We start from the raw sequence: 60948 nt of genomic DNA on the forward strand, positions 1-60948 counted from the left end.
CAGATCTTCATACAGTTTGAGTCATGCTGAACAACCATATCTTGTCGTCTCTAGAGTCAAAAAAGAAGTCGGTAAATATTCATTCAAATATAAATCTCCACTTGACTGGAACATTCTCCCATTATCGATCCGCTCTCTAACCTCTCTGTCTCTGTTTAAAAATGCTCTTGTCCTCCATCTCCAGAATATCTGTCAGTGTTTTTGATTATAGGCTATGTAACCTAAACCGTTTTATTTATTTAATATAATGAAAGTTCTTACTATCATTAGATAGCTACTATTAATGATATCACTTTTATTACTAATTTATTTTTTGTATAAAATATTTACTGTTTAAAACAACTGTCAAATGTATACTGTGTGTGTGTGGGTGCGTGTGTGTGTGTCTATCTATACTTTGTTGTGTTTATTATTTTTGAAATACTGAATTCCTGTATTGTCTGCTCTGCTGTATCTGTCATCTTATGTAAGTTGAGGACCCCTCGAAAACGAGATGTTCCATCTCAAGAGGCTTATCCTCCAATAAACAAATAAACATCCTTCCATATCTTGGCAAGGACCCCAGTCGTCCTAGTGGGGAAAGACTGTCAGAGAGTATAGTGATGAGGCTGATGGAACCATTCATGAACAAGGGCCGAACTGTCATCACCGACAATTTCTTCACACCTGCTGTCTCTTGCACAACGACTGCTTAACCTGAAAACCACCATCCTTGGCACAGTTAACAAGATTCGCAGGGAAATTCCACTGTCAACTAGACAGACAGACCGCATTCAATTCACCACTCAGGTATGTTGCAGGTCTTTTTTTCATCAACACCTGCGTGTCATTGTGTGTGCTGTGAAAATAACAATCTATCTTATTTATTAGGTGTTTTCAACCACTGGCGCCACGCTGACAGTCAGAGCCGGATTAATGCAAAGGCAAACTAGGGACGTGCCTAGGTCCCGATTCACGGGATGGGGCCCAGACAGAGGGACAAGACAAAAAAAAAAAAAGATTAAAAAAATAAAAATAAAAATGTACAAATGTCCTATCTACAATTTATTTCAATATTTCTTAATTAACTAAAAAAAGTCACGATGTTTATCTTAACCATAGACTGTTACATTACGTCACATTAACGCCAGTCAGTTAAATCAGAGGGGACGTCAGCAGCGCGGTCAGAGGTTAGTGCGGGACAACAAAGCTAGCAGGCAAGTCATTTTTTGAGTAGGCTAACATTCAAGATGCTTTCAGGTGCGGCAAAACGTAAAAAGAAAAAAATTGAAGAGGAACAAAAGAAAAGACAGCGGGGGGCTTTACAGAAGTTTCTGTCGGGAAGCCGTCCGACAGGTGTGAACCTGCTGGAGTCAGCAGAGCCAGAGGCCGAGACAAGCCCGGAGACACGCCCCGAAAACGGGGCGGGAAATGCGGTGGAAGACGCAGTGGCGCCGTCAACATCAGCGCCGTCACAGACGGACAAAGTGATGGAAGAACAGCAGCCAGCCAGATGTGCCAGAAGTGAGCCCAATATCGTTTTGAAGCAGGAGCCTCTAGACCCAGAAAGGGTATTAGCAAGCTACCCATCTGATCCTGCAAAGTGGGACCAAATTGATGACAGGATGCGTGAGTACTTTACACTAAACAATCCCTGTCAAAATATTGGAGATTTCTCTGCATCACAGAGGAAATATGGAGACATTAACCGAAGCTTAACTAAGGAACATTTCTTTAGAAAAAAGCTTTATGGAGAAACCCTGTCAAGAAAATGGTTCGTGTACTCACCGTCTACTGGCACTGTATTCTGTTACTGCTGCAAGTTGTTCAGTATAAGAGACAATCAATTTGTCACTGGATTTAATGACTGGAAAAACTGTGCTAATCGCTTGCATGAACATGAAAATAGTATGGATCATCGCACTGCTGTGCTGAGTCTATCATCACTTGGAAATAAAAATGCACACATAGATTCAAACATAGTACAGCAACAGGAGTCTGAGCGAGCATACTGGCTCAACATTTTGAAACGTATAGTGGCAACTATTCAGTTTCTTTCTTCACGAGGACTGCCCTTCCGTGGGGACGATGAGTTAGTAGGATCACCCCACAATGGGAACTTTTTGGGCTGCTTAGAGTTAATTAGTCGCTTTGATCCACTACTGTCAGAACATCTAGCCAGATATGGAAATAAGGGCAGGGGACATACCAGTTACCTGTCCTCTACAGTTTGTGATGAGTTTATCCAGCTGATGGCTAAGAAAGTTCTGCATGCCATTGTAAAAGAAGTTAAAGATGGCAAGTATTTCTCCATCATTGTGGACTCAACACCTGACATCACACATGTTGATCAGCTTGCTCTGATAATTCGCTATGTCCTGAAGAAAAGTGGTGAACCTGTCGAGAGATTTTTGGAGTTCATACCACTACATGGGCATACTGCAGTACACATGGAAGAAACACTCAAATCTGAGTTAAAAGAACTGGACATTGATTTGATGGACTGTCGTGGGCAGAGCTACGACAACGCTAGTAACATGGCAGGGAAATATTCTGGACTCCAGGTAAGAATAAAAAATAAGAATCCTAATGCTGACTTCATACCATGTTCTGCACATTCTCTTTATTTAGTTGGTGCATGTGCAGCAGAATGTTGCCTTGAAGCAATTTCATTTTTTGGCTTCATTCAAAATCTCTACAACTTCTTCTCAGCTTCAACTCGGCGGTGGGAGATTTTAACAGCCCATCTCACAAAATGTGAGCGAGGTCTGACACTGAAGAGCCTTTCCAGCACAAGGTGGTCTGCAAGAGCTGATGCAACAAAAGCTCTGAGATTTGGCTACAAAGCTATACAGGATGCTTTGAACGAAATCAAAGTTGACCATGGAACCCCCAGAGCTGCTCAATATGAGGCGAGTCAATTAATAACAGTGATGGAGACCCTTGAAACTGCAGTTATGACAGTTATGACTGTGGGATGAACTGCTGAGAAGAATCAATTTCACCAGCAAAGCATTGCAACAGGTACAAATTGATGTATGTACTGTTCCTTTTCTGTACAGTTCTCTCATAGAGTACATGGGACAGGCCAGAAATGATTTTGATGTCTATGAAGCAGAGGCCAAGACTCTCACAGCGACAGAGAGATACAAAGCAGATAGCCAAAGGAGACGAGTGAAGAAAGTTATGTTTGGTGAGTCTGCAGGTCCAGAGGTGCGGCGCTCAGGCCGTGAAGCATTCTTGATTGACACACAATATGTCATCTGTGACTGCTTGTCACAAGAATTGAAACAACGCAAAGACGCATACAAAAATGTGGAGGAGAAATTTGGTTTCCTTATGTCGTAGCAAATTATCTAATAATGTTCAATGATACATTTATATTTGTCATGTGTGTATGATTAAGGGGATAATTTGCTTTTTAACTCTGTGCCTGTTTTCTCTTCTTCTTCGTCTTCTTGGGGGTAGCCATTCTCCTTCACACATCTTATCTTATACATATCAAAAGACTCAAAACACACACACACACACAACCACACACACAACCACATACACATACAACCACACACACATACACAACCACACACACGCAACCACACACACATACACAACCACACACACGCAACCACACACACACACACGCAACCACACACACACACACAACCACACACACACACACACACACACACACACACACACACACACACACACACACACACACACACACACACACACATCTAACTTTCACTGACCCCCCCCGGTCCCTTCTTTTGTTGTCTGTGGAAGGAGGAAGGTGGGTGGGACGGTGGGGTATAAATGTGTGGGAAAAAGGAACTTTTGGCCCCTTCTTCTTCTCCTGCTCTTCGCGCCCTTTCCCCTGGCCAGGGGAGACCAATGCTTCGTCCAACCCGCTTTGTACCTTTTCATTTAGTTTAGATTAAATCATTTTTTATTACTTCATCATCTCTCCTGTCTGGTCTTCATCATTTATCACCACAGAGTGTGTTTCCAAGTCAAAGATGAGGTAACCGTAAATTTCACCGTAACAATTGGCGTCACTATAACAGGATTCATCTTCTGCTCTGGGGGGCTTCGGCCGCGGACCGGTACCCGGAGAGCGGACGCGCTTAAAACCCCAAAGCCAGCTTTTAATGGTATGGGACTCCGGGTCTGCCCCGCGGTGGTCTGCCTCTCGGACAGAGACTGGATCACGAACCATCGGCTGATCCTCAAACACCAATTCGGACTACGAAGGTAAAGCTGCCTTTAAATATATATATCTATATTTATATATTAACTCTGTGTTGATAGACCGATAACCAGTCGAGTATTGTAAAGACTGTAATGAGAAAGGCTCAAATGGTTGAAGTTCTTTGCTTTTTAATACTATAAGTTCTCTATATTTTTCTTCGGGCTCCGGTTATTTTTGTTCAGGCATCTAGGACGGCTAGTCATTATTTACTTTGATTTTGTTCAGGCACCTCCACGGACAGCCTGTGAGGTCCTGACCATAGAATAGACAGGCAACCAAAGTTTCCGAAACACCCCGGTGTCGTATACCGAGTTCACCTCTGCACTGAGACCAAAATGGATTAAAACCCCAAACCTAACCTAATCCAATTAACTGTAGTGAAGACTAAAGGGAGTAAAACACTAATAATGGGGATCAAACAGACTGATGAAGACATCAGTGAGATATTATTGGATAAGTTAGCACTATTTATAGAAAATGAGTTCCTAAGTATGATGAAAAATCCAATAAACAAATAGTATATGCAATGCGCATATACATTCTCGGTATGATGTGAACTCGGATCATGAAACCGGCAAGCTTTCGGTGAGTTTTACCTTTTGTTTTAATTTTTTTTAATTTTAATTTTTAATTTTTTTAATTTTTATTTTTTTATTTTTTTTTTAATTTTTATTTTTTTTAATCAGATTTCTCCCTTGTTGTTTGACTTTAATGCTTTCATTTTGGACGTTTACACACACACACCACACACACACACACACACACACACACACACACACACACACACACACACAAAAGACAGAGCCTCCGTAGCCATAGTGTGAATAGATGTCTCTTCCGTTGGGGGGATGGCCTGTATCTCCTTTTGCCCCTTTTGTTTTAACGCAAACGGTTGCTTTTGGTGGAGGAGGAGACTGCAGGAATAACAATTACACACAGAGAAAGGGACACACACACAGAGAGAGACAGAGAGATAGACACAGAGGAATGATTTACACATACACGCATTGACTCTATCCAGGCGTAGCGCCCCTCATTGGCCAGTTTAGTGAATGGTCACATGATTAGACACTACATACTTGTAATACGGTCTGCTATTAATACATAGATTGCCAAAACTAACAATGTTGTGGCTTCTCACAGCCTGCAGAATAGTGCAAAGCCATTGCAACACTCAAACAAACACACAGATGAATACATTATTTCATTTTATTTTATTTTAATATTACTGTTATCATCATTATCATTTTTTTTATTATTTTAGTGTTAGTTTCTGTTGGCTTTGCGGTTGTCCCTGAAGAAATGATATCTTCAATGAAAGCTCTTAATGAATGAAATCACCTCCAACTCTTATGCTAATGAAATGTCAACATCATACAAAGGACCAAGCTTCTACCAAGAACTCAACTCTCCCATTCAGCAAAGCAATGCTGCAACAAAATGACTCGCTCAGTCCCAAGTCAACTCTTCATCGTCTATGGAATGGGCCGCATGCCAGTGCTGGGATTAACACATCCTGCCCATCATCAAAGACTGAGAACCTGTGGGCATCGGAGTTGGTTGAACACTCCCCCACCAATGAGTTGAGGGTTGAACACCACGATTGCTGCCTGAATGATGGGCAACAACTGCAGACTGGTCACACGTCTGCTGGAACATCTACACCAAAAAGACACTGTTTCAAAAGCCACGAGGATACCAAGCCAGAAGAAGTCCACCACAGCCTTTGGTGGTAGTGCTATGTCACTTTAGCCTTGAACTTTGGCATAGGGAGGGGACAACTAGCAAATAGCCAACAAGCTTCTCCTTCGATAGGACAATACTAACCCCTCTATCTTCTGACTGTGCACTAGATTATTTTGTTTTCAATTATTCTCTCACACGCAGACAGACCAGACATATAGTCACACACTCACGTTCATAACTATGAGCTGAAACACAGGACCACCATAACTTCACACAGAAAACACATTTATTTGCACTGCTTTTGCCTTTATGAGAAAGACAAACAAAAGGGAGGAAAATAGTTACTAATGGTTTTGTTTTTGTTTGCTTATCTTTCCTTTTATTTTCTTGTTGAGGGGAGGCCCCCCACAATGCAAGATATGGTTACATCCGTTGAAGAAAGAGCCCTCTGTTGCCTCAGCTTTTGGAGCTGAAGTTTTTTATTTTTTATTCTTTTATTGGCCATGATTTTTTGAGCTCACATGTTTTTTTTTCCTTCTTTGATTATTTCTGAACGATTCTTCTTTTACTCCTTTGTTTTTACTCAATTTCAGGAAAATTGAGACAGACATTGAGGACTGCAGCCTCAACCAAGTTTACATTTTGACATTTTTTGACCGATACCCTCGTAAACAATCTGTACCTTACCCTTTTGAAGCTGCATGCGACAGACAGCCTAGTTCAACATTCATCGTTGTCATTTTGCGCGCCTCCTCCATACCGCGTCGGACTGTCTTGCCGGCCCGAAGCCACTCGACAGCAGGGGAGGTACCAAATTTTTCTACCAAATTTTTCCCGAGAAAACTGTCCCATTAGTTGCTATGAGTACTATTGTCTCTGCTGTACTGTGCGGTTGAAATTTGGGTGTTCCAGTCCGCGGGTCTGTTCTTTATCGGTTACGTGCTCTGGCAGATATCTGAAGTGTGTATGAGTCTCTGGCTTCGTTCCTGATGTTGTTTTGTTGACGTTTTGGGAATATTAGCTGTTGAGGGGTTTAACTCCGGCGTGTCGGCGTATTTGTTCTTTTAAAGAGCATTACTGATATTAGCTGTTGAGGGGTGTGTTTGTCTCCGGCGTGTCGGCGTACTTGTTCTTTTAAGAGCATCTACTGATTTTAGCTGTTGAGAGCGCAGTCGTTGTTTCCTCAAAAGGTAGCGGCTGTATGGTGTGTGTGGGTGTGCTTGTCTCTAGCCTACGGCTATTGAGAGGTCTCCCCGCGTATCGGGAAGGAGTATTTAATAGGAGGGATTATTGTTTTATTTTATTTCTTCCTTCTCGGTGACTCGGGTGGAGAGGTTTGTGGTTTACCGCTCGGCGGTCTGTCTGATCAGCAGTTATTGAGATATTGTCGGAGCGCGTAAGATGGGTAAAGTACATAGCGTGGTACCGGCTAGAGATGCTGTGGACTGGGACGCCCCGTTAATACAACAAATGAAAACTAAATATGGACCAAAATCATGCGTTAAACTTGAGGTTTGGGTCGGGTCTTTTGGCTTCCCGTCTAGAGAATCATTAAGTGAGCGACAACTGGGCCATTTAGTTTACCAGGTTTTAAAGGTTATTTTTTCTGGGTGTTTAAAAACACCAAACGACATTTTTTAATATATAATACCACTTTCAGTGGAATGACTGGCTTTGACCTTGACTGACCTTACTGTTCATGTTCAGTGTCCATGTTTTTTTGTTGTTGTTGTATGTATATACTCGTTGTTGTGTACACTTGTCTATGTCTTCGTCTTAGTTGTTGTTATTGTGTTGTTTTTTTTACTCAAAGGAGACGAATCAAATCCAACTAAAGGAAAGGGATATTTTAAATGATTCATTTAAGTCTTAATGTTTTCCTCTCTTTCTGTTTCTGAGTGTTTCCGAACAGACAATGGCACCGCCTTTTCGACTCCGATCCTGCCTCCTTCAGCCGTCATGCCTGGTCACTGCTTCTTTGATGAAGGATGAGAATTAAAGAGACTACAGAGACTTCCAATCCAACTGCAAAAGTGGGGACAGATCTTCAAATTTCCAAAAGGAGCGTACAGTTGACCCTGGCTTTGACCTTTATGGCTGAGGAGGAGGAGGTTGAGGAGGCTGGAGGGCACAAAAAGCAGGCGGACACAAGAGAGAGGAAAACGGAGACACATCCAAAATGATCAGATAAGTGATTTTCCAATGATATTTATCATATGGTTTTAAGAATCCAAATGCATTCTTCTACGTCCCTCTGATTTTGATAAATCATAGGAAAATGATATACCTCAAAACCCTCCAACCATTTTCTTCCCCCACCAGCATTTAGCGTGCAAGACACTTTCACTGGGTTTAGACATTTTTAAGAGTAAAATAAAAGTTCTCAACATTGGGTTGGTGGCCCAATCTGGGTCGCCTGAGATTTAAAGAGGGTCCTCCTGAAATTCTTAATAATTGATAGATATAAATGAGATAGTTTAAAGTTAAGTAACTTCCGAGCATTTAAGGAAGCTCTCCAAACCGTGCTATGGCTTGTCACTCCTACGAATGGGATAAATGCAGAGAGCAAAAGACAATATGATTGTTCGACTCAACTTAACTTTAATTCTGTCTAACCTTAAAAGGGCCAATAATCTTGCTTAACTCTGGTTCAGACACAGAATAGGAGACACTTTTGCCACCAATTTAGAAACGAATGAACTGACAAATTCAGCTCTATAAAAAACTAGGTTATGTTATTAGGTGTGGAGTGTTAACATTATTTAGAATAAATAAAGGATAGAATAAGATTTCTCCTTCATAAATAAGAGATAGCAAAGAAAAATAAAACCCGATACAAACAATTTAAATAAATAACATTTATTTATTTGGTTAAACTTATTTGGCTTTCTCACATCTCCATGTCTCCCAATTGTATGCATTCATCTTGAGAAGACATGTAGTCACGCTCCACACTTTCCGTCTGACTTGCATGTCCTTCTCTGTCTGAACTCTCCGCCTTTGTCACTCCAGCCGATCGCCGCAGATGGCAGGCCTCAGACTGCCACCAGGTAGGTGGGATTTGGTATGGTCCCGATTCAAAACCTTGTTTACCAACTGCTCTTTTTTTCTGCTTATGCAAAATTGACACACGGTCAGGCCCATGTGTCAAAGGGTGGTATGGTATCTGCTGTTCAGACAGTGTGGTACACAAAGGGATTTTCTTCCTTTGCAGCCGAGTTTTGTCAGAAATATATGATCTGTGCTAAAAACAATCCAGGTAGAAAGAAGCCATTAACTAGCTAGACAGCTCACCCACCGCCATCCATGCCTAAGCACTGTTTGATCATCATAGACATGTTTTCCAAATGGATTGAGGCCTTTCCAACCAAACATCAGACAGCCACGGCAGTAGCCAAAGCACTGCTAACAGACATCATTCCTAGGTGGGGCATTCCATACAAAATTTCTTCTGATAACGGCACACATTTTGTCAGCCAGGTGATAACAGAGTTAGGGCTGAGATTAGACATGGATCTTAGAAAACACTGCAGCTATCACCCTGAGTCCGCTGGGGCCGTAGAAAGAGCTAACGGTACTCTGAAAAACAGGTTAAACAAGTGCATGGAGGACTGAACTGGATCAAAGCTTTACCGCTTGTCCTCCTTCAGATGAGACAACAGGTCCATCCGAAATCTAAACATTCACCCTTTGAAATCCTTTTTGGGCGGCCACCCAATGTGGGTCTATCCCCCTCTGTTTCGTCCTGGGCTGAGACAGCTCTCCAGACGACAGTTTGATAAAATACTGTGCACAACTGTCCACGATTCTTACTCTCAACAGGTCCAGAGTACGAGCGGCCCTTCCACTGACTACCACCGAGAACCTCCATGACATTCTTCCAGGTGACTTTGTGATCATGCACAACGCGAGACGGCTGTGAAGGTCGCAGAGTGAGCCACGTGGATTCACGCATCACACTGCAGGAAGGTGCCAACACCAGCCGAACCTGCCCTCGAGACGACTGGCCTAGCGGAGGCACAGCCGACATCACAACCGATCGAGGAACCGCTGTAAAGAGGCACACATCCAGGAGCAGTGCCTTGACGAGCCTTTTGTTTGCCTTGAAGGTTGCAAACGAAAGGAAAAGACCTCGGGGAGTCACAGAGCTGACTCTGGATATGAGGCATATGGTCTGTTGAAATATCTGAAATCCTGCTTTGAGGACATCGTGGGAGAAAATACCAATCACAAGCCTTTCCCGCTGTGAGGAGTTACAAACACTTCCGCCTGTGACCCAGAAGCAAACTGAAATCATGCCACCAGTCCGCCGTGTTTGCCGTTTCTTACCGCTTGTACTATGGCCTACAGTAGGCACGGTGATTCTGTCTACAATTCCAGTGCTCGTGTGGCTCCTAACCACCGGGGGTACCACAGAAGAAACTAAATTTGAACCAATGAATGCAAGTACAATATCTAACCTGAGTATTTTTCCTGACAGGGGTTCCACTACGAACAGGGGTAAGAGGTGGTTAAACGACATTTCTACGCACGACACGCTGTCCACAATCAACATCACCCATCCGTTCCTTACAAACACGTGGTATAGATATGCATATTACCAAAGCTAAGAGTAGAGGCTTATCTGATTGTTATGTTTGTTCTTACATGCCTGTGTCTTCAACACATCCGCGCCTAACCGCCGTGCCAATGGCCGACTCATTTTGTTATCTGTCTTATTCTAACTTCGGTAGGGGAGATCCCAAACGTTGCTCTAGACAAACAGTTAAGAAGCTTGCGACTTTGCAGGAGGATACTTCATCAGCTATGTATGTTGACTACACGCGTTCTACCATTTTCCCTTTTTGTTTTGTCCGGAATGGCACCCGTAATCTAGGTCATATTCCCCGTCACAACTGCAACCGTACTCTAGGCTTCGAATGTACTACCCCACACAATCCACACACATGTGAACACATTCAAACACCCGGTGCCAATGGGACATACAACTTAGCGGAGGGTTTTTGGCTGTGCGGATATAAATTATACACACACCTTCCTCCACACTGGGATGGTGTGTGCGCTCCTGCTCATGTAACTGATCACACTTACGTAGTCTCAACTATTCCTCTCGCAACACGCACAAAGCGCGAATCTCACACACCTCTGGGGTTTAATCCACACGACGCAATCTGGGGCACGGACGTTCCCCCCGAGCACAAACTGTGGACGACGGGCCAGAAAATAACATTATCTTTGTTCCCTTGGGCTGGAGTGGGCAAAACACTGCTGCGCGTCGAGACCTTAGACTACAGGTTTAGGTCCTTTCTTAACGCGTCTTTCGTGGCCCTTACCGGCTTCTCAGGGGAGATCACTAATATACGCCTAATGGTCTTGCAAAATAGAATGGTCCTCGACCTTCAAACCGCGGCCAAAGGAGGCGTTTGTGCACTGGTAGGTGCTTCCTGTTGTAGCTTTATCCCAGATAACACCGCCGACGGTCAAATCATAGCAGAGGCCGTCAAAAACATTTCCAGACTCCGCGACGCCATGAACAAAGATCGGTTGGGGGGCCCAGATTGGTTTTCTACTCTGCTTGCGGGCTGATTTTGACTAAGAGAGGGCTCTTAGTCAAAATCGCGATTGTACTAGGGGTTGTTCTTTTACTCCTCTGTTGCGGTGTCCCAATTTTGCGTCACATCATAAAAAGCCTAATCCAAAATGCCTTTTCAGGCCACCACGTTCACATGTCTGTTCCATAGCCAGAGGTGCTACATGAAATGTTTATGATGAATATTTTCGATGACTCTGATAATGATACTGCTTAATGATCATACCCACATTCTCTCATTTATTCCAATGATTTTAAAGCTAAGGCTAACTGGTTTTATTGTTCAGCTTTGTGTTAAACATTTTATTAGCTGTAATTTGCTTTTTTTTATGTTGGACTTTTATTTTGTCCAAAAAGGGTGAATTGTCATAGCAAATTATCTAATAATGTTCAATGATACATTTATATTTGTCATGTGTGTATGATTAAGGGGATAATTTGCTTTTTAACTCTGTGCCTGTTTTCTCTTCTTCTTCGTCTTCTTGGGGGTAGCCATTCTCCTTCACACATCTTATCTTATACATATCAAAAGACTCAAAACACACACACACACACAACCACACACACAACCACATACACATACAACCACACACACATACACAACCACACACACGCAACCACACACACATACACAACCACACACACGCAACCACACACACACACACACGCAACCACACACACACACACAACCACACACACACACACACACACACACACACACACACACACACACACACACACACACACACACACACACACACACACACACACACACACACACATCTAACTTTCACTGACCCCCCCCCGGTCCCTTCTTTTGTTGTCTGTGGAAGGAGGAAGGTGGGTGGGACGGTGGGGTATAAATGTGTGGGAAAAAGGAACTTTTGGCCCCTTCTTCTTCTCCTGCTCTTCGCGCCCTTTCCCCTGGCCAGGGGAGACCAATGCTTCGTCCAACCCGCTTTGTACCTTTTCATTTAGTTTAGATTAAATCATTTTTTATTACTTCATCATCTCTCCTGTCTGGTCTTCATCATTTATCACCACAGAGTGTGTTTCCAAGTCAAAGATGAGGTAACCGTAAATTTCACCGTAACACTTACTAAAACGAAATCAATGAACATTGAACAAATCTGTGCAGCCACAGAAAAGCTGAAGAAAATATACCCCCAGGATCTTGAGGAGGACTTTACAGCAGAGTTTTGCCAGTTCATCTCAATGGTAAAAGATGAAGAATCAGTCACGGCCATGTACAAGAAGCTCCTAGAGCTAGGCTTGAGGGATGCTTTCCCTAATGTGGACATTTGCCTTCGCATGTATCTGACATTACCGATTGCAAACTGTTCAGGAGAAAGATCATTTTCTTTGTTGAAACGAGTAAAAACATACCGGAGAGCAACGGTAACAGAAAAAAAACTGAATGCTTTTGCCCTGTTGGCAATTGAGAATGGATTTACAACTTCCCTGGATTTTGAAGACATTATCGAGGACTGGTTTCTGTAAGATATGCTATAGTGTGTGTGTTTTTTACTACTTTATTAGTTATAATTAAATGATTAAACGACAGTTAGAATATGAAATTATCCATGATTAATTGTGTGTGTGTTTGCAAAACATATCCATTGTCCACCACAGCTGGTTTAAACTAGTTTGGGCCAGTGTGGGGGTACGTGACTCACTGCATGGACATATGAGCTGTTTTCTCCCCAAAGTTTTTGTGTTTCCATATATGGTATTAAAACTGCACCCAGAGCGTTGTTGCACAGCCCATCTGGGTGTGGTCTATGTTTTCTATAATAAATACCTCGTTCTGAGGCATCACCTCAGAGCAACTCAACTTATATCGGACTTCTGTGTCTTTTTGTTGGGTTTTTCTCCGAGCTGCAGCTCGCACCTCTCTGCCTCTGGTCGCCTTTTAAGTCAGATAGTGTTTTTCTCCCTGAGTTGTGATTGAGCAACGGTCTTAACGTATTTAGACCTAACATTCACTGGTGCCGAAACCCGGGACCTTATATCTTTTCTTCTGGATCGGCGCAGGCGCAACCGGACCATTAGTAAAACTGCCGGCACCCCCTCCTTTGCAGGGGTGGTCACAGCTTGCTCCAGCGCCGACCCGGGGGACGAGTGACGGGTCCCACGAACCAGGGAGAGCACTGACAAGGTGAGAAGCAGTTTTCTTTTCACCATAGTACCCGTGAAGTACAACGGGGAGTGTAGACCGTAGTGGGTGACGTAATACTCACACGGCGTGGTAAAGGGACAGAGAGCAGACGGGAGTTGTTGTGTGGTGTTTCTTTGTGGTGTTTCTTTGTGGTGACGGTGTCTGTAAATCCTGTGCTGAGAACATGGGTAACGCGCAGCGTAAAGCATTGATGGAAAGTAATGATGTAAAGTTCATGCAGAGAAAGTATCCCGGTAGTTGTTGCTATCTGGAAGATTGGTACAAGAATTGTGGGTTTGCAGGGAAATTGTCAGATGAAGCTGGAATAGAGAAAGTGTCTATCTGGTGTGAGGGAAAGAGAGTGAAGGCATTAAAAAAGTTACGTTCTAAACAGGCTGAGTTAATAGCAGACCACTTAAGAGTAGTGTGTATCTGGAAAGATGCTATGAGTATCAGGAAAAAACAGGTAGAGAAAGGTGAAGAGAGAAGGAAACAGAAAGTGTTAGCAGCAGCTAAAATACAGCCTTGTGATGAGACCGTTTGTGCACCGCGTAGAGTTGAGGAGACAAATCAGCAACAGGTTGGGGCTGCAGGAGGATTAGAGGAGAGGGGAGCAGTTGTAGGGCAAGAAACAAAGGGACCTGTGACTAGGGCAGCTAAACAAAAGTCAAAACAGATGAAAGAAAGTGTTGACAGTGAGGAGGATGGGCAATATCATGTAGCTCAGACGGGAATAGAGAAAAATCTATATCCAATTTTGCCTATGATTGAGGTGGCTAATCCTTGTGGAGGAGAGCTCCTCGACCCACAGGATCCATTACAGGGTGCCCATCCCCCACAGCTGTTGTTGTTTCGCCCATGGACGGAGCAGGAGGCATTAGATGCCTGTAAGGGCGTATGTGATGTTGAAAAGGATCCAACTGCTTATGCTGAACAAGTACGTGGGTTGATTGAGACATGGCATTTAAATGGACTGGAGGTGGAAAAGGTTCTAAAACTAACACTTAGACACCGATATCCAGTAGTGGTGGGCGGTTTCACGGGGAGACAAGTTAACCGTCAGCCCCTAGCACATAACTCTAATGAGCTGCGACAGCAGGTTGAAGCACTGATGCAAAGAGTGAGAGCTACTTACACTAAACCCCCAAGCCACGAAGAAATAAGTGCGTGTCGTCAGAAACCAAACGAGACACCAATGGAATACCGTGCCCGTTTAGAAACGGTTTTTAGGACTAATAGCGGGCTTCCCCATTCTCCACTGGCGGATAATCCATACCAAATACAGCTAAAAATGTGGTTAATCAGTGGTTTGTTGCCAAACGTGTCAGATTTCATAAAAAGAAACTGTGTCACACACCGCACCCTCACTGTTCCAGAGCTAATGGAATGGGCCGAACATGCTTATGAAGTCACTGAAAGAAAGAAAGCAAAAACTGAGTCAGCTAACGTTAATGTATTGGCTGAGGCCATGGCTGCAGCTCTAGTGAGCCAACGCCCAGGGTTTAAAAGACAGGGGAAAAAGCCATACCGCACCAGAACGCCTGATGAGGAAAAACAAGCAAAAATAGATCGAGAAAAAAGACAATGTTTCATTTGTCATGAGGGAGGACATATGGCAAGAGATTGCCCAAAAAGAAAGCAAAAAACAGACCATACGTCGTTCGGGCAAACTCCTCGGCAATGACGCCAGGACTGGCCGGAGGAAAATGTAATCAGTGACTCCGGAACAGATAATGAAACCCCAAAGTGTGACATAGCCTTTTTAGGGCAAGATGAGGATGTTGACCAATATGACAATGATTTACCTGCAGAATATGACCATCCCCCACCTTTAAATCCAGACCATTTTGTTGATTTCTCTATTTATGCAGCTGTAACATTAACACATGACAAATACCCAAAACGTACACTGTTGGTGGGACCAAAACAAACACCAGTCACCTTTTTGTGTGACACAGGGGCTGATGTTTCGGTCCTCCGTGATCAGGTGGAGGGCGTGGTCACTTCCAAAAAGATTATTGGCATAGTGGGAGTAGGTGGGAAGCCTCAATATGCATGTTGGTCTGAGGAGGTCATTGTACAAGATGAAGATGGTTCGTATCACACACACCCATTTATTTTGACAACTGATTGTCCCTTCAATTTAATGGGAAGAGACCTCCTCAGTAAATTACAGATCAGTTTAGTGCCAACTGCTAATGGAATAGTGCCAAAGAAACTTTTATCAGATACTAAAGAATCACTTATGGTGTTGCAAAGCCCAGTCATTCCTAATAAATTCTATACATTGGATCCAGTGTCAACAGGCCCTCGGTCAGTGGTTGGGTCTATGGAAGAACTGCGGGCTAAAATAGCTAAAACATTTGTAGTCCCTACAGATGCACAGACACAGTGGCCACCACATGTTACAATGATTTATGTCAGACCGGACGGGCCACTGCCAGGTCAACCAGACTGGCTACGGAGACCAGACCTATCCCCTGAAGGCAGAGCAACTGCTAAAGCCTGGGAGGAAAAGTTTTTGCGATTGTCACCACAGAAAATAACATTGACAGACGTTTGTTGGTCTCCAGATGGATGGATTATAATCAGAGTGACGTTGCCTCCAGAGTTGACACCAATAAACCCCCCACGCTTTCCACACATCTGTTTACAAAAACCTGCACATAAACAGTGGAAAGATGCAAATGATCTGTTGGCTGCACTTCCTGTCAAGAGTGACCTTTGGAGGAAAGAGAGAAACAATGTATTCACATACAAAGGCTCCTTTTGTGGCTTTGTGAAAAAACAAATGTTGAACTGGTGTACTTTGGCGCCCCCTGCTGTGCATTTGGATGCATGACTTTCTGTGTGCACTCTGACTTCAAATGACTTTCCTACAGTACCATCATGTCTGTGGGCTACATCAAAAACAGATGTTGGACTTATGACAACCGCAACATCTGTAACCATAGATCCAGCCACATCCCACAGGCCTCGAATTAGACAATATCCACTCAAATCAGATGCAAAAGAAGGAATAAAGCCTGTTATTAATGATTTACTCACTGCAGGTGTGCTACAGGAACATGACGCAGCTGAATGCAACACCCCCATCTTCCCTGTAAAAAAGCCACAAGGTGGCTGGAGGATGGTGCATGATTTAAGAGCAGTAAATCAGGCTGTTAAATCACGAGCTCCAAATGTACCAGACCCACACACATTGTTAAATGAATTACAACCCCATCAAAAATGGTTCACTGTAGTTGATTTAAGTAATGCATTTTTCTCCATCCCTCTTCATAGTACAGCGCAGGGGTGGTTTGGATTCACATTTGAGAACAAAAAATACTCTTACACTCGCCTTCCACAAGGGTTTTGTGACAGTCCTACGATCTTTTCAGCGGAGATTAACAGATGCATCAGCCACCACACGTGGCCAGAAACCACACAGATAATTGTTTATGTTGATGATATTTTATTGGCCAGTCCCACCAAAGCGGAAAATGAAACAGAGGCAATCAGGCTGTTCACACATTTGGCAAAAACAGGAAATAAGGCCTCATTGGAAAAACTCCAATTTACACAGGAAAAAGTAACATTCCTTGGACATAACATTTCAGTTGAAGGGAAAGAACTTACCACATCACGTAGGGAAGCAGTACAAATGGCACCAAAACCACTTACCGTCAGACAAATGATGGCCTTTTTAGGCCTGGCAAATTATTGCAGGTCGTGGATCGTTGATTATGCCATCATAACTGCCCCATTACAGAACCTAATGTTAGACACACATCAAACTTTAAGCGCACCTTTGCAGTGGACACCTGAAGCGGAAGAAGCATTTACAAAAGTGAAACAAATCATAACAGGAACAGGGGTGATGGCGCTGCCAGATTACAACAAGCCATTTACACAGTTTGTTGACTGTAAGGACGGTTACATGACATCAGTACTACTACAGCAATACGGTGAGAAGCAACGACCAATAGCCTATTACTCTAAACGATTAGATGATGTGGCTAGGGCGCTTCCCCATTGCGTTCAGGCGGTTTGCGCCGCAGCCATGGCTGTGCACGCGTCTGCTGAAGTAGTGTTGTTCCATCCTTTGACACTGTTAGTAAGCCATGCAGTTGACATCCTGTTGACACAAACAAAAATGTCATTCTTATCTCCTGCCAGGTTTTTACACTTTACCAACACCTTGTTGACACCAGCCAACCTCACTCTAAAGCGCTGTGCTGCTTTTAACCCAGCTACATTGATACCAACAGCTGACGATGGGACACCGCATGACTGTGGACAGTTAGTGTCGGTGACATGCAAACCACGTCCAGATTTGACAGACATTCCATTGGAAGACGGAGATGTAGTTTTTGTAGATGGCTCCTCCTCCAAAGCACCTGATGGAACAAATCATACTGGTTATGCAGTAGTTACATGTGACACTGTGTTAAAATCAGGCAAATTGGCTGGAAATCAGTCTGCACAGGCAGCTGAAATTGTGGCCTTGACAGAGGCCTGTAAACTTTTCAAAGGCAAGAAAGTCACAATTTACACTGATAGCCAGTATGCTTTCTCCACAGTTCATGTGTTTGCTGCTCAGTGGGCTAGGAGAGGTATGAAGACATCTAGTGGTAGGCCTGTGCAACATGCCTCCCTGTTAAAAGACCTCCTTGCTTCAGTCCTCTTACCTACATCATTGGCGATATGTAAATGCAAGGCACATACTGGCGCCACTGATGCTGTTTCTCTGGGTAATGCGAAAGCTGATGTTGAAGCTAAAAAAGCTGCTTTTACTGAAGCACTTACTGTTCAGTTGTTGCCTGTTGATGTTGTACCACTTGGCTTGCCGGATGAAGTCCTGATTGATATGCATGCCAATGCTCCTGAAAATGAAAAAACAAAATGGGTTACTGAAGGTGCTGTTAAAAATGACTCTGGAGTATTCATGTTAAATGACAAGCCGTGTTTGCCTAGAAGTTTGTTTGACGTCGTTGCTAGAATGAGCCATGGGTTGGCCCATGTCTCAACAGGAGGGATGGTAGACATAGTCAAACAGTCATTTCATATACCACTAGGACTCCAGACCCATTTTAAAAACTTTTGTCGTCAGTGTATCATCTGTTGCCGTCATAACCCTCAGGGTAATGTTAGGCCCCCTCGGGGTAAAACACCAGCTGGTACATATCCTTTTGAGGTCATTATGATGGATTTCATAACACTGCACACTATTCAGAGGTATACGTATTGTTTGGTTCTGGTAGACTCATTCTCAAAATGGGTCACCATAGTGCCCGCTAAAACAAATGATGCAATGACAGTGGCAAAGGCCCTTTTGACACGTATAATACCTCAACATGGCATCCCACGACAGATTTGGAGCGACAATGGACCCCATTTTGTTAACAGAGTAATACTCCTGCTGACAGAAGCCATGGGCATTGAATTAAAACATCACTGCTCCTACCACCCAGCCAGTGCTGGATTGGTAGAACGCAACAATGGTACCATTAAAAACAGATTAAAAAAGGCTGTAGAACAAACAAACAGGCCCTGGCCAGAGTGTGTTCACCTGGTAGAAATGTACATGCGCATGACACCAAACACACAGGGTTTGACCCCCTTTGAGGTTGTCACAGGGCGACCTTTTCACTTACCCCTCACCAGTTCTAAATGGGTGCAGGATCAGGAGGGAGAGTTGGATCCAATAACAAAATGGATGGTTAAATTATTCACAGATGCTGAAATTGTTAAAGCTAATACACTGCCTAGTCTCTCTTTACCTGTTTCAGATCCCCTGCGTCCTGGTGATTGGGTCCTCATCAAGGTGATTAAGAGGAAACACTGGTGTACTCCACGGTGGGACGGTCCTTACACAGTTCTGCTAACCACACCAACTGCATTTAAGATAGCTGAAAGGCAAACGTGGATACACCAGTCACACGGGAAAAAGGTACTGAAACCCACCACAGCAGGTGATACACCCTAGTAAAACACAGAGATGGATCTGTTGTTCCTCCTCCTCCTCGTGGGATCCCAGGAAGTGCTAGCAGGGACTCTAAGCTCACCTTGGTATGATTACACAGGTAGATGCCCCAGGGGCCTTAACCTCGTTATGTGCATACCACAAATACCGGACATTTTAAGTGACGTTACAATTCCACTAGAGGCCCTGGCTAATAAAGGCTACAAACCATGGAAACATGGTAAGGACTATGCAAATTATGATTGGTACATGCAAGTCCGGGGAGCAGACCAAACACACGTACCGTTACAGCGGCATATCTGTCATTGCGAAAAACAATTGTCCAGAAACAAAACATCCTACTCCTAACCGTTAACACCACCGCGGTACCTCCTTCTTGTTTACTTATGGGATTCTGCCCTGACGTACAAGGAAAAGATCCCATCTTTTGGATGGATATTTGTATTACACCTCCGGCCACTCCCATTGTAGTTAAACCACGCATGGACATAGTGTTGTCTCCTGAGGCTAGACAGAATATACAAGTTATCAATGCTAAACCCATGCCAACAGAAGAACCTGACTCGTTACTCGCATTACTGTCTGAGCATAATAATCACGTCCATCATCGTCTTCGTGCAAATTCTTGGTACCGTATGGTAGAACTATCTGCATGAACAGTAACTAATGATAGTTGCTATGTTTGCTCACATCTGCCGCATGCTGTAACATCCCCAACTTTGTTGTCCGCGTCCCTGCCAGCCCCTGACTCAAAGAACGTGCTAGATTGTTTACAAAATAAGTCCATGACCTCGTGCCCTCCTGTTCTACCAGTGCTAAAGACCCTCGAGCCCCTAGGTCAGGCTGCTAAACACCTAAACACGAATGCTGTCCCCTGTGGTAATTATACTCACTGCTATCCTTTATGCGTACGATTTATTGGTCCACCAACTAACACCAAAGGTCTACCATCAGTAGACATAAACCATTGTGCTACCGTTCAGAACGTCAGTACGGTTGCCCCAATGTTTGCTAGAGACGGTGTTTGGTTGAAGTGCGGTGACAAAGTTTATCCTTCCCCTCCAATTAATATGTCAGCCGTTTGTGTACCAGTAGCAGTCACAGATGGGTCTTTCATAGTTCATATGACAATGCCTAGTCGTTCTCGTCGTGAGATTATAACCTTCACCCCTCATGATCCAATATGGGGCTCAGATGTCCCTCACGAACATAGACATTGGTCAACTAGCCAAAAAGTCGTTCTTGCTCTTTTTCCTAACATAGGCGTGGGTAAGAATTCCCTTATGATAGAGACCCTCCAATACCGCCTTCACATGCTTCTTAATGCTACTTTAGCTGTTGATAACAAAATGAATGCTAGAACAGCGGCCACCGCGCAAATGGCTATTCAGAACCGTATGGCCTTAGATACGATCTTAGCTTCCACAGGTGGTGTGTGTGCTATGGTGGGTGCTACCTGCTGTACATACATACCTAACAACTCCTCTGAGTCGATCGAGGACGCCCTGCAAACACTCCGCAACCTGGAAGGTGCCATGTCAGCTGACGAGTCCAATGTCCATTCATCCGGGTGGGACTGGCTGTTCCAAGGCTCCTGGTTCCAATTTCTGCTACGTCTGGGTCTCCCTCTTCTGGCTGTGCTGCTGATCGTTGGTCTTGCCTGCTGCTGCATCGTCCCCTGTGTGAAGAAAGGCATAGACAACATGATCATCGGTGCTATGCAGGTCCAGGCTTCCCCAGAGTACCAACTCCATGTTATGGGTCTCTCCCCATCTGCCCCATTGATGGACTAAGACCCTGCCACACCTTCCCATCATCACAGTGAGCGGTAAAGGTTCACTGCTACTGAGGGTCATGTGCTAGTAACCTCTGACCCTCCCTTATCGACTCCAACTACACACTGAGACTTAAAGCCCCATTTTCAACACCATGGTTTTGGGTCATCATTTGTACATACACTCTGAACTGTCTCCAGATCACCGTGGATCAGAATCGATGTTCGCCCCAGCAGGGGGGGGACGGTGGGGAATTTTTCCCGTACTAGCTGTCGGGTTTTCGCCCCACCCCACGGTGGTCATCCCTGTTGTTTTGGTCCCATGATGGCACCGGGTAAACCTGTGAAGACGCCCGTCTGCTTGATGTTTTCCAAACCCACAACAGGGCGGATATGTAAGATATGCTATAGTGTGTGTGTTTTTTACTACTTTATTAGTTATAATTAAATGATTAAACGACAGTTAGAAGATGAAATTATCCATGATTAATTGTGTGTGTGTTTGCAAAACATATCCATTGTCCACCACAGCTGGTTTAAACTAGTTTGGGCCAGTGTGGGGGTACGTGACTCACTGCATGGACATATGAGCTGTTTTCTCCCCAAAGTTTTTGTGTTTCCATATATGGTATTAAAACTGCACCCAGAGCGTTGTTGCACAGCCCATCTGGGTGTGGTCTATGTTTTCTATAATAAATACCTCGTTCTGAGGCATCACCTCAGAGCAACTCAACTTATATCGGACTTCTGTGTCTTTTTGTTGGGTTTTTCTCCGAGCTGCAGCTCGCACCTCTCTGCCTCTGGTCGCCTTTTAAGTCAGATAGTGTTTTTCTCCCTGAGTTGTGATTGAGCAACGGTCTTAACGTATTTAGACCTAACAGTTTCCTTAGTAAGTGCTGCTGGTTTTATTTATTGTTATTTATTGTTGTACAGTTTCTAAATGGTCTTGATGAATGTGAAGGGTTCATGTTTGTCTTCTTGTTCCTATTAAAAATCACAGGTGTGAATATGGGCTCCAGGAGAAGGGACAAGAATTTTTGCTCACCCAATTCAGGCTCGTTTCCCTTGGCTGTCTGAGCAGGTTAGTAAAGAAAAGTGAAAGAATGTGTTCCTGGTTCAAACATAAGGATCAAGTTATTTAATGATTGCTTATTTTTCTACAATGTCTCTGTGATTAAATCTTCTTTTAGAATGCAGTCTACTAAAGCACACCATCCATTGAAACATCCAAACCAGTGGAGAGAACTGCTGAACAGTCCAGACCAGCAGCTGAGCTGCTGAATGTTGAATACAAAATGGCAATGAGGTGATGCTTGTCCATGAAAATAAATATCTTTACTACTACAGCACACTTTCTCTTACTTCAAATTTTGTTGGTCTTTGTATATTTGACTACTTATTTAATTAATCAATTTAATCAACACATTTAATTAAGATTTTCTGCAAAATGCAATAGCTTCAACATTTATAAATGTTGAATCTTAATTAAATGTGTTGATTAAATGTAAACAGAAAAAGAGATAAATCTTATTTGCGAATAAGATAAATCTTATTTGCTCTGTTTAGATAGTTTACTGACACCTATTGGTTATTTACTGGTACTACTGCCTTAACAATGACACTCCCAATGGATAAGATAAAGATAATTTAATAGCATTTAATAGAGCTGTGTAACGACGTATAAATAATGAATATCAAAAAATAGTCTGATAGACTGTTTAATATACAACACATGACTTATTTTGGCATACAAACAACCAACTTGTAACCAAAGACTAGGATATGTAAAATGTGAATTAACGTTTATTAATAACTTTGGTAAGTTTCAGATTTCAATTCCTAAATAACATTGATGGAGGGGGGCCCAAAAAATACAGCCTGCCTTGTGTAGTCTATTTATTTAATCCGGCTCTGCTGACAGTATATGCGCCCAAACGGAAGAAGACCGTCTACGTTCTCAGCAGCATGCACAGCATTGTTGAGACTGAGGATACCACCAAAAGGAAGCCAAACACCATCACCCAATACAACACCACAAAGTGCGGCGTAGATGTGATGGACCAGATGGTGCGTGAGTACAGTGTGCGCACAGGAACACGGCGATGGCCAGTTGCAGTGTTCTACAACATGATTGACATTGCAGCACTGAATGCATATGTGCTTTATCAAACATCCACTGGGAGGCAGGAGAGACGGATAGACTTCCTGTTGGAGCTTGCAACAGAGTTGGTTAATGTAGAAAGAACATAACATGGCAGTGCCAGGTATGTTCCAACCAATGCTGAGTGAGGAAGTGAGTGCTGAAATGACACACACACACACACACCTAATAATGCATATTGTAAATATTTGTTTTATTACTTGTATTTTGTACTATTTTCCTGTTTTCCTAAACTATGATAAAAGCAAACAAAAAACAAATCTCAGTTGGTCTTTTGTATATTTCTCATGTCACACACTCCTCATCAATAAACCTCAGCAAGAACTGAAAAAAAAGTTGCTCCCCCTCCCGTGGTGCCTTGTTTACATAACAAAAGCGTCTGTTTGCAGTTTAGGAGAAGGTGTTAGGTAAAAACCTTCAGGTCAAATGACCCTTCTGTGGGCTTTATAGGTATAAAGCTCAAATGACCCATCAATGGGACTTCTACCTCAACTCGATCAGATTTAAGTTTTGCTGTCAGTAAATTGTCACAGTATCTTTCTGAACCAACACAACAACATTGGGTTGCAGCTAAACATATGATGAGATACTTAAAAGGTACTGTAGACCAGGAATTGTATGATAGAAAATATGAAAATCTTACACTTTTAGCCTATTGTGATGCAGACCAGGGTACGGACCAGAATGAAAGGCCCAGTGTGACTGGCTACTGCTTTAGTTTGTCTGAGAGTGGGCCTGTTAGTTCCTGGAAGTCCAAGAAACATTCCACAGTAGCTTTATCCACGTGTGAAACTGAATACATGGTTCTGTCAGCTACAGCACAGGAGAGCCTTTACCTTACATTTTTGTTGGCTGGAATGGATAATGGGATGAACTATACTCCTGTTACTATTTTTGAAGACAATCAAGAATCAAAGAATCCAGTATGTCGTCAACGGTGCAAGCACATTGATATTCATTATCATTTTGTACATCTGTACTCTGTGATGGCAAAATAACGATTCAATATTGTCCCACAGATAGAATGGTGGCAGATGTTTTTAGAAAACCTGTGACTAAAATAAGTATTGATAAATGTGATATTCCTATTTGGTATTTGAAACTTTGTGAAATGTTATGTACCGTACAGTAATTTTGTGACTTTTTTGTGCTGTACAGGAAATATTTGTGATATGTAAATAGGATGCACCGTGTTGTGCCCAGGTCAATTTAAGAACAAGTGGGGGTGTTGAATGATTGAGCTGTGTCCTCAATCAACCTACTTCTGGCTGTGGGCGGGGTTACACCCCGGTGTGCAATTTCAATAAATGGCAAGTGTTCATTCACAATGTGAGAAACAAGGAGGCCAAACAAAAGTCAAGTATGTCTCCACACCACTTATTTCCAGCCTATCGACAGGGTATGGCTGCATCAACAACTGAGAGTGCCTGACTGATTACCAGTGTAACCAGTTTGTGTGCTTTATCTCTCATATAAAAAAAATTAATGCAGATAATGACAGTCAAGGGTAGGACTGTATACTTCATCTTTCTGGCATCACCAACGAACAGGAAGGCTTCGGAGCTAGTCCTTAATTCTGGGGTCTAGAAGGTGAGTCTGAAATTTTTGTTTTCCTCTCTCCGCGTTCCCTTTCTGCGTTATTTGTCCCAACCAAAAAAGAAAACAATGTTTCTGAGTGAGAGAGTGTGTCCTGGTCCTGGTGTCACGTACTGAGTTTACCTCCATACTGAGATTATAACCCTAACCTAAACCTAACGCTAACCCTAACCCTAACCTAATCCAATAAACAAAACACGTGTACGTTCACTTTGAAAACAAAAATAAAGAAAAATTAATTATTTTTTTAGCAAAAATTTAATTTTCCAGTAGTGCGCATGTCCGCGCATATGCTCATATACAATCATAACACTGGTTCAAAATTAAGGTAAACCGCATTTTGCAAACCTACAAATTAAAAGTAAAAGTTAAGAAAATACCTGTAAAATGATCAAGATGAAGGCTTGAAGAAACAAGTTTTTGTTTTAGTTCATGTCTCTAGGATTTTTATCTTATTGTTTTATAAGTGAAATGAATGATAATGTAATAAGTGTGTGTCTAAGAGCAAGTCCTAGAATGGGACAAGGAACCTATTGGAATTGCTTTTGTTATTATGGTCCAAAGTCCCAAAATGGGACTTAGGAACATATTGTAATTGTTTTTATTAGGGTCCCAAGTCCCAGAATGGGACAAGGAACCTATTGGAATTGCTTTCTTATTATTAGGGTTCGAAGGCCAGAAGTGGACTGGCCAGAAGAATAATCCATGTCACTACAACTTGTATCTACCTTTTAATTGTATCTTAGTTATTTTTTTAAATTACATTTTTATTTTTGACATCCATTTTTGTTTAATTATAGTTTTCTTTTTAATTAGTATTTATTTTGTTTCCTCACAGAACAACTTATATTTTCTTTTTAATTAAAGTGCCTTTTTTCTCTCGCCAGCCGTGAGTTGGATTTTCTCGGTAAAAGGTTTGAACTTTTTACCACCGCCATGTTCAGCTTCCAGTCCAAAAAGATCTACCTATTCATGTTCATGGGCATCCAGCTGGTGGTCATTGCCCTGCTCTCCAGGGAAGCATACAAGAAGAGGGTCACGTACTTCATCCCCATCTTACGGAAAGACAACGCTTCCATCCCAACAGGACGTAACCAGACGTCTACGGCAGTGGTGGCAAATGGAGGAGACGTTTACGCCAACCTTTCCCGTCTGTCCAAAGCTCACAGCCAAGGGGAGAACCTGACTTACTGTCCAAAGACCTCGCCTCTCATTGGTCAGTGAGCTTTATTCATGTTTGTGTTCAAGTGACCAGAAAAGAACCAGAATTATCAGATGATGATTGATGGCTAATTTCTTTAAGATGATTTAAACGCCTCACTTTTGAGTTCCAGATAATGTTGTTGTGTATGTAATTATGTATAGCAGACATGGGCAACTGCCACTCTGTCTAATTTTGTAAATGCACAAAATGCTTCCAAAAACACAAAAAAAATACACAAAACAACAGTAAATATACACAAATATATTTTAAAAAACAATAACAACATACAAGACAACAACCAATCTACAAAAATAACTTAAAATGTACAACAAAACACCAAAAGTACACATTAATGACTTCAAAAACACAAAACGTAAACACAAACTCTTTTTTTCCTGTGTTAATGCTAAGATTGGGCATCTGCCACTCTGTCTAATTTTGTAAACAAATAAAATAATTTCAAAAGTACAAAAAAATACACAAAACAGCAAATATACACAAATGTATTTTAAAAAAATATCTAATCTACAAATCTACAAAATTAACTGAAAAATATACAACACGAAATCAAAAGTACACATAACGTCAACACAAACCATTTGTTTTTTTTTCTGATTGGGCACCACTCTGTCTAATCTACCTATAAAAGCAAGAATGTTCTGCGTGAGTGTGTATGGAGCGAATATCTCACTGACACAGTGTCTGTTAGACCTGAAACTTTGTCAATTACTTCTAAATACCCCAAGTGTGTTTATTCGTTATTTTGGAGTAATTTGCTGTTGCAAAATGTTCAAAACGTTCGTTTTAAGCTTACGGCCCTCTCGGTATTGAGCGTTTTAAAAAAAAATATATACTAAATGGGAAAAATAAAACAAAAAACTAAACAACATGCATATTATTAGGAACAAAAAGTACACAAAACAACAACAAAAATGCACAAAAATATACAAAATGACTCCAAAAAACATACATTTCAGAAAAATACACCAAACAACAAAAAATTAAAATGACTCAAAATACACCAAACAACAAAAAATTAAAATGACTCAAAATACACAAAATGACAACAGAAATGCACAAAACTACACCAAAATATATATACAAAAATACACAAAATGACTACAGAATCACACTCTAATGGCAAAAAAAAAAAATAATAGTACAAAAAATGCCCAAAAACACAACAGAGAGATACAAAAATACACACAATGACTCCAAAAAACTTACAGAAAAATACACCAAAAGAAAAATAAAAATAAAACAATGAGTAAAAAAAACAAACACATTTATCATGCACATGTCCCATAAAATTGAACCAGAGAAATCACACACGTTATTTTACTTTTCACCTGCAAATACACCCCTTTAAAACACTACAGAGTGCTGAGTATGTACACCTCTTTGTACATCCAACCTTCAAACACATACTCATTTGGCCATAATTGACAACTCTACTTAAGCTCTCACGATATGAATACATACTTTTGACGGGAACTGTACTAGTTATTTAAAATAAACAGCGTACATAATCTGGCTGTTTTTCTCTTGTTTTCCCACTTCCCGTCTAAAGACGGCAAATTCCAGATTATCTTATGTCTTCTAAAATAGGGTTCTCAACCTTAGGGTCAGGACTGCATTTTGGGTTGCTAGACACTGGGAGGGGGTCGCCAGATATGCCTTCAAGAAACGAAGGATATTTTTTTCAACAATTTGAGCAATTTGATTTTTGCTTATTTTTACCCTTTTTCTGCAACAACGCCAAACTTGTCATAGTTTAACCTATTTTCATCACTTTTTCTGACCATATTTTGGCTCCTTTTAATGCATTTTTGCTACATTATTCCCATTTCAAATTTCAAAGCCTTTTCTGCACATTTTTTCTTTAAAGACATTTTGGACACTTATAAACCCTTTACACCATTTTTCCACCTGATGTCGCATATGTTGACCCATTATTGTCACTTTTAACCTCTTTTCTATGGAAGCCCAAAAGTCATAATTAAATAAATAAAAACAACATTTTGAAATAAAGACCATTTTGAGACCTGGGTTCGGTCTAACACGGTGACCGTGACAGGTAGCGAGAAAAAAGATAAAGGATATTTTGTGTCAAGCTGTCAATCAACTTGATTTATTACCCTAAGCCCCGCCCACTTCCCCCTGCCCCATCGCTAAGCCTCGCCCATTTCCCTGCCCACACAGTTAAGCAGTTTTTTTTTTTAATTAAAACTGTATTATTAAAAATTTTATTATTGAAAATAAACATCTATTATTTACTATTTAAATAAAAAAAAATAAAAAAAAAAAGATTGTGGCGCCCTTTGCTGGACAAATGTGGCTATGACATTTAAAAGAGTGTTTTTTTTTTAGGCATAAAAAAAAAAAGTTATGTCCTTGTCCTACAACATGCCCGGACTTGTTCAAATCCGGAAAATCTGCCTGTTTGGTGTTAGGTCTTTACATGTATAATTATTCAACCACCTTCAGCTACAGTGGGGGTCTCCGCTCTCTGGAACCTTTATTTTAAAGGTCGCGGGCTGGAAAGGTTGAGAACCACTGTTCTAAGATGATCCTATCAGATGGTCCTGTGATCTGATATAAGCTCAGAGTGAATTAGTCCTGATAACAATCAGGAAGCAGCTGACTGAGAAACGCTTAATGCTGCATTCAATTGAACTCAACAATTCCCAAGTGAAAATTCCTGATCTCAGAGTTTAACTGAGTTCAGCAGCAGCACGTTGAAATCAAACATGGCTGACTTGACTTTAAAGACATTTTGGACACATAAACCCTTTACACTATTTTTCCACCTAATGTCAATGTTGACCCATTATTGTCATTTTTTACTTATTTTCACCATGTTTCATGCTTATTTTTTATACTAATGTATCCACATTCACAATTTGTCATGCCCATTATTTGCCAGTTTAAACTAATTGTTTCTACTTTTTAAATGACATTACCCCAACCCCTCCTCCCATTTCTGCCACTTTAAAGCCAATATTGTCACTTTGAACCCTTTTCGCCTCTTTTTCTGTTTGTTTTTGCCCACTCTAATTTTAAACTTTTAAACTATTTCTGTGGTTTGTAAAATCCCAATTCACCACATTTTCCACCATCTTTGGTCATTTTTAACCCATTTTATTTCTGAGTAAAACAATGATTTGCATCTTTAAGATGACAATATACTATGGCACAAATAATACTAAACTTCCTGGATAACAGTGGATATTATTTAGATGAATTAATAAATGTGGTTATGACAGATTCATAGAACAATGGACCATCGTTTTACTGACTTCATGGATGGACCCCAAACATCTCTCCCCTTTATTCCCCCTTATAGATGGTCCTGTCTCCACATGACTGTTCTTCAATGTTCATGTCTGTGTTCACCCACCTTCAGCTACAGTGGGGGTCTCCGCTCTCTGGAACCTTTATTTTAAAGGTCACGGGCTGAAAAGGTTGAGAACCACTGTTCTAAGATGATCCTATCAGATGGTCCTGTGATCTGATATAAGCTCAGAGTGAATTAGTCCTAATAATCAGCTCTGAAATGGGTCAACATTAGTAAATATTAAACTTGTTCAATATTTATGACCAAAACTCCTCGTGTGTGTGTGAGGGGTGTTGACGACTCCCGTCTCATTAATCCTGTGATTTGTGACGTGGAACGGAATGTAGCCAATCAGGAAGCAGCTGACTGAGAAACGCTTATTGCTGCATTCAATGGAACTCCACAATTCACAAGTTTAAATTCCCGATTTCTGAGTTCAGCAGCAGCACGTTGAAATCAAACATGACTGACTGCTTTAATATGGGATTTTCTTTCAACTTCAGGTGGCGTTCAAAGTTACTTTTTCAGTTAGGAGGTTGGAAAATGCAGAGTTCTGAGTTGCTTGGAACGCAGCATTTGATCACATTGTTTGATCACGTGTGTGATTTTGTTTATTCATACTTTATGTGTTGATCTGTAACAGCAGGGTTCTCGCCAGCGCTGTTGAGCGTAGGGGCCCCCGATGTTGTAATTTTGCTTGTTGTTTTTTTTTCCTTTTTAATTGGTACCGTCGTAATAATTGTTGCACACTTTGACACTAAAAGGACTTCCAGGTGTGCACGTGTTGTTTAAACTTTGAATCTGAATAACCCAGAAACACATACATCAGCCTCACCGTCTATTTACTACAGGCAATTTGCTCAGATGCTCCCGTCTTTACCTGTGGACACCGAGGACCCCTGCAGCAACTTAGCTGCCCCCAACGCTGCCTGTGCGCATCCTCTGCTTGGTAACCGCAATTAACGTCCAATATAAACAGTGTGCTTCAACCAGACTTAGCATGTACATGAAGCTGCTCATCATGTTTATAACTCACAACAGATCATTCTATATGTGCGCACACGGATGTGAACACCATCTGGTTGAAATATTTGTGCTCAAAGAGACATCTGCTTCATTCTGGTCAGACAGGTTCAGGTCGTGTTCTCTCGTGCCAGGTTCTTTTTTCTTCGGCCCGATTAAAGCTTTACTGTGCGTCGTGTGTGAGTGTGTGCGTTCATCACGTGTGTGTGATCTTGGAGTCAGTCTTTGTCAAAAGACTTATACACTGGGACCTTTACAAGCATGAATAACTATAACTACATTCATCATCACCTTCACCAATTCAGCAAATAACGTTTAGCTTTAAAGTAAGGCTGGAACAAAGATTAAAAAAAACAACTTTAACTCAGCTTGACTCAGAGATCAAAATTGTCCACACCAATGGTGCTCGCTCACACACCACGTAATGTCCCTATGCTGTGAAAAAATTCTGGTGAGAATCCTGAACAGATTAAACATCTCTTCACATTTAGAAAATCCTTATATGTGGACCTGCTTAAGTCAAAGCTTTTATCAGTTGGAAATCTAGCAAAGGAATCTGGGAGGAGGAAACAACCACAGCCAGTTATTCTGCTTATTGTGCTGGAATCAGGCCAGATAAAATATTTGAAGGAGGTGTGAAATGCACTTAACACAGTCTGAGGCTCTGCACAAATCAGACTTTTTTCAAATCTGACCCAGAAATGTTTTCATATTTATTGTGTAACATGAACGAGAACACAAAATATCAGATTTTTTCTCTCCCCCCAAGAAAATCTCAATTATGTAGTTTTCCCATTTCCATGTTCCATGCTGTCTCAGTTCCATTTGCTTGCACTAATCAGCTGCAGAGCTGAGTGTGTGAAAGACGAGCAGAAAAGTAGCTTTAAAATAAGAATATTTTGTCATAGACATATTGACTTGTCCCACCCTGACACTTTGTCTCTATTTGCTTCTATTATTTGGCTGGAGCCAAGTGTTCAGTGTTTGTTTCCCTGAGCCGTGTTGGTCCACTGGTGATCTGTGTGAACACACGTGTCATCCTGCCTTTGTCCGACTGGTTTTAATGTCACTGCAGGCGCTTTTAGCGTTTTTGACCTTTAGAAATAAATGGTGGACACTGGAAACCCTGATCCTCTTTGTTGTTTGGAAATGGGAAAAAAACGTGTCAGAGGAACCAAGAGTCACATATTAAGAAGGTTAAGATGAGGTTCACCTGAAGAATCTCCTCATTCATTACAAACAAACTCAAAAGTCTCACAGCAGGCGTGAAAAGACTCCATAGCGTTCCCTTTAGCTTTAAGAAAGAGAGATTTGTTTATGAATGTTTAATACTGTACGATATAACCCTTTATTGGTGTGTGTGGTCTTGGTCCCACTCTGTAGCTAAAATATGACAAAGCTAGCAGGCTAATTGCAGTATCTACTAGATACTAGTTTACAGGATCGCTAGAGGAGCAACTGGTCCCGGTCCACGTGATTGAAGTAGCTCCTCCTTCTGTAGTTACCATCAGCTCCTGAAGCCACGCCCATTGTCAACCACCTTGATGGGCTGGTCAGATCCAGCCTAATTCTACATTATTTCACACCAAGGGCAGGTGTAGCATGAGTCGTCCAATAACCAAAGGGTTGGGGTTTCCGATCCTGCTTTATTCAAGTAATTGTCGTTGTGTCCTTGGGCAAGGTACTTGCCTCGTATGAATTGCTCATGAATCTTGGTGGTGGTCAGGTGGTGGCAGCCACGCTTCTGTCATTATTCCCCAGGGCAGCTGTGGCTACAATGTAGCTTACTACCACCGGTATGACTGATGTGACTGGTGTGAATTTATAATGGTTTCTGTACGTGCTTTGAGTCTCCTTGAAAAAAGCGCTATATAAATCTAAGCCATTATTATTATTATTATTATTATTATTATTATTATTATTATTATTATTATTATTATTATTAACACTGGGCCAGATCGTGCTCGCACATGAGCTTTAAGTGTTTAGTTTAGAACCACAAAGATGCAGATAATGGATGTTATGTAATGTGGAGGTGAAACGCTACTTTTTTCACCCAGATTGGGTCTTTGGAGCGACCAGAATCATCAATAAGTCTGGTTACAAACTGTGACACTACACCTAATACGACTCTTCCAAGCAAAATAGCTGCAATCATGTCTCACAAATGGAACGTTAATTTACCTCCTGCTGCTCTAGAAGGACTTTTAAAGAATAGACCTTAACCAAACCTCTACTATCATATATGATCTTATGGAGCTTGCCAGTAAAATTCACTACAGGTACGGTGTAAAATGATAGCAGTAGCCATTATTGTTGGTTCTTGTGCTCCCTGGTGGCATTTCCACATACACATTTACAAATCAGAACACATGACAACAGCATATGTAGCAAAAGTCACAAATAGTCCTTCATTGAGGAGATTCTTAAAGAAGTAGTACCTTTTATTTTAGGATTCTTTTTTTCGTTTATTTTTATTTATAATAAAATGTATAATGTATAGCAATTTTCCATTCAATTCATGCAATTTTGAGGAATAAATAATATATTGGGATATATATTATCATGATATAAATCTACCTATATCATGACATAAGTTTCTCCATATCGCCCAGCACTGTCCGTGTGTGTAGATGTGTTTTTATTTTTTTGCAATAATGTGTACTTTCGATGAATTAAAAAAAATGCATTTCTAATTAAAAGACTTAATGCAAGTTAAGAAATGAATTGTTGATTTTATTAAAAAAATATATGTTTTTGTTTCTTTTAATTTTTTAATGAGGAAAAAAAATACAAAATTATACAAAAAAAAAAATTACAACAAAAACTCACAAAATGTGGAAAAAAAGTCAAAATTATGGGAGATAAATATGACAAATAATACAAAGAACAAACATTACATTTACAAAACACAACAATAAATACACACAAAACCAATGACAAATTGATAAAATAACACCAAAAACACACAATGACAACAAGAGAAAAATCTACAAAAACACCAAGAACAAGAACACAACGATCAAACACACAAAAATGAGAGAAAAATATATTAGGTGACACAACATTTTTTTATGAACTTTTCTTTGATTTTGTGTTTTTTTGTTGTCATGCTTTGTAATTGGATTGTTGTTTGTGTGTTCTTTGAGTATTTTTATCTTTAATGTTGTGTGTGTTATTTGTCGTTCTTATTTTGTTTTCCTTTTTCTATGTTTTTTTGCATTCTTTCTTTCATATTGTGTTTTCATCATCATTTGGTATGTTTTTCTCTTATTTTTTGTGTTGTCAATACGTGTGTTCTTAAACATCTCGGTGTCACATAGTATATAAAAAAATGTTATTGATTAAAATGGAAGGTCAAAGAACTGTGTTTTCTATTGTCTCACTGAAAACATGTATTCAGGGTAAAAAGGGTTCATTCTGTGTATTTTATGAACTAAATAGTGATGAATTGTTTCCTAAAGGTTTGTTTTTCACAGCTGTTAAACTCAGCCCTTTGTTCTGCCCTCGTGTCAAACTCTTAATTTGAATGATTCAAATCTCCTGGCTGTGGTTCCTCTGCAGTCGGTCGCATCAACGTCAGAATCCATTCGAACTTCACCATGCAGGAGGTGCAGAGGAAGAATCCCCTGGTGGTCCGCGGGGGACGCTACAGGCCACCGGACTGCGAGGCCAGACACCGCACGGCCATCATCATCCCTTACCGCGACCGTGAGCACCACCTCAAGGTCCTGCTCTACTTCCTCCACCCGTTCCTGCAGCGGCAGCAGCTGAACTACGGCTTCTACGTCATCCACCAGGTCACATATTTATTAATCAATTTATTATTGATAAGAAATTACATAAATTAATCTGCTTCTACGTCATCCACCAGGTCACATATTTAATAATGATGCATCAATTTTATATAGCGCTTTATCATAGACACTCAAAGTCGCTTTACAGAATTAAGGTATTATTCTTTCACTCCACACTTAGTGGTGGTAAACTACTATTGTAGCCACAGCTGCCCTGGGGCAGACTGACAGAAGTGAGGCTGCCATAGTGCGCCATCGGCCCCTCCGACCACCACCAACACTCACTCACACACTACATTCATACTAGGCAATGTAGGTGAAGTGCCTTGCCCAAGGGCACAATGACAGATCCCACTGGGTGACTGCCACCCCACTGTGGCACCTGGAATTCTCAGTGGTCTCCCATCCAACTACAAACCAGGCCCAGACGTGCTTAGCTTCCGAGATCTAACGGGATCGGGCAATGACAGGCTGGTTTGGCCATTTATTTATTAATCAATTTATTATTAATAAGAAATTACATTCATTAATCTGCTTCTACATCATCCACCAGGTCACATATTTATTAATCAATTTATTATTAATAAGAAATTACATTCATTAATCTGCTTCTACATCATCCACCAGGTCACATATTTATTAATCAATTTATTATTAATAAGAAATTACATTCATTAATCTGCTTCTACATCATCCACCAGGTCACATATTTATTAATCAATTTATTATCAATAAGAAATTACATTCATTAATCTGCTCGTTCACTCTGTTGATGTTTCCAACCTAACAGCGTTTGTAATGTTATTCCAGAGATCGTTAGTGTTTTGATCGTGTTTATATTATTAATATTACACATATTCAGACTCAAGGAGGTGTTCAGGGTTTTCCACTGATGCTGATTTCAGCCGATCCGAGCACTTTTAAAAACCTATGAAAGCAGCTCAGCAGCAGTGTGGAAGCGAGGCAGTCCCCTCGCTTCCACACAGGTGACCCCTGGTGAATAAAAACACCGACTACCTTAGGACTCTACCTGGGAATGATGCACGTATCCAAGCTCTTTTATAAACCGATGTGAGAAACAGTATCAAAGCAACAGACCTCCTCTGCTTCCACACTCCTCTCCCAAGCATTCAAAATTTGATTGTTATGTATTTTCTGTATTTATTTTATTGTTGTTTTCTTTTTCTGACTTGTGTAGTTGTTTTAACAACTGTAAAGTGTTTTAGAGTTTTTGAAAAGCCATCCATCCATCCATTCATCCATCCATCCATTTTCAGACCCACTTATTCCTGTTTGTCAGGGTTGCGGGGGTCTGCCGGTGCCAATCTCCGGCTCTCATTGGGCCTTGGGTTGAGGTACACCCTAGACAGGACGCCAGTCCCTCGCAGTTTTTGAAAAGCCCTTACCAGTAAAATGTATTATTATTATTCTTATTAATAGGACAAATGAGATTTCTGAACGTGAAAAGACTTATTCAATCCTTTTTGTGTCGTGTTTAATTGCTTCATATGTCTGTGCACAACTCCCCCTGGTGGTTGGTCTGTGAAATGCCTTTAATCATGGTTTATTCAGGGATTTAATTCATTTAACTAAACTGAACCACACATAAGAACGAAATTTGTGTGGTTTACTTCTAGTAATTATTGATCCGTTATTATAATCAATTTCTTTTTTTTTTTAAATGGAAAGTTCCTAATTTAGAAGATGCGTATTAATTTTGAAAGAGCTTGAGGATCAAAGTAGAGAAACACTGTGTGTGTGTGTGTGTGTGTGTGTGTGTGTGTGTGTGTGTGTGTGTGTGTGTGTGTGTGTGTGTGTGTGTGTTAGGCTGGGAACTACACTTATAACAAAGCTAAGCTGATGAATGTGGGTTTCCGGGAGGCGATGAAGGAGGAGGACTGGGACTGTCTGTTCTTCCACGACGTGGATCTGATTCCTGAGGACGACAGAAACACGTACGTGTGTGACGCAAACCCCAAGCACGTCGCCGTTGCCATTGACAAGTTTGAATACGAGTACGTCTCACGCACACACACACACACACACACACACACAGGTCCCCTACCCCTCCCATCCTTGTTCTTCCTCCTCCTCATCCTCTTTCTCTTCCTCCTCTCTGACTATAAAATATGTGATTATGGACACACGGGGTGAGGGAACACGGGGAGCTTTCTTCTTGCAATGGGATCCTATTCCTCAGAAATAACAGCGACCTGGACGAGCTGAGACATTATGGTATATTCTGATGAGAACCCTGTTTTCTTTTCTTTCTCTCAAGTAAGATAATATTTGCCTTTCAATGAGATGCAACATCTTGTCTCTAAACATTTCATTAATAAATTATATATATTTTTTTATAAAGGGTTATCTTCCTTTTTTATCCACCAACATTGCAGAGCAAAACAAACTTAGTTTTCATTAAAGTTATGTTATGGACAAAATTGTTGTAACAAGGACATGAAAAACATTTCTTCTTTCTACTCCTTTTTGGACAAGATATAAAGCTAGTCCATGCTTTTGTTACCTCTAGACTGGATTATTGTAATTCTCTTTTAGCAGGCTGCCTGAGCAAGTCGCTTAAGACACTTCAGCTGGTTCAAAATGCTGCAGCACGTGTACTGACTAAAACTAGGAGAAGAGATCACATTACTCCTGTATTAGCCTCTCTGCATTGGCTTCCCATAAAACATAGAATAGAATTCAAGATTCTTCTTCTCACTTATAAAGCCCTAAATGGACAGGCACCAGTCTATCTCAAGGAGCTTGTAGTGCCATACAATCCCCCCAGAACACTACGCTCTCAAAATGCTGGACTACTCGTTGTTCCATTTGTCTCTAGAAGTAGTATAGGAGGAAGAGCTTTCAGTTATCAGGCCCCACTTCTCTGGAACCATCTACCAACCACGAGATACCATTGGTTATGATTTGGCGCTATACAAATAAAAGATTGATTGAATGATTGATTGATTGATTGATTGATTGATTGATTGATTGATTGATTGATTGATTGATTGATTGATTGATTGATTGATATTATATGGGGTGTTTAGGGGATTTTTTATTTTTTTTTGCATTATTGTATATTTTAATTATTATGATTTAAAAAAAATAAGAAAATGGTACCTTTTAATAAAATAAAAAATAAAAAAAACACATTAAAATGACTTCTTAGAATGATTTTATACCTTGGATCATAAACTATGCAAAGCCGCCATTTTAGACAAGATGTGATGCACTTTCTTTGATGGGCATGGCCTGTCGCTTTAAAGAAATGGTGCGTTGTGGGAGGTAGAGAGATGAGAGATAACAGGTCTGTTTACATTGTGCAAAGTGTAGTTTTTCTGTTAGCTCTTGGTGCTAAGCAGCAGTGTGTCGCCACTATTTCAGTGATAAAGTGCAGCATCCAGATTTTATGATAGGAGAGGATTAAATATCACCTTTCTCAGCAACTTACGGCTTCTTGATGGCCTCCCTGCACCCACTCAGCATCAGAATTAGCCTAACAGACAGAGATGTTGTTACCAGCGGAAACGAGCCATGGCTGAGTAGTGAGGTGTTGGAAGTGCAAAAATATGGCTAGCAACTGCGATGAAAGCTGCGTGAAAGGATATTTGTTCAATGACGGGATGATGCTCCACTACCTCTGATGATCAACACCTGACAGCGCCCTAACAAACCAGTATGTCCTCCACTTCATCATTTAGCCACAAGGAAATAAGAGGGAACAATCTGGTGGGAATGTGGTTAGTGCCATGACACCACCTATAGCAGGGGTGAGCAAACTTTTTGGCTCAGGGGCCACATGGACTTTTAAAAATTGACAGACGGGCCAGGTCAGCACCCGATGCATACATACATTCTTCTTCTTCTTGTCTAAAGTTCAAATTTATAAAATTTCATAACAAATCAACCATATGCGTTACAGATTTGCAACTTTCACCCAAATTGATCCCCAATTCTAAAGAAAGGTTTGTACATTTAAGGAGAGACAGGTCTGTTAGTAGAGCAGTGCTTCTCAACGTGTGGTAGAGAATGGAGACATGACAGAATGAAATTTTCAGTTTCATGTCAATCTTCTTAAAAACACTTTCTTCATTGACAATAAAATTCATTACGAGGCAAATTTAGAATCCTAAAATGTATCAGAAATTAAAAGAACATTCAATTAAGACTGCATTAGATATGTGACTGGGATCAAAATGTAACTTGGAACTAAAATGCAAACATAATGATTTACGTCAGCATGTGAAGTGGAGCGGAACCAGAAACAAACTTTTATTATCTGATTTAAAACATTTATTTACTTTTTTGTTTTCTTAAGCTTTTTGGCACATATTGCAAACAAAGTTATGTTGTTTCCTGAATATTTGGACTGCTGTACTTTTACATTTGTTTTTTTATGCAGGTAAATAATTTCATTTAGTTTTTCAGTTTTGATTTATTTATGAAATGTACTTTTATTATGAAACATGATGATACTTGTTCCCTGTTAGTTCATTTCATACTTGTACTGAATTTATTTATTCTTGTTTTTGTTTTTTGTTTTTCTACTGCACTTTTTACATTTGTTTTTTGTTTTTTTTAATTCAGATAATGAGTTTAATTTAGTTTTTGATTTATTATGAAATGTTATATTACTTGTTCCCTGTTGGTTCAACATATTTTAACATGTGTTATTTGTCAGAATTATTTGGGGGGCAATGGGCACATGTGGGACTTGAAAGTTCACATACACACACACACACACAATATATATATATATATATATATATGTGTGTGTGTGTGTGTGTGTGTGTGTAAAAGTAGCTCAGTTAAATAAAAAGTATTTGCATGAAAAAACCCTCCAACATAATTTGTTAATAATGGTTATTAGCATAATTAGCAGCACGTTTGGAGGAAAAGTGACGGTGGATGTTTTATTCCTTTAAAACTGCAACAGTTTCCTTTAAAATAATTAGACATACAGCCTTTGACTGGACTTCAGTGAAAAGTATTTACTTGTCCATTCATTATTAAACACTCAGCTCTCACTGTCGACTCTTCTTTTCTTTGGGCCACTCATTGTTGTAGATGTGTATCGCTGTGTTTTGCTCCGTCAACCTCCACCTGGCTCACAAGGCGCTACTCTGCCTTGTGAGCCAGGTGTATTCACGCGACACCACGTGATCCCGCAACAAAACATCAACAAACAACTTACTTTGATTATCCAACGTGGAAGAACTGTTTATCTGGCCAGATATCCAAGTTTCCGCTTCTACCATGAGTAAGTTCTTCTGCCGCTTCTTTTTCTTCTTCTTTGTGGGTGTGTTTTAGCGGTGACCAATCTTACTCTGCTTTCTTCCTAATCTTACATTTTCTGTCCATACCCAGTAGGATGTCAGGCATCACAGGACTAAGTCAAAGGAATGCAGTCATAATTCTGATATTGTAACAGACTGAGTCCTAATGTTCCACATGGAGTTTATTCAACGAGTGTTGTGGTTTCCCATGGCCGTGAAGGCATCATTGGGAGAGTATTTTCAAGGAAGATGATGTGAACGTAGCATATGACACATTTACAGACACAATAATGACAATTTACGATAAATGCTGCCCTTTGAAACAAATAACAATCAAAAGTAGAACTAACAAAGTACCATGGATTAATAAGAAAATAGCCAACGTATGCAAAAAGAAAAACATACTATATAAAAAATATATAACAGAAAAAACATTAAAAGCAGAAATACGTTATAAAAAATACAGAAACAAAGTCAATAATTTACTAAGAGAGAAAAAAAGAGAATACTATGAAAAACAATTAAAAGAGAATAAAAACAAAAACAAAAAATTGTGGGAAATTATAAACAACATAACCATGCGCAAAAGCACAGAAAAAGATACAGACCACTTTATAATAAACAATGTAAAAGAATACAATAAAAACATAATAGCACAAGAACTCAACAGTTTTTTCATAAATACTGGAAAAGACATAGAGAAAGGGATTAATAAACACCCAACATTTAAATGGAACCATTTTGACAATGAGAAGAAAGACATTGATAAATACCTTGTACTTGAAGAAGAAACAGAAGCAGAGGTGGACAGAATAATCACAACTTGTACCTCAAAAAAATCCAGAGACGTTAATAATCTAACTATGACTTTAATAAAAACCATAACAGCTGAAATAACCCCGCCATAAACACATATAAGCAATCTATCATTCAAGAATGGTGTTTTCCCAGAAAAAATGAAAATTGCAAAAATCAGACCGATTTACAAGGGTGGAGAAAAATGTAATTTTACTAATTATCGACCTATATCAATATTACCACAATTATCAAAAATTCTGGAAAAACTGTTTATGAACAGACTTGACAAATTTATAGAAGACAACAATATACTACATGAAGGACAATATGGATTTAGAAAAGGACGTTCAACAGCAATGGCTATAATTGACATCACGGAGAATATAAGAGAAGCATTAGAAAAAAAACAATTTGTATTCGGAATTTTTCTGGACCTAAAAAAAGCCTTTGACACAATTAATCATGATATTCTAGAAGAAAAACTTCAAAATTACGGAATACACTACAACGCCCTAAAATGGATTAAAAGCTATATGACAAACAGGAGACAATATGTTGACTTTGAAGAACACACATCAAAATGCCAAACCATACAATGTGGTGTTCCACAGGGTTCAATTTTAGGGCCAAAACTGTTCATTTTATATATAAACGACATTTTCAAAGTCACAAATTGCCTCAAACTAACGTTGTTTGCAGATGACACAACCGTTCTATGCTCAGGTAAAGACATTAAAACTCTAATAGAGTCAACAAATGAAGAACTATCAAAAATTAAAACATGGTTAGATAGCCCTAAACGTTAGTAAAACAAAATTCATCAAATTTGGAAAGAGAAAAATGGACGAGAAGCTGACCTGGAAAAAACATATACAAATAGTTAAAAACAAAGTTGCCAAAAGCAGTTACATCCTATGGAAGCTTCAACAAATCCTACATACCAAATCACTTAAAACAATCTATTCTTCACTCATAGCATCGCACTTAAATTACTGCTCCGAAATATGGGGAAATAACTATAAAACGTATCTTGAACCACTATTTAAACAACAAAAAAAAGCTATAAGAACTTTACATAAAGCACCACACAACGCACACACAAACAAATTATTTGTGGAGGCAAAATACCTAAAACTGCAAGAAATAATACACTACAACACACAAATACACGCATTTAGGGCTTCATCTAAAAAACTACCACATCAAATACAAAAACGTTTCACATACAATCAAAATTCCTACGACTTCAGACATAATAATGTGTTCAGACCAGACAGGGTTAAATCGAACGTTGGCAAACATAGTACTGTGTATAGAGCCATGAACCTCTGGAATAGCCTTGACGCAGAGACACAACAATCCATAAATCTGAAAGGATTTAAGGAGAAAACACGGAGGACATTTCTACACACATACAGATCTCAAGTCAACTCTTCATCGAACTCTACAGCAACGACATGGAACTCATCAACTGGTCATTGAGCGCCATTGACAAAATCTTCACGACGAGGCAATTGCTACAGCACGAACCAGCGTGTCCAAAGGACACATACCCAAGTGGATATGCCACGGATGCACGAGGGAGAAGCCTGATGCTCTGTCTCTCCCAGTTGATAGTGGAAGATGTGGAGGACATCTATCTGCTAGGGGTCATGATCTTTGGCCTGCTAATAACGTGGGTATGTGTATGTGCATGTGCCTTTCTGATGGATCGTAAGCTGAGGCGACTCTCAGAGGATATGAAGGTTCTCCGAAAGAAGAAGAACTTTTCGTTTGGAGTGTTGGAGGAACGTAAACAACGACTGGAAAAGAAAGCTCGAGGAGATACGGAGAAAAAGGACAGTGAAGAGGAGTAACAACAGGAACAATGACTGCAGACGAGAACACATCACATAAAAAAGGACAAAAAAAAAAAAAAACGTTAATGATGAAATTTATGAAGAAGATGAGAATGTTTGACAAGGGAAGAAACGAGGTTTGATGTAAAATTATCTGTGTTCAAATCAGGGGACGGATCTGGATAAGCATAATGCTTTTTTTCCGTCGCCCTTTCCGGCATGCAAAAGGACAAAAATAAATAAATAAATAAAATAAAAATAATGTGATTCTGCTCTGAATGTCAAAATGAATTTCTGTGATTGCAACCATGTCGGAAATGAACTGAATAAATAAATAAATAAAAAAAATTGTTACGTACAGCTTTCTCTGCCAATGTTCATCTTTGCTTACATGTGTTCTGTGTGTTGATTGGCTGGGAGGCTGGAAAAGGGCGGGCGTAAGCGGAGAACATTTGGTTCCCACGGGCGTTGAGATAAATGACGGAGTAAGACGGTTCATTTTGTGTTTTAATTGTTTATTTTGGCTTCGGCGGGCCGGATTAAAAAGACCAACGGACTGGATGTGGCCCGTGGGTCGTAGTTTGCCCACCTATGACCTATAGTATCCCCTGTAAGAAGAAACGTAGTAGTGCTCTGAATAAGTACATTTACAAGCTGCATGGAAGGACTTTCTGTGAAGGAATTCTGTCAGGCCGAGTCTGATGTTAGACATAACTTTGGCTTTGTACCCATTAGCTTAGCCTATTAGCTTTGCCCCCAGGTCCCTCTCATAGCAGCTTGGCTTGAAGTGGTCCTCACATACCACCAAATTTGGTCTGAACATAAACGTGTGTATTCTGTATTTATATTATGAAGCCAACGTCTGGATACCTTTGACATAGTGTCATTATTTGGTTTGGAGACAAAAAAAATGTTTCTGTAGGATTTTTCTCTTGTTGTTATAGCAACCATTGTTCAGAAACTGGACTGACGAACAACTGTTGTCCAGCAACAGCTAACATTGAGCAACAAATTTGCGTCATATTCTGTCCAAGATGGCGGCTCCCCATAGTTTACCTCTCCAAGGTATAAAATACTTCTAAAAAGTCATTTTAATGTGTTTTGTTTAATAAAACGGTGCACATATTTTGTTTATTGCTAATACATTAAACCTTATATATATATATATATATATATACATTTCTACTGCAGGTACTCTTTAAAGCAGTGGTTCTCAACTGGTCTCACCCTGCGACCCAATTTTGCCACCGTCATTAAATCGCGACCCACTTTTTTTTTCTTTTTTTTTGTAACAATTCAATTAACCAAATTTAATCTTACTAATCTATAGAATCTTTTTTTTTTTAAACATAAATTTATATATTTGCCTGTGCAACAAGCATTTCACAACAGGCCTGTCAAAAGAAAAGTTTATTTCCCAACCCAACCTGAGAGAGTTTAAATATTTATTTCTTTTTGACAAGCTGTCCGCGACCCACCCAGTACAGGTCCGCGACCCACTTTTGGGTCCCGAACCACCAGTTGAGAATCCCTGCTTTAAATAACATTTTTTTAGTAATGTTGCAAATATGCAAATGTGCAGTGATGCGTAACTAGTTATAATGATCACCATCACAAGTGAAGCACCAACATGTAACCTGGATCATATAGAGCAGTGGTTCCAAAATGGTGGGCCGTGGCACACTGGTGTGCCTTGGGATTTTGTGACAACCATACTGTTCCGGCGATCAGCCTGAAATGTGATCTCATCATTGTATAATTAATTTGCTCAATTAATTTGCTGTGTTAATGAAGTTGTTAATATGAGAAGAGGAAAATTGTTTAAAATGTGTTTAAACTTGTTTATGTATTCAAGGGCTAAAATAAGTTAGTATTTAAAATATAGCAAATATCTTTTTAATAAAATTCAGAGTGAAAATATTTAATTTATGTATGAAAATAGTATAATATAAAAGTATTTCTATTAAGAAATTGTTACATTTGATATAAACATAAGGAAAAAGGTTTCAGGTTATGAAAGTAGACCTAGTTTTCTGTTTGGTTAATGCCTAATTTTACAGATTACTTACTTGCATTGATTTAATTAAAAAAAAAGTTTAAAATATACATTTATACTGCAATATACAACTACACAAAAATAATTATATTTTCATTTACTAATTCGTATGCACTCATTTCATAATACAGGGGCAAACTCTATACCTGACAACAATTCTTCAAAAAAAAACAATATAAAAAAAAGAGAGAGAGAATGCAATCAGTATTTCGCTGTTCCCGCGGTTGCGCAGGCGAGATTTACAAGACTGTGACAAAGGCTGTAGGACAACATCAAAACATAAAAACAGCGAGAGGGAAATTGGAGTGCTTTCTTGTACGGTTGCCCGTCACAATAGGTGTGCCTTCAGATTTTTACTTGTCCTTTGGTGTGCCTTGGGCACAAAAAGTTTGGGAACCCCTGATTTAGAGCACGTCAGCTATGTAACATGTGCCCCCTGGTGGTTAGAGCTGGTCAAACCTTCAGCTGAAGAACCTTTTTGACCTTTTCAGGCTTCCGTACAAAAAGGTCTTTGGAGGCGTGACCGCGCTGAGTCCGCTGCATTACCTGAAGATGAACGGATTCCCCAACAACTACTGGGGGTGGGGGGGCGAGGACGATGACATCGGAGACAGGTCAGACACACACACACACACATTGATTAGCCATCACATTATGACCTCTGATCAGATCACTTACAGTCACACAATAAGGAAACAACAGACGTTTAACAACATGACCAGCATGGTCCTGTGTGTGTCTCCACAGAGTCTCTTTGGCCGGGATGTCCATCAGTCGTCCGTCTTTGAAGGTGGGACGCTACAAAATGATCAAACACAAGCTGGACAAAGGAAACAATGCCAACACAAAGAGGTGACTCACTTCCTGTATGATGAGAAAACGTGTCAAACGTATACCAACGTACTACACACTCGATGATATACTGTTTACTATATGTTACTCCCCTCCAGTTGAAATCACGAAACCAAGGTGTCCTTTGAGCTACAGGCATTTATTACCATCTTCATGCATCAATAATGCCGTGATAACTAAACAAAATACACAAATAATAAAATGAGAGAGCATTCTCATAGAGAATAATCATCAAAAACATACTGTATCACAAACACAAATCAACATATTCACACAATGTAGCTTGATAACATTAATTGCAATTGTCATGTGAATCGTGTTGTCATGAAAGTCATTAGCTCAGCCTATTAGCTTATCATCTTAAACATAAACATAATAGCAATTAGCTACAAGTAGGTTATAATACAGAAACAACAAAAAATGCAAACAATTTACCTCATTGGCCGCATTAACCAAAGGGGGTAAAAGAAACTTCACAAATGTAGGAGTCTTCACTGATGCACAGAATCACTCGAACATCTTCCTGAGATGAATCTTTCATGTGCTCTTTGCCTCGTGTGTGCTCTGCCTCCAGTGGCTAGGTAAAGAACGTAACTCACAAAAATGTCCCACCCCCAACTGCACACAGAACATTAGTTCCACCTCGGTAATAACAAAAAAGTTATTTAGAAAGTTATTCTTAATTACATTAATGTTATAAAACAAAAATATTATTTTAATAAACGTAAATCATTGTTATATTTGACTCAAAATGATAAACTTAAAATGTGCAGGCCTAACTGATAGTCAGTTCTGCACTCTTTCTCTCCTCAAGACTTGTAGCTTCATTGGTTCTTGAAGCCAACCCTTTTAGTTCTCTGACTTTTATTTTGAGTCTGGCGATGGCTTTGACCAACCTCGTCCAACTGGAGAACTTCATGAAACGATTGAGCAGTGAATCTTCTGTTGTGTGCACAAAGACCTTACGAACTTCTGGGTCATCAACTTAAATGTCTCCCACCTTAATATTTCCGCTTGGAAGCTCCTCATTCCAGAGAAATTCTGGATCAGTAAACCAGTTGGATGCAATTAACTCTTTTGCCTTGAGGCCCCTTGACGCGTGATCAGCAGGATTTTCTTCTTCCTTTATTGAGATAAAGCGAAGATCCTCTTGAGAGAAGTGAGCGTCCTCAGAAGCCTTTTCATTGAAGTCTGATTTTAGCACCTTTAACACATCTGGTGGAGTGAATAATTCCTTGACTTCTGTCAGGCATATGTATCGAACTTCACTTGCAAGAGTCGCAGGCGACTCAAGGTATGGTGTCACTTGTCTCACAACATCTGTGTGGCTGCTTCCAATTGCATCACCATAGTCGACACAGGGATTGGCACAGCCAACTATACTACAGCCAAGATCTGTTTTTTGAGCAAAAGGCTCATTATCCTGTCCTGACACAACTTCTCGGGGTAGCAGGGCTTGGGAACAATTGTAACCTATGAGTAATCCGATGTCACATTCAATTAAAGGAGCAATCTCTTCGGCTAGGTGCTCCAGGTATGGCCATGCTCTTGCTGTTTTAGGTGTAGGAATATGGCTCAAATTGACAGGGATAAACTCTCTTCAAAAGGTTACTGTGAGAGCAATTTTCTTTGACGAATAAAAGCCTCTCACCTAGGGCAAGGCAAGGCAAGGCAAATTTATTTATATAGCGCATTTCATACACAAGGCAACTCAATGTGCTTTACATGATAAAACATTCAATTGTTTAAAATCAATAAGAACATTTAAAATCATCAGTAAAATCAGTAAAATCAATTAAAATCATCAGTAAAATCATCATTACATCAACAACATGACAAAAAGTCTCTCTCTCAATCATATGCAGTAGAGAAAAAAAGTGCCTTTAACTTTGATTTAAAAATGTTCACATTGGATGCTGACTTCAGCTCCGCTGGCAGTTTGTTCCACTTCTTTGCAGCATAACAACTAAAAGCAGCATCACCATGTTTACTGTGAACTCTGGGCTCCACTATCTGATCTGTGTCCATAGATCTGAGAGACCTGCTGGGTTCATACCTGACTAACATGTCACTGATGTATTCTGGAGGTGCTCCAGGTATGGCCATGCTCTTGCTGTTTTAGGTGTAGGAATATGGCTCAAATTGACAGGGATAAACTCTCTTCAAAAGGTTACTGTGAGAGCAATTTTCTTTGACGAATAAAAGCCTCTCACCTAGGGCAAGGCAAGGCAAGGCAAATTTATTTATATAGCGCATTTCATACACAAGGCAACTCAATGTGCTTTACATGATAAAACATTCAATTGTTTAAAATCAATAAGAACATTTAAAATCATCAGTAAAATCAGTAAAATCAATTAAAATCATCAGTAAAATCATCATTACATCAACAACATGACAAAAAGTCTCTCTCTCAATCATATGCAGTAGAGAAAAAAAGTGCCTTTAACTTTGATTTAAAAATGTTCACATTGGATGCTGACTTCAGCTCCGCTGGCAGTTTGTTCCACTTCTTTGCAGCATAACAACTAAAAGCAGCATCACCATGTTTACTGTGAACTCTGGGCTCCACTATCTGATCTGTGTCCATAGATCTGAGAGACCTGCTGGGTTCATACCTGACTAACATGTCACTGATGTATTCTGGACCAAACCCATTCACAGATTTATACACCAGCAGCAGAACTTTAAAGTCTATTCTGAGGCTGACTGGGAGCCAGTGTAAAGACTTTAAAACTGGAGTAATGTGCTCTGACCTCTTTGTTCTGGTTAAGACCCGAGCTGCAGCGTTCTGAACCAGCTGTAGCTGTTTGATGCTCTTTTGGGGGATTCCTGTCAGAAGACCATTACAATAGTCCAGTCTGCTGGAGATAAAAGCATGTACCAGTTTCTCCTGATCTTTCTGAGCCATTAAACCTTTCACTCTGGAGATGTTCTTTAGGTGGTAGAAGGCTGTTTTTGTGATAGATTTGATCTGACTGCTGAATGTAAGATCTGAGTCAATCAGAACACCAAGGTTTTTGACTTGGTCTTTAGCTTTTAAAGATCGAGACTCAAGATAATTGCTGACAGCAGTCCTCTTTTCCTTGTTACCAAAGACAATCACCTCCGTCTTGTCATGGTTTAGTTGAAGGAAGTTTTCACTCATCCAGCAGTTTACTTTTTCTAAACAGTCACACAACACCTCAATGGGACCATGGTCATCTGGGTTCAGTGATAGATATAGTTGTGTGTCATCTGCATAGCTCTGATAATCAACCTTACAGTTCTGTAAAATTTGTCCTAAAGGAAGCATGTAAAGGCTAAACAGAAGGGGTCCAAGAACAGATCCCTGAGGAACCCCACAGGACATTGGTAATCTGTCAGATTCAAAGTTTCCAATGCTTACAAAATAGCTTCGCTCCTCCAAGTAGGACTTAAACCATTGCATTACTTTTCCATTTAGTCCAACCCATGTTTGCAATCTGTGCAACAAAATTGTATGATCTACAGTGTCAAATGCAGCACTTAGATCCAACAGAATGAGAACAGATACTTTTCCTGAATCAGTGTTCAACCTTATGTCATTGATCACTTTGATAAGAGCAGTTTCAGTGCTGTGATGAGAACGAAAACCTGACTGAAATTTATCAAATATTTTGTTGAATGTTAAGAATTGACTCAGTTGGTTGAAGACCACCTTCTCAATGATCTTGGCCATGAATGGAAGGTTGCTGATTGGTCTATAGTTAGCCAGTATAGAGGCATCCAGTGTTCTCTTTTTTAACAGCGGTTTCACAGCAGCTACTTTCAGGGATTTTGGTACGGTGCCTGATTGGAATGAGCAGTTAATTATCTGACACAAATCAGTGACAATTGACTTTACAACAGTTTTGAAGAAGTTTGAGGGTATTGTGTCAAGGCAACACGTTGATGGATTCAGCTGCTGAACAGTCTCCTCTATTGCTTTTGGGTTCACTGTAATAAACTCTGACATTGTAGTTGACTCATCCCTCAGTGGTTGAAGCTGTTCAAGCTTTTTGTGATTTTGCTGGTTTGTTCTGATGTTTGACCTTATTGATTGCATTTTTTCATTGAAATATACAGCAAATTCATTGCATTTTCCAGCTGACAGTAATTCAGGGGCTATCTGATCTGGGGGAGTTGTGAGCTTTTCAATTACAGAAAACAACGTGCGAGAGTTGTTGACATTTTTGGCAATAATTTCAGAAAAGTATTGCTGCCTTGCTTTGAACAAGCCATCATTGAATTTTCGCAGACTTATTTTGTACAGTTCTAGATGAATTTGGAGTTTTGTTGATCTCCATTTACGCTCAGCTCTTCTACAGTCAGATTTCAAATTCTGCATTATCTCAGTCCTCCTCCAAGGTGTTTTCTGTGTGTTTGGTTTTCTCTTAGTTTTGATTGGAGCCACCACATCTATGACATTACAGACATTTCTATTATACTCATCCAGAAGATCATCAACTGTCTCAGCACTCAATGTTGGTGTCATTGCTATGGCTTCCATAAACTGTGCACTTGTGTTCTCATTTATGTACCTTTTCTTTAAACACACATAACTAGGGGGAACAGATGTTACAGTCTCTAGGTCAAAAAAGACACAGAAATGATCAAATAGAGCTAAGTCTCTTACATCAACAGCAGAGATATCAACACCTTTAGAGATAACCAGATCCAAAGTGTGACCTTGAGTGTGTGTCGGACCAGTCACATGTTGTGTACGACCAAAAGTATCCATTAAAGCATACAGTTCTTTGGCAGTATTGTCCATGTTATTGTCTACATGAATATTTAAGTCACCTGTTATTATTAAAAAGTTGTATTCAGTGCATACAACTGACAGCAGTTCAGCAAACTCATCCATGAATTCTCCAGAATATTTTGGGGGTCTATAAACGACTAAAAACAGAACTCTTGAATCACCCTTCAGTAAGAATGACATATATTCAAAGGAGATAAAATCCCCAAATATTATTTCTTTGCACTGAAATATTGATTTAAAAATGGCAGCAACTCCACCACCTTTCCTGCAAGTACGACACTTATTTAAATAAATAAAGTCTTGTGGTGCACTTTCATTGAGAATAGTATTACTGATACCATCATTCAACCATGTTTCATTAAGAAATAAAAAGTCCAAGTGATGTGTCAAAATAAAATCATTAATTATTAGTGACTTGTTAACAAGAGATCTAACATTAAGAAGAGCTAATTTTAAAGACTTTACTGGAGACACTGGTGGACTTTTTGGATGACATGTTATAGGAGTCAAATTTTTATCTCTATAAAGCTTTTTGCTTTTCTTTAATTTCACAATTTTACCTGTGTTACCTGTCACCACAGGAATTAAAGAAGCTGCATTACCTCCATAGGGCCCTGACTTTTTCTGGTTGTTCCTAAAAATAGAGCTATTGCAGTCCGGACCCAGCACACATCAGACCTGTGTCGCTCTAAGATGAACACAGCTGGCCTGAGGAGAAGAGTGATCCTGAGCCTGGTATCGTCGAGGAGGGATGGGTGGTGCAGATTGACCATGGTGGGGTAAAGGGTGGGGTGTCAGCCTACAGCCCAGTTAACTTCTGACTTGCTACAACTGTACTTCTGGATACCAATGTGGAGAGTTTTAATTGCACAGGCTCCTTCTGTGTGTCTAGCGCTTCCGCTTTTTCTTGCAAGATAAAAGTGATGTCACTTTGGTTGTCAAGAAGTGCATAGACAAGAACTTTATTCTCTGGGTTGCCTGTTGTGGACAACCATACTGGCATTACTGTGGACGTGTAAGTACTATTCATGTTTTGCACCACTCGATTGGATATAGCTTCATTTGAGATTCCATTGGCCTGTTCAGATTCTGTCTTTTCCTTTGACCTTTCTTTCTCCTTTCAGTGATTTCCACTCTCTTTACTTTCATCCTCACATCGTTCTTTCTTTTTGTCATCCTTTACACGATCTTCGTGTAAACATGTTGGGTGCTTCCTTTTACATGTGCCGCAGATACTTCTTCCTTCACATTTTGTTGAAAAGTGTCATGTTTTCAAACAACCAAAGCACAATTTCTTTGTTTGCACAAACTTGACTCTTTCTGCGATCGACATGTCCATGAACTTTCAACATGTGTGAATTCCATGATTTGACTTCTCACAAAAAGCACACTTTAGTATCTGTGTTTTCTTCTGAGCTGCTTGCCAGCACCTTTACACGACCGTGGCTCAGGTGGTAGAGGGTCGTCTTCTGATCGAGAGGTTGGGGGTTCGATCCCAGTACCTGACTATGTGTCGAAGTGTCCTTGGGCAAGACACTGAACCCTAAGTTGCTCCCAGTGGTCGACTAGCGCCTTGCATGGCAGTCCTGTCCCACTGGTGTGTGAATGTGAGAGTGATTGGGTGAATGAGCTGATATGTAAAGCGCTTTGAGACTGCTTCAGTGTGGTGATAAAGCGCTATATAAAATCAAGTCCATTTACCAAATCAAGTCCATTTACACCAATACTTTGAGTCTTTGATGTCTTCACCTTTTCAACATCAGCAGACTTTAGAGCGTTGAGATAAGTCACTGGGTTACAGGCTATCTTGGCTTCCCTTGTGACAAACTCAATGAACTGACTGAAGCTTGGGGATGTTTGAGTAGTTTCTTCAACCTCAATGACCTTTCTGTTCCATCTGGCTGTCAATCAGGAAGCTTGGTGAGCATTCTTTGGTTTTCACCACAGTCATTCAGGACTTCGAGACTTTTAATCTGAGGCATTGCTGCTTGACAGCCTCGAAGGAAATCTGAGAACTCCTTGAGTTCAACACTATCCTTTGGTCCTATCTTTGGCCATGAAGTGAGCTTATCCCTGAAGGCTTTAGCAATTACAAAGGAACTTCCATACCTTTCTTCAAGAATATTCCATGCTGAATAGTAGGCTGCATCTGTACCTATGAGAAAATAACTCTCATTGGCTTACTTTGAGGGTCCACCAACATACTGTACTTGCAAAGATAATTGACCTTCTTATTTACTGGAATGTTCTTCCTGCCTATCAAAGTTTCAAAAGACATTTTCCAGTCTTTGTATCTCAGTGGGTTTCCACTGAAGACAGAAGGCTCTGGTACTGGGAGACGACTTGCATTAATCGACTCTGCTATTGCTTTGGCAAGGGCTATAGTGCTATCATCTTGATGAGTGTTAGTAGCATACTGCCCACTTGGGTTAGTTTGTGTCATCATATCAGATTGTAAATGCATGGCATTCATCTTCTCAACTGTCTCTAAGTGATCTATCTGTCTGCGCTTTTCTTCTAATACTTTTTGTCGTGCAGCATTTTCTTCTTCTTGTAGTGCAAGCCTCTGTCTGTTCTCAGCTTCAAGGTTTTCAAGCTCTTGATTCTCACGTTCCATTTCTTGTAAGACCTTCAAAGTGGCTTGAGTAGTGGCTAGCTCTGCTACGGCTTCTTTTTTCTTTGTAGAGGATAGGCTTGAACGTCTTGATCTTGTACTTGAACTGTTTGCTGACCTTGGAGTGCTTGAACAATAACTTGATGCTGCAGATGACAACACAAAGTCTGTCTCAGTCCAGCATCTTTGTTCCTTACAAGCTTCTTTAGCATTGTCTTTCCTTCCTGACAACTCCAGGCATAATCCAAGATCTGTCTTGAGACAGCATGACAAGTGTCTACTCAGCGGCGGGTCTCTCCATCACGGGTAATGCATCGACGTAAGTCTTCATAAACTTGTTTTACATCTGCTGATGAACTGAGGATGGTAGTCATTAGGTCATCTAGGATCTCATTGGAGAGAGGTCCATCTAGTGTTTTCTTGGCACACAGCCAGGCCTTTCCATTTGTCATAACTAGTTCTGAAGCAACGCTGAAGCCTCTTAGATTTACTCTCTTGGAGTTCTTGACCCTTTTCAGTGAGCTTTCAGGTTCTCCGGCTTCTTCGTAATTCTTCTGGGACAGTGTGTGTACTTAAACCTACCTCAGCCTCTTTTGGTGGGTTTGTGTCTAAAGGTTCATTGTCAAGGTTTTTAAACTGCTGCTGTAACTCTGCAGCTTCACTGTTACTGCTTAAGCCAGGGGTGTCCAATTCCGGTCCTCGAGGGCCACTATCCAGCATGTTTTAGATGTTTCCCTCTTCCAACACACCTGATTCAAATTATAAGGATCGTTATCAGGCTTCTGCAGAGCTGGATGAGGAATTGATCATTTGTACAGTTGCTTGGACCTTAAATGTTACTACAATCAGCTTACTTAACTAGCTTGGCTTGAATGTTACTACGTAACCTTTTTCTCAATGCAAATTAACTTATGTTTACCTCAAATGAATTACAGAGCACTTCTCTTAAACACAATGCAAATCATATCAATGACTTAAAATATGGTGATTATCCCTTTAAAAATGTGACATTCACTTAAAAATTACTTGTTGGTAAATAATGATGTGAAATCAGCAATTAGCACTTGAACATAGAAACATGTACATGACAGCAGAATGAATACTTCACACCTTTAGCACTTAAAGAGTTCCTTTAAAGCAGTTGATGAGGCTATCCCACTTCTTTAACATTTAACTTGTTTTAAATGTATTACTTGTTGTTGGATTAACCAGGTAGTGCTCATGAACTCAGCTTGCCGCTCGTTTAGGTTGCCGATGTACGTACAGTCTTTGATGCTTGACTGCGATGACACTGTTGGAATCTTGCTTACAGCTCCGTCGCGGGCAGGTGGTGTGTATTCTTTTCACCTCACGTCGAGCAGGCTGAGTTCTCACTGTTACTCCCCTCCAGTTGAAATCACGAAACCAAGGTGTCCTTTGAGCTACAGGCATTTATTACCATCTTCATGCATCAATAATGCCGTGATAACTAAACAAAATACACAAATAATAAAATGAGAGAGCATTCTCATAGAGAATAATCATCAAAAACATACTGTATCACAAACACAAATCAACATATTCACACAATGTAGCTTGATAACATTAATTGCAATTGTCATGTGAATCGTGTTGTCATGAAAGTCATTAGCTCAGCCTATTAGCTTATTATCTTAAACATAAACTTATTACCAATTAGTTACAAGTAGGTTATAATATAGAAACAACAAAAAATGCAAACAATTTACCTCATTGGCCGCATTAACCAAAGGGGGTAAATATAACTTCACAACTGTAGGAGTCTTCACTGATGCACAGAATCACTCGAACATCTTCCTGAGATGAATCTTTCATGTGCTCTTTGCCTCGTGTGTGCTCTGCCTCCAGTGGCTAGGTAAAGAACGTAACTCACAAAAATGTCCCACCCCCAACTGCACACAGAACATTAGTTCCACCTCGGTAATAACAGAAAAGTTCTTTAGAAAGTTATTCTTAATTACATTAATGTTATAAAAACGAAAATGTTATTTAAATAAACGTAAATCATTGTTGTATTTGACTCAAAATTATAGACTTAAAATGTGCAGGCCTAACTGACTGATGGCACTACACTATATTATTAGGATGATGAGCATTCCCGCTGTAAGTAAGTAAGCATCCAACTTTCCCAGGATGCATTTCAAATATTCGACAAAAACCTAAAGCACACTGAGGCTAAATAACTCTGTTGATTCTCCACCTTTGAAAGTTCATAAAACATTTTAAGTGAGAAAGTGACCGAGTAGAATAATATGTACTCATTTGATCCATAAAACTCACAGAAACACATTTCATGCTGACATTTCAGAGATTTTCAGACTCTCTATTGTGCTACTGACACAATGTTCTGTTAACTTTAAAACAGGATCCCTATTTACAAAAGCATTAAAAAATAAATGGAAGACAAGAAGAGATGCTTTTATTTTGAAAAGAAGATGTTTGACTTTAAGCTTGAAGCCATTCCGCTTGCAATGCATCATGGGATGGTTGAGTATGACTAGTGTGCCCACCGTGCACACTTAAAAAATGTCACCATATAATATTTATCTGAGTATTTCTCACCTATTTAATCTTTTTATACCATCTAATATGAACGCGCTACATATTAATTTTGATGTCATCCTTAGTATGAGTAGTACGTTAGCGTGAATACTACGGTTGTGTGTAGTGCATTAGTATGAGAAGTACAGTAGTGTGTAGTACGTTAGTATGAGTAGTACATTAGTATGAGCAGTACAGTAGTGTAGTGCATTCGTGTGAGTAGTATGCTAGTATGTAGTACGTTAATATGAGTAATACGCTACTATGAGTATTAAGTTAGTATGAGTACTAAGTATGTGTAGTACTTTAGTATGACTACTAAGTTAGTATGAGTAGTACGTTAGTATGAGTAATACGTTAGTATGAGTAGTACATTAGTATGAGTAGTACATTATTATGAGTAGTACATTAGTATGAGTAGTACGGTAGGATGCCTTTTCCAACATAAACTTCTCTGTTCCAGGTTCAATTTGTTGAGAAAGACGCGTCAGACGTGGAAACAGGACGGGATGAACACTGTGGAATCTCGAGTCATCTCCCGGGAATATCATCCTCTCTACACCAACATCACCGTGGACGTCGGCACAAAGGCCGGACTCCCTCCTCCTCCTCCGCCGCCTAAAGCTGCCACCATGGCGGACCAGATCCAACATCATGGATAGAAATAAAATCAACACAAAGTGGATCAAATATATCATAATGTTTGTGTAAATAGTGACTGTACTCCTGAAGCTTCTGATTGTTCTGTGGGCGGGGCTTAGTGACAGAAACGCTCCTCGGTGTGGGAAGACTTTGCTCCATTTATTATTCGGTTCATCTCTACTTGAGTCGAGACTTCATATCATGTTTATCTTTATCCATGACCTTTGAGCCCCATCAGTTTGCAATTTCTCAGACGGGCTGAGTCCACATCAAGTTCTCTTTTCATTTACTTACTTGCTCCGATAGAGCAAATATTAGCGGAGTTACGGTCTTTTGAATGAACTTGTTCTCCGAGATGTGTTTCGGGTCCCTTGGAAACCGGGACATTTTCATCTATAAAATCCGTCTGGACAAATCCGGTGTCACAGTCTGAGTTTATCTCCGTACTAAGTTTGTTTTACAATCACAGTACGTGACTGCTAAGTACTGAGATACCCTGGCTGGATTGGCCATGCACATAAATTGCTGTACTGGTTTTAAAAAATGCTTAAAACGTCACATCAGTCGACCATCGATAAAAAATCAACCAATGATGAAAGAAATATTATTGTCATGATCAGATTTATATGAATACAACAGCTTATTATTGAGATTCAGATTTGCTTTATTGTCATTGCAACAAGTACAATGGAAGGTAAGGTGCCGGCCATTCACTGCAAAAAAAATACACAACATTTTTTATAAGAAATGTATGAAATATATAAAAAAATTGTTATAATAAAAACACAATGACAAGATGAAATAAAATGAAATAAAATGAAAAAAATAAATAGGCTCAAACAAAATAGGCACTGTCAAACACAAGATTGAAAAAAGGTAAGTGCATGAGGAACAGAGAAGCTGTAGTGTGTATATACAGTGAATATTGCAGGATGGATATAACCCAAAGGTAGAATCAGTTGTATCAGTATATTGCACGTATTACAAACACATGTTATTTAGGGCTCTTACAGCAGTTGGAAAAAAGCTGTTTTTCAGTCTATTAGTCCTGGTTTTGATGGCCCTGTACCATCTGCCCAACGACAGTAGCTCAAACAGAAAGTGGCCCGGGTGGTAGGAGTCTTTCAGGATGGAGTTGGCTCTCCTGAAGCAGTAAGAGCCATGAAGGTCCTCCAGTGTGGGCAGAGGACACCCAATGACTTTTCTCAGCCATTTTGGTGACCCTCTGGAGTTCTTTGCTGTTTGCCACTGTGCAGCTGGCAAACCACAAACAAATCACAAGGACAGCTTTCTTCCACCTCTGTAATATCTCTAAAATCAGGAATATCTTGGCCCAGAGTGATGCTGAAAAATGAATCCATGCATTTGTTAGATCTAGATTAGATTATTGTAACTCCCTACTGTCAGGATGTCCTAGTAACTCACTAAAAAGTCTCCAGTTAATTCAGAATGCTGCAGCTAGAATACTAACAGGAGAGAGCATCTTTCTCCAGTATTGGCTTCTCTTCATTGGCCTCCTGTAAAATCTAGAATAGAGTTTAAAATCCTCCTGTTACTATACAAAGCTCTACATGATCAAGCTCCTGTGTATCTTAAAGACCTGTTAGTGCCCTATCGTCCGGGCAGAACACTCCGCTCTCAATCTGCTGGTCTCCTGGAAGTTCCTAAAGTATCTAGAAATAGAACAGGAGGCAGATCATTCAGCTACCAAGCGCCTCCCCTTTGGAACCAGCTCCCAGTTTTAGTACAAGAGGCTGCTACTCTCTCCACCTTTAAACTCAAAACCTACTTATTTGCTAAAGCATATACCGTATAATAACATTAACCTAAACACTAGGAAAAAAAGCTCTAAACTTAAAAATAGGAATTAAGAACTAAGATTATATAGTAGAACACCAACATTATATTCAAACACGATCCACCATCTACACATAGCTCTAATAGGCTACAATGAGATGTTTTGTCCAGGGACACGGTTGTGCCAGGTTGTAGACAAACCCCCACTTCTGTTCCTTGTTGCAAAGCCCATCACACTGCTCACACTGCTTCACACCATTTACACTGATATCCACCCCATATATATATATATATATATATTTTTTTTTTTTTCCTGCAGTCTGTGCCTTCTCCCCGCCCTCCGCTCTCTTTTCTGTTTCAGGTGTCTTGATGCTGGAGATAGCGGTTCCTGATCAATGGTTTGCGGCTCAACTAGTCTGGAACACTTGGATGGACTATCCTTCTATCCTATACTGTTTTTCCCTCTGTTCACTAACCCCAACCAGTCGAAGTGGATGGCTGCCACCTCTGAACCTGGTTCCGCTGGAGATTTCTTCCTATAAAAAAGAGGGAGTTTTTTTCTTCCCACTGTCGCTAAATGCTTGTTCATGTGGATCTTGTTGGGTTCTTTCTTCTTTTTTACTATAGACTTTATATTTTGTTCAGCGCTTTGAGATGACTTTGTTGTATTTTGCGCTATATAAATAAAGCTGAATTGAACTGAATTGAATGTAAGGATGCTCTCCATGGTGGAGCGGTAAAAAGACACAAGCAGTCTCTGGCTGATGTTGTTCTTCCTGAGGATTCCCAGGAAGTGGAGTCTTTGTTGAGTTTTCTTTACCAGCTGTGTAGTGTTCTTATTCCAAGTCAGCTTCTCCTCCATGTGGACTCCCAAAAAGCAAAAGTCACTGACCCTTTCTACACAGGTCCCACTGATCAGAATAGGCTGAATGTTTGTTTTGTTTTTCCTGAAGTCTATTGTTACGGCTGAATTTACGGTTGACCTCATTTAGAGACATGATTCATTGCTCTGGTTGAATGATGGAGTCCAGGAGAAGCATTGATGATTTTATATAAAAAAGTTTATTCTTTTGCTAAGTAAAAAAGGTACAAGATGGAACAAAGTGAAACAAAATTAGCGTCCGTCCAGGCGGACGTCCGAAGGAAGTGCCGCGCCCCTCCAACAGTTTCAGCTTAAGGTTTTATACAGATAAGAATAGGTCCCAACAGTGAGAGACAAAAGGGACGGAGTCAGATGCCCAATAGTGGAAAGATTTGAGGATGATGAAGATGTGTATGTTATGAGGAAGATGTGGCGCCACCCTTATCTCCATGATAGTGTGTGCTGCATGCGAGCAGAGATTCTGGCCTTGGCAGAGACTGTGCTGCACTGAGAATAATACGATCTGTACTGTTTAATCATGATTCAGCTGTTCGAAAGTGTAAAGAGTAATGGAGTCTTCATGTATTAAAACATGACAAATTGTACACATGAACATACATTTGACGATATGATGATGAATATAATAATTGACCATAACATTCCCCACTTTTGGTCGCATCAACGACCAAATCAAGAAACAAAATTATTATATTCCACCTTTGCTGTCTGTCAGGGTTAACCATTAGCATCGTTATTGTCATACATTGGATATATTCTTCTTTTGTGAGGCACGGATATAGATATATCAAGAAAAATGTGGAAATAAACCTTAAAAAAAACTTCATCATTATTATCAATGGCATGAATCATCAAAAATCATCCTTTATTGCATCTAGATAAGCAAAAATCACTTGATTGGCGGCATCATGAGTGAAGAACCTTGAGTATTTTCCTCAATCGTAGCAAGAGGGGTTTATGACTGTATTCCTGCAGCTAGGTGTGAGGTTGTCCATCCTCAACCTAGCTATGAGCATTTGGTGTGGCTTATAAACAAAGCAGTGGCCTTGTCGGTTCCCCCTTCATTGTTCGGTCAGCCTCCGTTTCAGCATCAGCTGGTGTCGGCAATCATCTTGGATCCATGTTGCCCGCTCTGCGACCTTCACTGCCGTGTGGGTCATTTCGGTCGGTGTTGTAGATGATTGGTTGTTGTCTGAGGAAGGGTAGTCTCCACACACCTGGCAACCTCTCTTGGGATCAGCTGGTACCTGAACAGAAAGGGGGAAAAACACCAAAACAAAACTCTTGGGATTGGCTGGTACCTGAACACAGGCGCGATCCCACTACTGAGGCTTTAGCTGGTACCTGGTACCTGGTAGGCTTTAGCTGGTACCTGGACAGAAAAAAAACGGGGGGGGGGGAAACACACCAAAACAAAACTCACCCAAAACAAAACAGAACAGAACAGAACAGAACAGAACAGAACAGAATAGAATAGAATAGAATAGAATAGAATAGAATAGAATAGAATAGAATAGAATAGAACAGAACAGAATAGAAGTTTTAGGGGTGTTAGGTTTAGTTAACTAACTAAATGAATAGTTAGTATGGCCAGGAAGGCAGAGACAGGTCAGAGGTCAGGATCTGAGAGCTTTTCAGATCCTAAAAGGTGCTGCTGCACAATCACACAATGGTTAGGTGTGGGTTAGTGAGCTTTTAGCCATGCTAGCTCTGTAGCCCATTCGCACGCGAGTGGGAAAATATGAGGCTGAAAGAAAAGCAGGAAGTATTAATTCGATTTTCTTTTCCTGGAGTAAGGAGAAGCATAGCTGGAGTTGCAGTGATTATCTGTGGTACATCTACTTACCTGGTGAGAACCACTGTTTACAAGGGCATGCAAGTCGGACGGAGAAGGACATGCAAGTCGGACGGAGAAGTGTGGAGTGTGATTACATGTCTTCTCAAGATGAATACATACAATTGGGAGACATGGAGATGTGAGAAAGCTAAATGAGTTTAACCAAATAAATAAATAATGTTATTTATTTATTTAAATTGTTTGTTTCTATCCTTTATTTATTCTGAATAATGTTAACACTCCACACTTATTCACATAGCCTAATTCTTTTATAGAGCTGAATTTGTCAGTTCATTTATTTCATTCATTTCCCTCATAATTATTATTTGAGATGTAATTTACTTAATTTTGAAGGTCAATTGGTGGCAAAAGTGTCTCCTATTCTGTGTCTGAACCAGAGTTTAGCAAGATTATTGGCCCTTTAAGGTTAGACAGAATTAAAGTTAAGTTGAGTCGAACAATCATATTGTCTTTTGCTCTCTGTATTTATCCCATTCGTAGGGGTG

At 40.2% G+C, this 60948-nt stretch overlaps 1 protein-coding gene and 1 pseudogene across 4 annotated transcripts; both read left to right on the forward strand.

The window, feature by feature from the left end:
- The first annotated feature begins 1229 nt into the window (after window positions 1-1229).
- LOC114478467 (zinc finger MYM-type protein 1-like) lies at window positions 1230-9839 on the forward strand (annotated as a pseudogene).
- A 15070-nt stretch (window positions 9840-24909) lies between these two features.
- On the forward strand, window positions 24910-56275 carry LOC114477613 (beta-1,4-galactosyltransferase 3-like). 4 transcript variants are annotated; one of them, XM_028470034.1, is made up of 7 exons: window positions 24910-25158; window positions 26052-26380; window positions 34293-34528; window positions 36353-36540; window positions 44988-45110; window positions 45244-45286; window positions 55750-56275. In XM_028470034.1, the coding sequence occupies exons 2-7, from the start codon at window positions 26101-26103 to the stop codon at window positions 55906-55908; spliced, it is 1029 nt and encodes a 342-aa protein (XP_028325835.1). In that variant the 5' UTR covers window positions 24910-25158; window positions 26052-26100; the 3' UTR covers window positions 55909-56275. The 4 variants fall into 4 exon arrangements, with proteins under 4 accessions (XP_028325835.1, XP_028325836.1, XP_028325837.1 ...); XM_028470033.1 differs by having other exon boundaries at window positions 24911-25158; window positions 45244-45348; XM_028470035.1 differs by lacking the exon at window positions 44988-45110 and having other exon boundaries at window positions 45244-45348.
- Window positions 56276-60948: the final 4673 nt, after the last annotated feature.

Source organism: Gouania willdenowi, chromosome 16 (assembly GCF_900634775.1).
Source record: "Gouania willdenowi chromosome 16, fGouWil2.1, whole genome shotgun sequence".
Taxonomy (NCBI): Eukaryota; Metazoa; Chordata; class Actinopteri; order Blenniiformes; family Gobiesocidae; genus Gouania; species Gouania willdenowi.

Bases quoted from the DNA above. Each gene is read 5' to 3' on its own strand.
- LOC114477613 (XM_028470033.1), top strand. From the start codon at position 26,101: ATGTTCAGCTTCCAGTCCAAAAAGATCTACCTATTCATGTTCATGGGC. The intron at 45,111-45,243 runs GTCAGACACACA...GTGTCTCCACAG, and splicing joins GACGATGACATCGGAGACAG to AGTCTCTTTGGCCGGGATGT. The intron at 45,349-55,749 runs GTGACTCACTTC...TCTCTGTTCCAG, and splicing joins AACAATGCCAACACAAAGAG to GTTCAATTTGTTGAGAAAGA.